Genomic DNA, 70,330 nt, shown 5'->3' with positions numbered 1-70,330 from the left:
TCTACCTCTGAACTTGGTAACTGACACAAACTCAGCTCTGGAAACAGCACCTGTGGCTGAGCCCAACGTTCTGAAACATGAATAAATTAACAAATGGATGCAAGGCCCCAGGTCCCTTCCTCCTCCTCAGCATCCTCTCCAGCTTACCACCCAGTCATGCCCCCATGTCTTAACATCTCTTAGTTCTTTTGTAAAAGTTTATTTGTATTCTTTTTAATTCTGTGAAGGTGTGTGTGCTTGTCTGTGGATATGTGCCTGTGAGTGCAGAATCCAGAGGTGTCCGATCCCTGGAGCTGGAGTTATGGACAGCTGTGAGCACCTGACATGGTGCTAGCAACTGAACTCTGGTCCTCTGGGAGAGCAGCAAACCACTGACTCATCTCTCCGGCTCCAACACCTCTCCATTCCGCATCCGACTTCCCATCTGCTACATTGCCGCTTTCCTAAAGCCCTGGTGAACAGTTTCTTCCATGCTGAGGCTCAAGCCCAGAGCTCTGTGCATCAGATACCACTGGCGATGTCTCAGCCCTCACTCTGATCTGAATGTCCAGCTTGTTAACAGCCTCCTGGGTTTTTCATAACACCTTCCACCACCCATCTCCTCCAGCCAGCCCATTCCAGCCAGAAAGCACTCTGAAAGGCAGAGTGAACGCTATCAACGTGCCTGGGTAGCAGTAGCATAGACTAATCCCAGTACTCGGGAGGGAGGCAGAGACTGGTGGATCTCAGTAAGTTCTGGGTCATCCTGGTCTGCATAGTGAGTTCTAAGCCAAAGCTACATAATATAAACCTGTCTAAAAAAATTAAAAAGTGATCGATATGATTTTGGCATTGGCTCAGGATCCAGTCTGGTGTGTGACTGGCCCGGATTCTGCTGTGTGACTTTGAGCGGGTTCCCTCACTCTCTGTGCTACATTGCCACCTCTGTAAATGGGGCTGAGTGCAGCACAAGGGTTTAGGTGGTTGAGAGGCTTGACTAAGACAGTGGGTGTTGAGCACAAAAGTTTCCCATGGTCCCTGGCAATTTTCAGTTTCTTCCCTGAGCCCAGGGCCTCTCCCAGGCTGCTTTCCTTCTCCCTGGGCTGCAGGCACACTGACTGCACTCATTACTAGTGACCCGTCACTGTCTCCATTCTAAAATGACTTGTACTTACTTTTTCACTCAACAAAAAAAATCCCACAGCGATTTGCACATTCATTCACAGGAACTGTTCGTGTTCCCTTTTGACAGCTGCGTAGTATTCCTGCACAAGGACATGTCATAGTTGCTGCCAGTCCCCTTCGGTAGAATATGAAGGGTCTTTCCAGTCCCTTCCTGTCACTGGAATTACCAGGCATTTATGTTGTGCTCATGCAGGTCTCTGTGGGACAACCCCCTGGCACAGAAGTCACAAGAAAGATGTGACAAGCTGCTTTTCACTGTCCTATCAACTCAGCCCACCCCAGCAGAGCCACAATCTGGACCCCAAGTCAAAGGGCTCAGAATTCATGTTCTCATTTTGGCTCTATGCCACCTTCAGAAGAGAGACCCAAGCCGTGGAGCACCTGGGCCAGCTCCGCTTTCTGCCTCTGTCAAGGTCCACCTCTCTGAAGGTGTGTTTGAGGTCAGCAGCTCAGCTGGAACGGTTCAAATTTAGCTGAGGAAAGGCGAATGGATCCCAGGCCAAACACTGGCAGACTGCTCAAGTTCAGGAGAAGGTTCTCTTCCCCTGGCTCTCTTCTCTCCTGGCTGCAGCCTCTGAGGGAGTCAGACGCTGCAAGATGGGTCGAATTCTCCAGATGCCAGAAGAAACAGGCCATAGGACAGCCAGACCTCAACAAGAGATGCTCAGGTGCTGACAGAGGGCAGCTCAGGAGAGGCAGCTCAGGCTTGGGCTCACAGGGAACCCCCCCCACACACACACACACAGGCAAGAGCTGAGTCAGCTACCATCTGCTGTAGGGTGGGGGCTGTAGGAGTTCCTGGATGCCTCAGAGACCCGTGCCAGTTTTTCTACAAGAAGAGACCCTGCACAGATGTATAGGTATTTGGGAGGCTCCCTCTCAGCCCTTCTGCTGGCTTCAGGAAAGTTCCTGATGTTTGACTGAGCCCTTGGGTCCCCTCAGAAGCTCTCACTGTTTTCTACCTTCCTGCCTCACCCACCTGTGCAGACAGACACACAGAGCAAAGGTCCTTCAGTCTACTTCCTTCTACTTCCTACAATCAGCTAACAGAATAAAGGATCGCTTAGGGGCCTAGCAAACACAGAAGTGGATGCCCACAGTCAGCTAATGGATGGATCACAGGGTTCCCAATGGAGGAGCTAGCGAAAGTACCCAAGGAGCTAAAGGGATCTGCAACCCTATAGGTGGATCAACATTATGAACTAACCAGTACCCCGGAGCTCTTGACTCTAGCTGCATATGTATCAAAAGATGGCCTAGTCGGCCATCACTGGAAAGAGAGGCCCATTGGACACACTAACTTTATATGCCCCAGAACAGGGGAACGCCAGGGCCAAAAAGGGGGAGTGGGCGGGTAGGGGAGTGGGGGTGGGTGGGTATGGGGGACTTTTGGTATAGCATTGGAAATGTAAATGAGCTAAATACCTAATAAAAAATGGAAAGGAAAAAAAAAAAAAGGATCGCTTAGAGTAGCTTGGTAGCACCTGTGTACCAGGATAATACCTCTCCTTTATAAATGGGTCCCCCTGTAAATCCAGTTTGCCTGTCAGAGCTCTGAACCCCCAACCCTAACTAGAGAGCTTGTCTTAAAGGCACAGAGCTCAGAGCTCATGGGTGCATCCTAAGGAGGGCAATCCTTCCAGCCATGAAGGGCTGGAGCAACATGGAGGTTTATGCTTAAGACCATTGAGTTGTGAGGGCTGAGGGGGTTTTGGCCATGATCAGCACTTGGCAGTGTCAAAACCCCATCTCCTTGGTGTTTAACACCAAGGCAGGCCCCTAAAGGACCCAGAAACTGTCCCTGAAGCCCAACTGGAGCACACGATGGGGAAGTGAGCCGTCCTGAGGCCGGGGCTGGGAGGCACTTTAACGACAGCATCTGGAATTTCCCTACCACATTTCTGCATGGTGGCACTCTGGAATCTGCCTGGGGACAGATCAGCTCTGAGTCAAAGAGAAAGACAGCAGTGGGCCCAGAGTAAGTGTGGACTTGAGAGACGCTGGGCCTCCTCTCAGTACCTGAAGTCACTCCTGAGTGACCTGGGTGAGGGGCAGGGGCAGATTAAGAGAGACTTTCTCCAGCATGGTGGGTCCCTCTTCCAGAGCACAGAGTTCCCATTGGGAGATTTGTGCAAGCCAGACATACAATGTCAGATGCCTCCCACAGAGCCACAAGGTTCCTGATAAGCCTAGGGTTTCCAAGGCTTTAAAGTGGAAGCATCTTCAATACATGTGGATGTGGCCTCAAAGTCCACTGATTACAGTGTAAAGAAATGACCCTCTAGGCTCAGGCAAGGCCTGAGCATCCTGTATCCACCTTTAATACCTTATAGGCACTACCTTTGCCTTTACTGGTACCAAGAGCGTGTCGGTAGAACAGGATCTCTCTCTCTCTCTCTCTCTCTCACACACACACACACACACACACACACACACACACATCTATATAAGCATATGACTTATGATATGGTCAATGACTCACTGGGACACTGAGTCAAGGCAGATGTAGATCAAGAGCCACCGCCCTCACCTTAGTTCTACAAAGCATGAGTTCACTGAGTAAACCTTCCCTTTAACAGTCTGCTGCTCTGTGCTGGGAGTTAGGAAGGCAGGACAGATCATGGACACCATGGGCCAGCCAGGCTTGGCCCTGCTTCTCCCAGGCCTCCCACCTCCAGGTTAGCTCTCCCTTATCCTTGGGAATCAAGATGGGTTGGCTGAGAGTCAGCCCTACCACCATCTAAACCCCAGAACTCCGTGCCTCAAGGGGGACCAAAAAAAAAAAAAAAGGCAGAACAGAGGGAGACAGAAGAGAAACCAGCTTGTGCAGACCCTGGGGACCTCTGTCACTCAGGCCTCGCCCACACACCAAACAAGAGCCTGGGAAAGTCTTCAGAGCTTGGATCTCTCCCAAAGGGCGATATCAATCTCTAGTATACATGGGCATGTGCACACACATGTGCATTCAAACATGTATACACACATGCATCACATGTAAATAGTGAGTGAGGTTGGGTAGTGGTTGAAAGCCGCAAAGACAGTGGGATGTGAAATAGTATTACCCTTGGGAAGCAACTTAGCATCCCCCCCTGAAAGTCAAACAAGGTTACCATATGATTGTGCAATCCCACTCCAGTTAAATGCACAAAGAATTAAAAACATGACCTCACGCAGGCTTCACCCGGATCTTCGTGCATCCTGATCCTGATTCACCACAGCCCTCAGCTCAGGTGTGCAGTGGCCGATGTTTAGACAACACAAATAGGACAGAGTTGTGAATGTGTCATCAGCCCTGAACAATGAGGAATGTTGATTTGTCCCTCAGCACAAACAGCACTGAAAGCATTAAGCTAAGAGAAAGAAACCAGACACAAAGGTCTCCTGGCATGTGACCCAGACAAATTCACGGAGACAGGAAGTAGAGTAAGGGGAGGTGGGAAAAGAAAGTAACAGGGTTTCTTATAAGTGAGGGAGTGTTCTGGAATCGATTAGTGACGAGTATCACACAGTACTGGAAATACATGAGAACCACAGATTGCTCACTTGCCACTGGTGAGTTTTTTGGGTTTGGTTTTTTTTATGTGGATTTCCTCTCAATGAAGAACGTGTGAAGGCCAACAGTCTCGCCACGAGCAAGCCTTTCTATTTGTGTCTGTCTGTAAAGCTGCTGCACTGATTAGCCTTTGCCCCGAGAAGCCCCCATACCTCAGCGATGTCCTGAGAGAAGGTGGGGAAAGCCATCCCCAGGGGAGCACTCTCTGGGGGCCACTCAGGGGGGTGTTCCCTTTGTCCACAGCTTCAAGAAAATGTCACACAAGAAAAGAACGCCAAAACCAGCTCCAGCCCCGGCGCTGTCCGGGTCCTGCTGGGACTGCAGTTTCCTATCCTCCTAAGTACCTCCTAAGGTCTTTCTGAGGCAGGATGTGGCCTGACAGAGCCCCGGGATGAGTGTTCCCTCCCAACAGTGCCTTTTGGCATGCATTGCTGGCCATGTGTGGACTAGCAGTTGGGTCTGGTCTGACCACAGTATCCCACTGGAGAAAGCCGTGGGCAGAGGTTTCCACTAAGTCAGTTCTGATTCAGTCTTATTCAGCCTCAAGGCACCCACAGAGGGGCTCCTAGCTCACAGATGTTTATGTGGAGTAATGGGACAGGATGTGGGTGCCCTCTGCCCCTTAGAACAGCTGCTCTGTGAACCACCATCCCGCCGCCCACCCTCCTGTGCGTGTTAGGAAAGTGCTTCACCACTGAGCTACACCTCAGTTCTTCCTGGGATGGTTTTGATGGGAACCAGCAACGGAAAAAGCTGTCATCCCCACCCTGCCCCAAGAGACATCCCAGCTAAGCCTCAAGGCACCCACAGAGGGTGCCAAGGGGCCAGATCCAGATCCCACCCAGTCATCTCTGGTCCGGAAAAAGTTAGAATGGCTAAGCACTTCGCCTCTCTAAGTACCATGTGTCTTGGGGCAGATGATCCCAGCCCCTTCCTCTGATGACCAAGTCTTAAGTCCTAACTGACTGTGTCCAGGAATCCCTGACCCTGGAGTCGGTTCTGCCTCAGGCCCCATCTTGGTGATCTTGCCAGAGAGTGGCTCTCCTCCATCTCTGCTGTATACGCTGTGTTAACCATGTGTCTAAGCAACGAGAGATGCTCGGTGGCGAGCTATGCAGTGTATAAATAAGAGTGATGGAGTCAGTCTAAAACCCCAGGTACCTCTAGAGCCATGAAGCTCTGGTAAACAGCTTCCCCTTCCTGGGTCTGAGTTCCTTTAACTGAGTATGGAGACAGCTGCAGCCTGTAACCTCAGGGGCTGAGGCAATGTGACTGCGAACAAAGGCTCCAGGTCAGTCCTGTTTCAAAATTTAAAAAGGACAGGAAGAAGAGGAAGAGGACCTAAGGATGTAACCCAGTAGTGGGGCCTATAGCATGTGTGAAGCCATAGGTTCAGTCTTTAGGAACACACACACACACACACACACACACACACACGCACACACACACACACAGGAGTTGGGGTGGGGTCAGCACCAATCTCCAAGAGCTTATGAAAACTCTCTAAGATAAGTCATATTTCTCTTTTAAAATGATTGGTACATACATTAATCGACTGTGTATGCTGAAGGGGCGCTTGCCTCAGCATTGCCTGTGAATGTCAGAAAGAGAACATTTGGTAGCCAGTTCTTTCCTTTCACCACGAGGGTTCTGGAGGATCGAACTCAGGGCGTCAGGTTGGCAGCAAGCACCTTTACCCACGGAGTCCTTCTTGTTATCTTTCCAGACAGTCCTAGGCAGGGAGGTGTGTGCTACTTGGTATATGTTCACCTCTATTATATTTAATAGCAGTTAACCTGAATATTCTGAAGTCAGACTGGTTGACTGATTAGTGTCCCTCTTTGGTGGGAGATAGAGGTGACATGTTTCAGAATGTTCTCTGGCTTCTGCTGGGTCAGCCCAGCCCTGGGAATAGGCCTGGAGGATTTTTTTTTTTTTTTTTTTTTTTTTTTGGTTTTTCGAGACAGGGTTTCTCTATGTAGCCCTGGCTGTCCTGGCACTCACTTTATAGACCAGGCTGGCCTCGAACTCAGAAATCTGCCTGCCTCTGCCTCCCCCCAACCCTCTGAGTGCTGGGATTAAAGGCGTGTGCCACCACGCCCGGCTGGCCTGGAGGATTTTAATCCTGTCTGGCAGAGAGAAGTGGCCCTTGCCTGGTGCCAGGCTTGGCTCTAACTGACCCTACAGGCCTCTTCCAGCACAGCCCATAAAAATCAGGTGCTCTGAGCAGGCCATGATGGTGTTAAGGGGGACTGGGAGGAGACAGGCTCAGTGTGCCTCCTGAGCCCAGACACAAGGACAGACCATGTCCCTAGTGTCTCTAAGGACTTCCTGTTTGCCCTCCCACCCTTACCCCCTCCACCCACCCCCACCCCCACCTCTGCTTCCGTGAAATCTCTTCAGTCCTAGGACATCAAAAAGGTTGGGCATTCCAGGAAAGTACCAGCCCGCCCAGGAAACCTGAACACCTGGCGGGACCTCATCCGGCCCATTGTCCTGCAGGGACAGAAACAGAGCCCTAGTCATCAAGATTGTCCACCCCGGGGACATCTAGTCCCAAGCCTTCCATGGGTGGGACACATAGTCAGACTTCCTTCCTGCAGATTGTAGTCCAGTGTTCCCCTGGCCCCAGCCTCAGGTGGGCTACAGCACATCTAAGCAAACCCCCAGCAAAGGCTTACTTCTCTGCTTGCTTCCAAGAGACCCCTGACTCTCTTTGCTGGCAGGTTACCACAGCCTAGTGTTCCCCACTAAAGCCCTGGGTATTAATGGTGTTCTCAGCCTGTGTCTTCCAGTTCCCAGTAGAGAGCATACAAAGAGAGCTTCACACACACACATTCCCCAAGGACCCTGGAAAGGCGACAGACTGAAGTGAACATGTGCACAGATGTCTGTGTGTTTACTCAAGTGAGCAGCCCAGATGTTGGTGCCTGTGTGCTTGTGCGCAAGCGTGTGCTGCCCCTCTCCTCTCCCATGTGTGTTTCACGTGAGTGAAAACAAGAAAACAGGCTCAAGAGAAAACGGGGGTGAGGGTGGGGGGACACACAGAGAGAATGAGCCTGAGACAGTAGCAAACCGAGCCTCTGATCACAGGGGGCAGAGGTCCCATTGCATCTTCTTGCTTTGCCTGTGCTTAGGCCTGGGGTAGGGGTGTCTCCAGATGAGGTCAAGAGTCTACAGGTGGAGTTCAGGAAGGGCTGGCTTAGGCAACAGGCCCTACACCTCCTCATTCCCAGGCCCAATCTGAAAACTCTCCTAGGGCTACAGTTTGACCCAGCTGAGAAGTGACTCTGGGTTCCTGTGGTGGCCGGTGTGGATTGCCAACCTGACACCATCTAGAACCATCTGAGAGATGGGCCTCTAGGCATGCCTATGGAGAATGGAAATGAGATTAATTAATGAGGAAAGACTATGTTAATTAGAGGTGAGACCACGCCCTGGTCAGGGGAGCCTAGGTGATAAGTGGAGAGAGGACTCTGGGACAGTATCTGATCACCGCTCTTTGCCTCTTGAGTGTGTTACTCAATGCCACCAACTGATCCAGGCTCCCGCTACCCTTTGAATTCTTGGTCACAATGAACGTTAATCCTTAAACTTTGAGCCGGAGTAAACTTTATCTCCCTAAAATTGCTTTTGTCAGAATATTTCTTCACAGCAACAGAAAAAGAAATGAAGACTAGATAGAGCCCTAGTCATGCAGGATGCAGAGTGAGTCAGGGCTCCTGAGGCAGCTGGGAGACAGAGACACTCAGAGCCAGGGGCAAAGGTCCTAAAACTATCTGGCCTATCCCAAGAGGCCAATGTGCACAGTGAAAAGGTCTCACATCTGCTAAGAAGCAGAGGTGACATGGAGGTGAGAAAACCTCAAGGTTTTGAAATGTCCCACCCCACCCCCGACACCTTCACCTTGATGGGAACCCTCTAGATTCTGCCCACCCCTGCTTTCTTGGGGGAGGGGGCTGTGTGTAGGCGGGAACAGGCAGTCAGGAGCCCTGGCTTCTAGGCCTGGCTCTAAAGATCAGGTAATTCTGGGCATGAGACTGGTTCTCCAGGGCATCCTCTCCCTGTCTGTCTAATGGCGGACTGTAGAATCTACACCATGACTCTGCCTCCAAGGGCTACTGGGAAATGACACGGTAAGACGGGGCTTTGTTAATAGAATTCTGGCGCCGGCCATAGGAAGAACCATCCCAGGATCTCAGTGTCTTCCTCTTGGCGTCCCCTAAAGCTGTCCCGGGGAGAGGAAGGTGATTGTGGCTTCTGCCGGCCCACTTCCTGCAGCAGGGAGCATGGGGGAACTCACACTTCTGCTGTGTCACCTGCTCACTCATTTTTGCCACAGGAAAGCTCTCTCAAGAGTGAACCTCTAAGCCCTATAGGTCAAACTTGATGTGCTCCTTACAGTACCCAGCAACCATGACCAGAGCTGGAGGAGGGCTCCAGGCTGGGAATCAGGACATGGAGCCCTGGTCCCACATCTAAAACAAAGGACTTACCCTCACTGGGCCTATGAGAACAGGCCTCCCTTTTCCCTGCAGTGCCCAGAAGATGGAAAGTCCAAGAATTTCAAGGCAGGAAGACATAGGACTTCTTACCGAAAAGTGTGGAAGCCCTAAAATAGGGAGACACTCCTAAGTGCAGCATGAAATATGAATGGCTGGACAGAGATGCCGCTCTACCCAGAGGAGTCTGTATGTAGGATGGAGCCAACTGCCATCGCTGGTCTCATACCTCTCCTGAATCCTTCTTAATCATCCCCACGTAACCCCAGTGGCTCCTACTCTCTGCCACATGCTGCAGGCTCTCTCGCAAGCTCTCGGCTTTGCCCAAAGCTTCCATTGCCTGGAGACCTGCAGTTTGCCTAAGTCCCCACGAGAACCAAGTGGCTAGGTCACCATTATCTGGAAGCCCAGGAACCAGTGGGCTCAGTTTGTTTGGGTGGGCAGAACAGGAGGCAGACCTCAGCAGGCCGAAGAGAGGAGTGCTGACTCAGGGTCCCCAGGGCCAGGACACAGAGGAGCCGGCCAGTGGCTTGGGCAGATTGTGCAGACAGTCTGGATTGCGGAGGAGCTGGCGGGCGCGGGCCCGGCTTGGCGCGGGTGGCTGTGGGGGAGGCTGGAACTGCAGACTATTTTTAGGCTCCTGTTCGATTTGAGAGACAAGGATGCTCCAGGCTATAAGGCTTTGTTCACTGGGGAAAGACTAAGGTGGCCCATTCCCCTGTAAGTCACCATCACCCCACCAGGACCTCAAGGCCTTCAGAGTTTCCTCTTTTGCCCCTAGGGACCGGTGTTGGGGGACAGAAAGTGGACTGGACACATCTCCATCAACCCCCTATGCAAACATTGTGTGGAGAGGTGATTTCCATACCATTTGCAAGCTGCCCGGCTTCCTGAGCAGAAGGAATTGAAAGTCCCCTCTTAGAAAACTCTCAAGGGAGCAGGGCATTCACCCAGGCATCCAGGTCCCCCTTGAGCTGCCCTTCTGAGTGGCAGAAGAGCTACAAGCTAAAAAGCACCGATGGGGGCAGCAACCCAGTGGTGGAAGATCCACATGGGCTCCGAACAACAACTATGTTCCACTGGGTGAACTGGTCTCTCCCTGCAGAACATGGGCTCCCTCATTCCATCTGTGACCATCTTACTGAACACCTACTATATGTCCCACACTGTTCTAACTGCTGGAGATTCATTTGGGAACAAGACAAAATTCTCCACGCTCTGTGCTGGCCAGTAGAAATGTGATATTGAGCTACAGAGATAATTATAAATTTTCTAGTAAGCCACATTAGGAAAAAGGTTTTGTTTTGTCTTGTTTTGTTTTGTCTTGTTTTGTTTTGTTTTTTAAATGGGTGAAATTAGCTGGGTGCAGAGACATAGATTTGTAATCCCAGCAGCCTGCAGCAGCAACAGAAGGAGCCTCTGTGAGTTCAAGGTCTATGTGGGGTGTGTTTCAGACCTATCAAAGTTACACAGTGCAACTCTGTCTCAAAAATAAAATAAAACAAATAGATTGTGAGGGACGGGGGAGGCTGGAGAGGTGGCTCAGAATTTAAGAGCACTCACTGTTTTCTTATAGGACGTGGGTCCTCACCCGGTACCCATATCAGGCAGTTCACAACTACCCGTAACTCCAGCTCCTGGAGATCCAACACCCTCTGGCTTCCAGGGCACCGGAACACAAGGAGCACATGAAGTCACGAAGGTGTATACATGTATCCATAACAAAAAAAAAAATGGATTTTAAAAATAGCCGGGTGTAGTGGCACATGCCTTTAATCTTAGCACTTGGGAGGCAGAGGTAAGCAGTCTCTGTTTGAGGCCAGAGTGGTACATATGGTGAGTTCCAGGCCAGGGCTACACAGTCAGACACACCTCAAATAAAACAAAATAGTAACAACAACAACAAACCAAATCTGTCATTGCAATGTGTTGTCCACATAGCAATTTAAGATAAATGCCTGTCCCGTATTTAGATTTTTTTGAAGTCCAGTGTGTCTTTTACCATTCCTAGACATCTTAAATCAGGTAAGTCACATTTGGAGGGCACAGTGACCCCAGAAGGGTACAGTTGTAGAGGAAAACACTCATTTGAGTCAGGAGAAAGAAATACCACAGTTGATAAATGACATCTGTAGCTGCAGGAGCAATAGCTAGGTCAAGTAACAGGCCTGTGTCTGTCCAAGGTGATGCAGGCCCAACCTTAAAGATGGTCCCTTCTCTGTGCCTCTCTAAGACCATTTACTCTGCTTAACCTGGAGCAACTGCCTGTCTAAGTGCAGAACCCTTGTCAGGGTCAAGGCCAGCGGTTCTGGCACCAACTGCCTCCGGGATGTGGTCCTGTGTCATTCCCTTTGTGGGGCTGGCTCACTGCCACTGGTGACCCTGACAATATGTTTATTTTCTCCCCAAAGTTTCTTTCTCCCTAGCTAACCAATACCAACACGAAAGAACTTCCTGAGGCTGATTTAGCTGTTTCAGATTGCTTTCCACAAGCCCACACCCACAGACCTCCTGTCTGGCACCCTCACCGGGATCACCCACCCTAGCTGGGATGGCTCCATTTTCTTCTTCGGCTAGATAATGGCAGACTAAAATTAGGCTTCGGAAGGAGTTCTGAACACCAAAGGAGGAGTGTGGTGTTTTGGTTGAAGCAGGTAAGGATCAGGTATGAGAACTAACTAGACCTCAGGCTGCACCCATCTTATCATCCCCACTACCATTCCCCACCCCTGCCGTGTGTCCTGCCATGACTCCTTAGCACCTGCAGGTTAAAGATCTGGGGCCTTGGCACGTGATGATGAAGTTGTCGTCCAGTCTCACTTCCTGACATTCCTTCCTTTCATCAAAGTGTTCGGAGCACCTCCTGGGGACTGGGCACTGGCCCAGGTGTTGGGGATTTAGCTGTGAGCAGCGCTGGCGAGGTTTCCTGTCTTTGTGGAGTTTGCTGTACTTCAGCCAGGCCCACAGGCCCACATACCCTGCCCCTTCCTTGGCAAAATGTTTCCTTTCTCTCCCATTGCCATTCTCTTCTTGGGGCAGGGGAGCTTATATTCGCTCTAAAGCCTTTTCTGAGCATGCCAGGTAGGTTGGGCGACCTCCAGGCTCCCATCTCTGACCTGGGGTCATCTCATCAATGGTTGTTATTTGTCACCTAGCTTCTGTTCCCTACAGTGCCTTTTCTCCTGGGGCCTGCATCTACGCACATTTTTCCAAATGTTTCCTCTAGCCTCTGGAGCAAGCAAGCTGAGGAGAGATGAGCCCAGAGATCCTCACTCTGGGTCATCAGGAAATCCCCCATCTGGAAGCATCCTCCTTCTTGTATCCCAGGGAGACAATTCACAGGAATCAAGGCGTGGGAGTTCCAGGAACCGTAGATGGGAGACTGAAAGGTGGGATCATAAGGCATGAGGGTAGATCAGGGCTCATGGGCTAGCAGATAGAGGGAGTGGCTAAAGGGATTTTTAGAGACAAACAGGCCTCTATTGCCAGCCAGGGGCCCAGGAATGGCAGGGGTCAGGGGAAGCAGGGATTTCCAGTTGAGCTCCCCAGGGGCTAGCCTTTGGTCCTGCTCCCCCAGTTAAGTTCCCCAGGGGCTAGCCTTTGGTCCTTCACAGACTTTGCCCTTCCTTTGCTTCCAAGAGAGAATGCATAAGACAGAAGTAGAGGGATGAGGCTCACTCCCATCCCCAGTCATCCTTGGCGTCATGGATATCCAATGGCTATCCTAGCAGCAGACCTGCTTGCCACTGAGCCTAGTTTAACAGTCCTATCTACCCACTGCCGGACTGAGGCCCCTGGTGCTGATCACCCATCAGATCAAACAGACAAAAGCCTTGTTCCCGAGCTGCCCGTGTCTGATGGCTCATTTACATGGGATCTACATGGGTTCATGTCATGCCTGGATACACAAGGCTTCTGCCTGGCTGGGCCTTTGTAGAGACAAAGGAGTGTGCTTAGTCACTCAAGTCCCTTATACAGACTCATCAGGATACCCTGAGCATTCCCAAAGGGCAGAGGAAGGCTGTTGAAGTGCAGAGGGCAGTGATCATCCTAGAGATCACGCAGTGACCCAGGAAGAGTCAGGGTTAGACTCACATTCCTCACTAGTTGCTCTGCTCACGTGGGGACTGAAGCCCATTTCTTCCCTTCATCTGAGGTCTCGCTGAGGAGGCTGTGAAGTCACGTGCTGCTGCCGCTGCCTTAACTATAAGATGGAGAACAGATAGACTGGAACTAGACCCTGTGAAGCTCTGGAGGGAAGGAGTCTGCCCCAGACCACAATAGGCACCAGTAGCTGAGGACTCTGCTCCAGCCACAGATCTGGGTTCCTCAAGGCCCACAGTCCCTACCACTTTCACTATTTTTGCCACCCTGGGAAGATTAAGGGGAAAAAGTGTCCTAATAATAAGCCCTGGGCTGGTCCCAATGAACAGGAAATGCTGCCGGTGAGGGCTATCCCAGTCTTAGGGGCTATGAGAAACTGACCCCAATTGGCCGTGCACCCCTCTCTAAGGCATGGCTGCTCTTCAAGGACCCAGGTTCAAGTCCCAGCACCCACATGTTGACTCATTACCGTCTGTAACTTCACTTCCAGAGGATCTAACACCCTCTTCTGGTTTCTGCATGCACTAAGCATGCACACTGTGCACAGACATCCATGCAGACAAAACACCCGTACACATAAAAGAATATAAATTTATACATATAAATTATATATTTATAAAATATTTTATATATCTTTAAATAATATAAAAATTATAAAATGTGTAATTTAATTTAAATAAAAGCAATATGTAAATATATATAAATAACACATTGTTAATGGGGCTGAGGAAACTGGAAGGAAGGTCACTGGGGGTGCATCTATTTCTGAGCTGTCAGGTATTACCCCACTTTTATCCCATGGTCACTGTCCTTAGTCTTGACCTCCACCCACTGAGCAGCTTTTATTCCCTGCCATTTCTCACCTGTCCCTGCTCCAGCCCTTTCTCCAACAGGGGATGCTCAAGGTGGAGACAGAAAGGCATGCAGCCTGCTCTGTCCCAATCCCTTCTCCTTTCCTTCCTAGCAGCCTGGCCAAGAGCAAGCAACCATTCCTTGGTCATATCCTGGCACCACCAGCCTCCTGCACACACCCTTCTATCACCACATCCTAGTGTTCCTCGTTGGTCAGTTTCACCCCTTCACCTTGAAGGTAGGAAGGCCTGGTAACTGCCCATAGAGTGATCCTAGCCAGGTCTCCCAAGGGAAGGGAAGGGGTTGGAGCTACAGGAGGGGAGGGGCTACAGGCTCACATTCCCCATCCCTGCCCCCCCCCCCACCTCTAGCCGAGGTCCTCTGAGCCCTCCTGCTAGCAGGATCACCAGGGGAAGCTGAGGTGGTGATGTTCACACTGGCAGGAGGTACTGAGTGACAAGCTGGAGTCCTACTCGGCACCACAGGCGTGGAAGACAGGGCACAGACACAGGTAAATAAATAGCTTGTTTATTAGTAATATGTTACATTATTAAAGTGCATTGAGAAGAGATAAGGGACGGAAGCTGGAAGGCCCCCGGCCCCAGGCCCTGCCCCAGACACAGCTGGAGAAGGGTCAGCTCTCTGCTGAAATCTATGGACTGTGGGCTGGGAGGCCCACTTGGGAAGCTCGGCCTGGGCCATCTCCACGGGAATTTTCACAGTTTAGCCTAAGTTAGGACATGTCCTGAGCTGAAGGTGGGAGGTTAGGAGCATGGAAGCACAGCCCCTGGGGAAGGGGGCTGAGGGGAAGGGAGGAGACTCCCCCTGCCCCCCAACCCACAATGCCAAGGGCAGAGTCCTGGAACCTCCCCCTGTGGACCCGGCTCCTCCTTCAAAATGACCACGGCAAATCAACCTAGGGCTCAGTTTTCTTCTTCGCTCTCCCCTGTCTCCCTCACCCACCCCTCCCGTAACCACCCCCCACACTGGAGGCTCATGCCCTCAGACTGGGCTCCCAGGGCAGAGCCAGCTCATGCCACTCTCGTCAAACCCATGCCTGTCCCTGGACTCTGATCCTATCCCAGGGAGCCCCAGCCTGGGATCAGCCCCCCCCTTCCCAGACCCTCCCTCTACCCGCCCCCCCAACCCCAGCATGTAGTTTTGGTATTTTCATACAGATGCAGTCAGAAGTAGCTATACATGAAATAAGCCTAACATAAAAATAGAGCTTTTCCCGCCCTTCCGTCCGGAAAGCAAACATCCTTCAATAAACATGCAAGGCGCTGTCCGGTGGGACCCAGGCTGTGAGGGAGGTACAGAGGAGCAGCCCGGGTCTGCAGGGACACTGGCCACCCAGCAGTGGAACAGGGAAGGACGCAAAGGACTCAGCCCCAAGGTCCAGAGATGGGGGGTCCCAGCTCCCCTTCCCAAAGCCCACTGCCAGGCTGATGGGCTCTCAGGCCAGGTGCATCACTGCATGAAGTCAAGTGTGAGATTTCGAAAAAATATTCTCGAGAAGATAAAGTCTTGAGTTGCTGATGGCCCAGCTTCACAGTCGGCGCCTTCCTTCTATAGTCCCTCACTGTCCCTACCCCACCTGGGCCCCAGCAGCCGCCTGCGGCTAGACGTCTCCAGGCCCTTTGTCCCCCACTGGATTATTCAGTACCCCTGGAAGAATCAGTGGACAGGGAGCTTCCGGGCCGGCCGGCTGAGTGTGACATTATTCTAGTACTCCTGGGCTACAGAAGCCTGGGGCGCCCCCAGCTCCTAGAAGCCCTAGTGAACCAGCAGACCAAGTATGAGTGTGGGCAGGACCCCCAGCCAGAAGGAGGCGGCCAGGGCCCGGGCATGGCCCATTAGTTGTTCGGCCAGTGCTCTGTCCTCTGGCAGCAGCTCCCAGTGTTGAGCCTCACGGAGGTAGGAGCCCTCTTGGGCCTCGCAGCGGTAGTGGCCATACTGACGGGCCGTGAGGTTCTCAATGAACAGGATGCAGCTAGGGCTTTGGTGGCCTGGCTCACAGCTCTGTTCCACATTCTCCTCATGGCGCCATAAGTAAGTGGCGTGGCGGGACTCCATGGGGCAGGTCAGGTAGTATCGAGAGTTCCGAGCCAGGGAAACCTTCTGCAATGGAGCCTCGTCTGAGAAAATAGGAGGGAACAGGCAATGAGGAGGGGTCAGGGACACCTGGGAGCCTCTGAGTTCTGCAGATGCAGCTTCTAGAGCAAGGTTAAAAGGAACACGGTGGAGATGGGGTGCGGATCCTGGCTTTTGGGGTTTTTCTTGTATTTTTCCCACATCCCCAGCCCTCTCATGAGCACCCGACGTCATGGGAGTTCCCTCAGCGGGATATGGTCCAGGGGCCTCAGGTCAAGCTCATGCCTTCTGCAGATCAAGGTGACTAAGGCATAGCTGTGCCTCCTTCAATAGCCTGGGGCCAAGGTTAGGGCTAGGTGAGATACCTGGTTTAGGGTTGGGACACTCTCTGTGTGGCTCCGCTGGATTAATGGACTGCAGCACTGATCTAGAATTAGGAGGAGCAAACGTCAGCGGCTGAGAGGCTGTAACGGAGCGCCCCACCTCTCCTCATATGACCCCAGAATGATCCTCCTGTAACCCTTCAATGCATCCCATTCTGAGGTCTGCTTTCCCTTGGGGCCAATGTACCGTTGGGAGCTGTAGATAGACACGCAGCGGTCCTGGTCCCAGCCACAGTAGGGGTCTCGGGACATGAGGCAGCCATGGCAGCCCCCGCTGTAGACCTCACACATGTCCAGGGGTACCTGGCTCACTTCCCACTGGGAGGTCACATAGAGCTTCCGCTGGAAAGAGAGCAAGACTGGGTCAGGCCTGAGCCCTCCACTGAGTCCTCAAGCTTTGAAGAAGGAACTCTGCCACCCTAGAGGTCCTTGAAAGGACATGCAAACTGCAAACAGAGTTGCCCTCTCCTCTGCCAGCTGTCTGGGTCGTCCCAAGGGTACAGAGTAGGATGGCTCACCCGGTCAGCATCCAATGATATAGCCTGGATGGCCGCTGCACGGTGAAAGGGCTGGATCTCCATGATATTGAAGACAAAGCTATGGTCCTGGTCCCCTGATTCCACCACCTTGTGAATGGTGCCCCTGTCTGTGGGTAGTGAGCAGAGGAGAGAGTCAATAGACAGGACCTACCTCAGTCAACAGATTTCTTCAAGGCTGGGCTGCCAGAAGAAAGACTCTGGGCAGGGAGGGTTTGAGAGTTATGGCTCATTCGAGTGTCACAGGACTGGGGTAGGGTGGGGTGAGGACAGCTGACCATGAAGGAACAGAGAGCACAAGGGCAGCCTGGAAGTTTCCAAGGCTGATCCCCAAAAGCCATTCCCTCAGTGAGTGCCCTCAATATGCCAAAGGCTTACTGGAGGCTGCAAAATTTAAAAGCAAGCCAGGATCGACGCCTTGCATGACCTTGGTCACCCCTTCCCTCCTCTGCCCTTTGAGGTAGGTGTTATCTCCCTTACTCTGCAGATAAGGGGGGTGTAGCAAAGCTATGCAATTTGCTCAAGGTCACACAGGTCGTGAGCAGCAGGGAACAAATTGGAACCCAGACGGGTCAGAACCCCACATCTGGCCTTTCTTTACAAGCTGCTTGCATCCTAGGTGCCTAGGGGATATATTGTCTTTAACTGTTTATTTTAGGTTTTTCAGAAAAGTCGTGCAGAGCCCCGGTCTAGCCTTCTCCCAGTCTCCCCAGCTGAAAGCCTTACATAACCGGAGTAAATCGTCACAGCTAAGCAGTTGACGCCAGTGTGCCCCTATTCACTCAGCTACAGACTTCATTTGGGTTTCTTGGGTTTTTCCACCGAGTCCTGCTTTTGTTCCCGGAGTCAATCCAGGATTCCGAGTTGCACTCGGTCTTAAGGGATATTTTAATTTCTGTAAAATCTTAGATCTGAAAAGAACCTTAGATCCCATATGAGTACTCCCAAGGTCACATAAGCAGACTGCCTGCTACAGCAGCTTTCTCTCCACTGGCACCTGTTGGGGACTAATGGGTATCCTGACCCTGGTCCTCCTAATCCCACCTCAACTGCTGTCCCAGTTTCTAGAATAGCCTTTTCCTTCTCTCCTTCCACCCCCCCATTTCCCAGGGCATCATCTGCCCCAAAAAAGCAGTCAGGTGATGCCTACCTGAGATGGTTCCTCCAGGCTAGTATTTCAACCTGCGGGCTTTGAGATGTGGCCAAAGACTACCTAAACCTGACAAACACCCAACACGGCCCCGGCCTTATCCATGACAGACGCAGACATAGATACAAACAGGCAAACAGACCCCAGTTCCCACTGTAAGAGCTTCCATTCTCTGGTGAGAACCCAGAGAATTCTTTATTTTTATCTGGCCCCATTATTTCTAAATGCTGCAGGCTCTAAACTGGTGTTTCTCCCATGGGCCACAGAGAAGATAAGAGACTCCCTCCATAATCCCTGAGTGTATGTATAGCCCACACATGTAGGAAGGGAGTAACAGGGCTCTTAGCCAGTCTTCCCTGTCCTGTCCTGTGTGACCTCCCTTCCCTCATCCCCAATGTACTGTGGGAAAATCCTCTCTTTGAGATTTCCAGGATCCAAACAATGACCCCAAGGTCTCTAGCTTCAAACCGGGCCAACATGGCCAAGGAAGCCCCAAAGTGGAGCAGCAACAGGAAGCTGCTGGAGGGAGTTTGAACAATGGAGGGATGGAGCCTGGGCCCTGATGAATGGTCCCAGTGGTATAGGGTCCTTTCTAGTTTCCAGGAAGGCCTCTCTCTGGCCAGGCCCACAATGGCCTCCCAAGCAATTTGCAGGATACCACCCCAATGCGAACTGGAGATGAGGTGGTAGACACAAACTCAGCTCAGGGTATATCAAGGCTTTCTAGAGCATCTCTCAGGCATTCTCTCAGCCTCCTCCAGGGAAGCCCCCCCCCCCCCCCAGGAAAGAGAGGGGAGAGGATGTCTCAGGCCTCTGTCAGGCTTTGCCGCCTTAAACTCCGTTACAAGGCATCAAATTTTTTGCGTCCTACCAACTTTTCAAATCCTTCCTCTCACCTGCATAACCCCAAAGACTAATAGAAGCCCCATGGTTCTTATTCCTAATGGCAGAGGCTCCCAGGAGGCCCAGTGCTCAAGCCCACCCCACCCCCAACTTCCACTTTCCACGTCTTTTCCTATGGCTTCTCCATAGGGTGAGACAGCTGGACCAAAGCGGCGCCTGGCTCTGCTCATCCACTGCGTCTCTGCCTCAAGTTCTAGTGCAAGATCTTCTGTCAACTCAGCATGATTTCTCTTTTCTCTCCTCTGCCTCATGTTCTCTAGGAGGCCCTCCCTCTCTGCCTGGGCTTTCTCAGCCTGCATACACTAACCCCTGACAGCTCTGCACACTCAATTCTCCATCTACACCTAAAGGCCCAAGCAAGCGTGACCTACATGGTTCTTTGTACCTTTTATGTCTTCTGCTTTGCTTTTTCTCACCATGTACCACTGGTTGGCCTAGAACTCACCCTGTAGACCAAGCTGACCTTGAACTCATAGAGATCTACCTGCCTCTGCCTCTTGAGTAATGAGACATTAAAGGCATGTGCCACCATGTAAAATCTTATTTTACAAAGTAAAAAAAAAAAAAAAAAAAGGCGGGGGGGGGAGTTCTGGGATAGCCAATCACCTGTGGTTAGATAAAGCACATGGAAGGTCTCTCCATTGCTGGCTTGCATGCGGTGAACGACCACTTTCTGGTAATGGTACTTAGAATGGAACAATGGTGTCTTCAGTGGCCCCATAGGTTCCACCCTCTGAGCCACCTCTGGGTGACTATCAGCTACCTGGAAGGTTTCTGTGGGTATGGGCTGCTTTTTTGGGAGGCACTGGGGAAGAGAATAGAATAGGTCAGTGATGACTGGGAGGTGAGGCCAGGAAGGGCTGGGGTCTGGGCCATGCTTGGTCAATGGCTCACCATGCCAGGTCGAGGGTTGGGAAGGCCCATGTGGTAGCCTTTGAGCGATGAGGTACGGAAGACTCTGTCAATGTCACCAAGCGAATACACGCAGACAGCTGAGTAGTTCCTGCAGGGATATACAAACCACATCTGTAAGGTGTTCAGGATGTATCCACCTCCACTTATCCTGGCCAGCCCTATGCTAGACAGGGCACACCATAGCCCTCTGCCTGCAAGCTCTTCGAACCAGGACTATCACTGGAGCAGAGGCCAGTGCCTAGCATATCAAACAAGGTTTTCGCAGGGGAGGGACAGAAGAAGGGAGGGGAGGAAGGAGGGAAGCTCAACTACAAAGTTGTCCCCACTGCAACCTAAAACCACAACCTTGGGTTCTGTTACAGCATCACTGAGTTTCACAGGCCACCTGTTCTGCCTTACGGAAAGAAAAGGGAACCACATCACAGCCTGAGTCATTCTCTGTCCCCCTGCTACCCCCACCCCCACCCCGACAGTCACAGGCTGAAGCCTCAGGAGCTCAGACCTTCAGGTCCTGCCCTATCTGTGGCTCCGTGCACATAAGAGCCAGCACAGGGTCTTTCTCCACCCCCAACATTTGTCTGTTTTATTTTCAATCAATGAAAATGATTACAAGGTGTGAATTATCAGGCAGTGTTTGAGCAGCTGCGATCACACCCAGCACCCCAGCCTTTCCCAGGCCTAGTATCAGTTTTGGGCACACATATGGCAGAACACATAGGCAGGAATGTGCACGTGACCCATGGCCACACACCATGTATACAGAAGCGAAAACACAACAGTATACACATCACACTGCCAGACACCTCTACTGCACACCCAGTAAGAACTCAAGCCTAGCACCTGGTTGCTAGTGTCGTGAACTACTCCTTACCAGGGGTTGGAGAAAACGCCATAGACCCTGGTATCTCTCCACTGGCCACTGGGGTCAGGGAGCAGGAAGACATCTTGCAGCCGATTGAAGTTCCTGTTGGTGGCTGCATCGCTGCAGACCAACATGGCTTTCAGGAAGGTGTTCCACTTGGAGACAGACAACGAACTCTCACCACCCTGGTCCCCCTGGAAGGACAAGAAGGCAGAAGAATGCCCTCAGCACCTGCTTGACACACCAGAGGTACCCAGAGTACCCAGAGCAGGGCAGGTTTCAAGGGGCTGAAATCTGTGGAGACCTAGGCGAGCTTTCAGCTGAGCTCCAGCTTGGTATGCCCGGGACCCACACTGGGGCCCTGCAGATGAACATTCTGGGTCCTCCATAGCAGACAGGATCAGACACACATCTGCTACCTTCACTTATGCACACTTGTACACAAACACACAATACAGCAAATTCGCACAAACACAGCACAGGTAAACACACGTGTACTACATACTCACATGTTTGTTCATCCAATATGCATACAAAGCTAAACCACATTTACTCACAGGCACATGATAGCCTGTGCACACACATTACCACAGTTTCATGCACGTGTGCACTCACACACACACACTCACTCCTATTGTATATATACAGACACACTATCATTCACCCAGCCACCCCTCACAGAGCTGCCTCACCCTGCACAACTGGGCTACTCGGGACACATTGAGAGGAGCCTCGGGGTTCTTGTCAGGGTTGTCTTCTCGGAAGAAGTAGTAGATCTTATCATCATAGGCTTGGTCTTGGTGCACAATGGTGGCCTTGATGAACTGTGGGTCTGCCAGGAACATGGGTGATAGGGTATGAGGTTAGAAACCTGTGTGGCAGCCATTCAACCTTGCACTCAGAACAGCACTTAAGGCCTCATGGGGCCCTCAGCTCTAAAGCAATACCCCACACCTGTTATGTCCTCCTCTACAAAGATGTCATGGGCCCAGGAGCAATGACTTCATGCTTAGGGACTGAAGGAAAGTCCCTGGGGTGCCTGGGTCACTTCTGCCTAATCAACAGAGCCTTAATGAGGAAGATGGGGCCATTGCCCCACATGGGTTCATGAGAAAGCTGAACTTTTGGCTCTCTGGGCCTCATGCTAGGTCTTAGCTTCTTCTGTGTTTGCTCCCAGAGTTATTCAGACCCATCTGGCCTCCACACCTCGATTCCTCCTCTCTCACAACTCAGACTCCTCAGAGCTGACTGTTCAGATTTGTGCTTCTTAGGAAGTCCTCCTGGCACACATCAAGGAGACTATCTGCCACCCTGGGCACTCACACCCCTGGGTCCGCCCTCAGCGCAATCAGGATCTGACTCACTCTGCATGACTGTATCACTTGTGTACAGTTCACTCTCGCCCCGAATGCGTCGAAACCGAGGGATCTTCCCGTTGTATTCCTGCTTCCGGATGGTAGAGTACACTTCATCTCCTGGGGTGGCAGGAGGACATGTGGGTTAGAGCAGCATCTTCTCTAAGTCCTTCCCCCAGGCTCGGGCCCCTGAACAAGGAGCTGACCCTCCTACCCCGAGCCTGGTGCTGCAGCACCCTCCCGGGGCCCCTGCCCAATGCTGTTCTACCTTCAAACAGAACCAGGGAGTTCTCATCCGGGCTGAAGGGGGCATAGCCTTTCATCTCACCAAGTGACATCACCACACTGTCATTCACCTGGAGGAGATCAGAGGTGCAGATGGCCACATGACCACCGGCTACTGCACCCTGTGAGGGTCAGTTGCCCAGCCAGGAGCCTATTCTCCCAGAGACTCTGCTTAGGGTAAAGCCGGCTTCAGAATCTCTCACCTCTGTCTGGCCATGAGGGGCTGACACCCACCCAGGAAATGGGGACTACTCAGGCACATGGGAAGGGTTCTTACCAAGTTCCAGCAGCTGGGCTTCCGGGCATTGGTGCCACAGACCAGCAGCCCATTACCCCGCCTTTCTAGAAGAGTGATGTAATTCCCACAGTCCTGTGTGGGGAAGGAGAGAATTAGGTGGGTGGGAGTCCCTGGCAGGCCTAGAAGACACTAAGATCCAACATCTTGGGAAAGAATACATCCAAAAGGGCTGAGCATAGATAGATAGCAGGCACCCAGGGCTGCTGACTCTATCCCCCAATGAACAAGGCCTACGTCAGGAGCCTATCTCTCCCCCTCTGTCTAGGGGCCCAAAGACTAGCCACAAGTCTAGCAAACTCATGTTCCCTCCCTTCCTTGACGCTCAGGATTTTCTCCTTTTTCCCCAAGGGGCCCACTCTTCCCTATGGTCCCTCCCCTGACTCACCTGTTTGTCCTGACAGGACCCCTTTGTGGAGCCGATGTTCACCTGGAAGAGGGGAGAATCATTAATCCCCCTTCCAGGGGTGAGATGCCCCTGAAATGCTGCCCACACAGCCTCGGGGCAAGCTCCGGATGAGACTATTATCTTTTCCATCTTCCACAGATGTAATTGAGACTTGGAGAGTGTAAGTACATTTCCCAAGGTCACAGAAGCTCTTTGTCTGATACCAGGAGCAGAGCTGAGCAACCGCAAAAGGCAGGTTATGGGTTCTGGAATCCAGCTTCCTAACCTGGCATCCCCCATCAGCACTGACCGGCCATGCGTGTTAGCTCCCAGTTTCTCTCCTCATAGCCTGACTCTCTACTCCAAAGTAGACTACCTGTAGAAGCCGCCCCAGGACCCATGTGTGAGGTTATGGAGGTAGAAGGCCACATACAGAAAGATGTGCCAGCTCCTTCCTTCTCCGTAAGGGCCGTCAGTAGGACCAGAGGTCAAGGAAGAGGAAGGAAGAGGGGACGGCAGGGGCCCAAGCTCACCGTGCGCACAGAGGCATTCTTGCCCTCGGGGAAGTTGAAGTGGTAGACCTTGCCACGTCCACCCACCCAGACAGAGAAGCTGCCCGGCTCATGGAAAAGCACGGTGTGTGGCTCAGGCTGGCTAAAGTCCACATGGTCCTGCCCTGTGCAGCATGAAAGAGAAAAACACCCTGAGCAAGAGGACCCTGGAGTTCCCACAGGCATGCTAAGCCCTGCTGGCTAATTAATGCTCCAAGCTCAGGGCACTGGAGGTTCAGAGACAAGGCCTGGTGTAGGTGGACCTGAGAAGTAAGGAATGCCCTGGTGGACTCCAGCGATCACCCACCCTCACCCAAAGCCACTGTTCCTTCCCCAGAATGTGTGCTGTCTCAGAGTGAGGGGCACTTTAGGGATCTTAGGGAAAGCAGTCCCCATTCCCAAACACACACACACTCCTGAGGGGCTGTGCAGGTATGGGAAGGCCATCAACTCTGTCCTGGGAGGGAATCTCCATTTCCCTCCATCTCAGTCTCTCCAGAAGCAAACAGCAAGGCTTTGAAGCTCCCCGGTTAGGGTTCGGATCCCTGGGCTGCCATTTTATTCACAGCTGAGAAGTTGTCTCCAACCCCTCCTGGCTTACCCAGGGCTCTTAATGGGCACCATTTCAGAACTGAGAGAAATCTCAACATCTACTCCTTCCCATTATACAGTTGGGAAGACAGGTCAAGGGAGAAACAGCCCCAAAACGCAGGAAAGCAGGTGGGGAGTGGGCCCTAAATCAGTCCCTCTGCTTCTGTCTTCAAAACTAATCTCTAACCTGATTTCACCTGCCCAGATGCCAGCTCCTTGTGGGACTCAGCTCTCTGTCCCAGCAACTCTGGGACAGGGGACCTTCAAAAAGTACAGCCTACGCCTTTCAGCAGAAGGGCTGACCAGGGCAGTTTTACCCAAAAAAAGAAACTGTCTGCAGCCATCGCCTCCAGGGAGAAGCTGTCTCATCTCTAGTGACATTGTTGAGGTTGTCCTGGTTGCAGGACTAAATTACAGGGATGAGATGGCTTATGGCCATGCCCTCAGCAATCAACCATAGCCACTGTCCCCTCACCTCTGATTAGCCTGGGCCTCACCCCGGAACCCGGTCTAGCCACTGTTTTTTTTGTTTTGTTTTGTTTTGGTTTTTTTTTTTTTTTTTAGCTGCAGCAAACTTTGGGACAGCCAGTTTGGCAGTGACACCCAAGCAGGACACGACTCAGTTCAGGCAAAAAAACAAAAAACAAAAAAAAAAACCTGCCAGTTCCTCAAGGGCTGCCCTAAATCCTTCTTGCTGCTACTTAAGCCATTCCTAATGGTCTTGCATCCATCAGAGGCAAAGAACGGCCGGAACACACACTTCTCCACAGCCAAGTGATCCCAGACACAGTGAGAATAATTCAGATTCTGCATCTCTGCTGTGGCCTGGCTCGCTGTGAAGAGAAGGAAACCAAGGCCCTCTGGGGGACAAGCCTGGCCCAAGGTCGCATCAGCAAGCAGGGCAGAATGTTTCATCCGGACAGTATCAGTTCTCAAGAACATTCCTGGAGATGTGAGCCTAGCTGGGTACAGACTAAAGTGCTGAGTCTGCTGCCTTCTGACTGACCTGGCTCTCCTGGGGCACACCACCAACAGCCTGATCCAGCAATGAGGGTGGGAACGGAGGGGCAGGAACCCTACCTCTCATACCCAAACCCCCAAAGCTGCCTCTCGTTAGATTAGCCCCAGATGTGCAGGGCAGGGGCTGAGAGCCCAGCTCTGTGCTGCTTTCTGGACAGAAGTGCTCAGTGGTGGCAGAGCATGGGCACTGTCCTCCGGCTCTTTTCGGGCTGGGATAAAACTGTAAAGCTGGGCTCAGCAGGCAGCAGACACTTGGTCTTCCTGACTCATGGCTGCCCAGGTCCCAGGCAGCTCAACTTCCCTCACACTTCTGTAACATCCAGACTGGGAGGCAGGAGGAAAGGTTCGTATCTGTGCCTGGGGATGCTGGGCTACTGAGACCTACAGCCACAAAGCTAAGAAAAAGAAGCACTCCCAGGCCGGGCTGGCCACTTCCACCAGTCTCCTTAGCTCCCAAGCACCTACATCAAGTTCAACACCCTGGACCCCAAAGAAGTCTTACCCACCCCTTCCCCATTCCCGTTCCCCATTCCCATTGGTTTTTGAAGGATGCATTCAAGGCTCTGCCTATTCGGAGACTGGGCAAACTGGAGTTTATCTTTAAGTGTTCACTAAGCGTTCACTTCCCGAACCACTTTCTCTTTGCTGTCTTGTTGATTCAGAGCAGATAAAAGCTAGATCAGCCAGGAATGGGAAAAAGATGTGCAAGAAGGGACAGGAAGGGACAGGCAAGGCTAATGTACAAGTTAACTCAAGGGGAAAATGGCACCAGAGGGGACCATGGAGGGAGCCTTTGTCTGGAGGTAGCAGGGCTGTCAAAGAGCAGTCCTGGAAGTGAAGCCGAGTGTGGAGGAGACAAGCACTAAGCCTGAGGAGGATACTTGGCTCTCCTCAGAAGTGTAGATAAGAGGCACCCACACCACAGGAAGGTCACTAAACAGATTGTCCTAGGAGGGAGCCTGGGCTGCTCCCAGAAGACCCTTAGAAGCTTTGAAGGGCAGGGGAGGGTGTCGGCAGTGGGTAATAGATACAGCCAGGGCAGCACTCTGCTGATTTGCAAGCCTCTGTTTCCCCTCAAGCCTAGGCAAGGTCCGAGCGAGGGAAGACATGAACTGCTGGCCCCATTTTGCAGAACAAACAGAAGCTTAGGACCAACCCTCCGATGACCCCTCAGGTTTCTGCCCCTCCCAGATCTGGGCCTGGTGATGTGTCATGAACTAGGGGGAGGAAGGAGATGGCACCAGCTCAGCCCCAGGACAAGACCTTGGCCCATTCTCCACCCCGGCCCCAGCCCAGGCTCCCGGCACTGCCCGAGGCCCTCAAAGGGCCTGATTGTGCCCAGGAAGTGTCAGAGCAGCCGTTCCATGAATACATGAAAGAAAGCTTTGTTCAGGTCAGCAGGATGGGGGGAGAGGACGGCGCTGGGGGCGCAGGGCAGGAGGGCTGCCTGGAAGTGAAGGCAGCAGCAAGCCCTTTTGGCCAGGATCACCTCAGAGAAAGTTGGGCCAGAGGAAGGGATGTATGCACGGCCCTGCCTAGACAGGGGCTGAGCAAACTGGAGTCTATGTCTAAAAGGTCTAGCCTAAGTGTTTACTCCCCTAAGCACATTCTCTTTGCTGTCTTGTGAAGCCAAAGAGATGAGAAGGCAGATAAAAGCTAGACTGGCCAGAAATGGGGAAGGGGTGTGCAAGCAGAGGCAACTGCATGAACGGAGCGGAGTGTATGGTAGTAGAGGACTGCTACCTGACAGAGAATTAATGAAAGAAGAATCCAGAAGGCTAGGTCTTAGTGGTGGGGCAAAGAAAGCACAGATAGCCCAAGGACATATTGACCATCAGTCTCTTCCTACTGCCTGCTACCAAGGAGCAAGGCCAGGAGTGGGAATATCTCCCTTCCTCCGGCAGTCCCTCACCTCCCGGCTCCCGGCTCCCCCTGCTTCCTTTCTATCCTGTGTGTCTAAAAGGAGCACCGTCTGGCACGGTGTCTCCCCCCCTCCCCACTCCCCGGCCTGACGCATTAGTGGCTGACTAAGTGGTAGCTAAAAGCTCCCAGAATAACCAGGGGTTCAGGCAGGGGAGGGGGCTAGGGGCACACAAAGAGGACATGGCCTCAAGGCAGGCTAGGCACAAGAACGGCCATCCCCAACCCATGTGATTCAGAGCCAATCATGGCTCTCCTGAGCAGAGTCCCCAGGTAGTCCCATAGCTAGCTGGTCCATGGTCCCTGAGCCTCCTCACAGTATAGGGTTCATAAGGGTTAGACGAGTTCTAGTCAGATGTAAGTGTTGGGAAGACTACAGGAAGTGGCCCTATGCAGACACAGCACTCCGGACAGGGTGTCCATAGGGCCTTGATTCTATTGCAAAAGAGAAAAACAAGCAGGCTTGATTCCATTTGGGAGCCATCCTCCCATGACCATCCCAACACTAGGCTGACTGTAGGAAGTAGGGAGGTTTTCTTTGGGTTTTCTCAAAGCAGGCTTGCCTAATGAAGGATCCATCCTCCTCTCGTTCACTCTGGATGCTGTACCATCTGCTCCCGTCATTCCCCATAGCCCGGATGCTTGTGAAAGAGGAGGGCAGGCTGGAAAGGGTAGAGTGAGGGTTACTGCCTACAAAGGGAACAACAAGGGCTGGTCCTTGACCCACTGAACCCGTCAGCTTTGAATGCTAACCTCCAAGAGCCCTTGGAAAGTGGGCAGAGAATGGCAAGAATGTGGGCATCCCAGGAGGAAATGCCTGAATTAAGTCACCAAGGAGCAGGAGCCTGGCCAACCACAGACTGGGGACACAGCCATATCTGGCAGGGACCTCCTCCCACACTTGTGCCCACTCACACCCTCACCCTCGGAGAAAAGAATGAAGAGCCGCGTGGCACTTGGGAGCTAACCTGCAGTCCCTCCACCCTTTGGCGTCTCACATAATACACATCAAGGCAGGAATCCAGACAGCCACCAAGCTGGGAGACGTGGTGGTCATCGAGGCTATGGCATTGACCTAAAGGCAAACACACACCCAAGGGAGGTTCACAGACTTGGGGACCCACTTTGCCACTGCATCTCTCTAAAGCCACCCTCACTTGGGTCTCCTTTGAGAAACTGTTGTGAGAAAGCTGCTGAAACCTGCCCTTCTCCACCTTACTCTCTCCTTACTCTCTCCACCCTTACTCACCAAGCACAGAATCGCTAACTTGCTAACGGAAGGGAATCACCCATCCACTGGCAAGGTAGGGCCCTGATCTCCCAAGGGCCTTTAGTAACCCAAAGGCATGACGGATGCAAAGCAGGATGGGAGGAGAATTCCTCCCAGTGGTGGCAGACATGCAGGGACAGATGTTTCCTTGGTTCTGCCTCTGATATGGCCATTTCCAGATGGCACTGACCTGGTGTTATGAGCAGATTACGGCTACTGTCAGGGTACTGGTGACACCTGTGCAGGGCTGGGTTCTGACAGCTGCCAGGTAAGTGCCGTGCCAGCACCGGTAGCAAGGGCCTAATGTGGCAGTGTCCCTCATGGAGTAATGAGACATTTACCCTCATTATCAGCAAGCCTACACTGCCAAGGTCATGGGTGGGAGGAGAAGATATCTCAGGTGTTCGTTTGAGCCCTGGCTCCAAGAAACCACCCACTCTCTTTGGCATCCAGGCATCTGGTTGTTGTTTGTGAGCTGGGAAAGGGCCTCCCTGAGTTCAGTTCCCCCTTCTGTGGCTGGTGGAGATGGGGGTTGCTGGTTTGTCATGGCCTGGGTTTTATGACCCATCATGATTCCAGGAACGAACACAAAGCAGTCAAGGTTTAAGTTCATGGGTCATTAGGGGAAGACTTGAGTGTACATGCTAAAGATGTTAGCACAGCTTTCTGGAAGCAAAGCGACTGTGAAAGCGACATCCTCGTCTGCCTCCTCTGGCCAGCCCAACAAATCCCCACCACCCTGCAAAGAAGGCAAGACAAACATCTGCATCCCCATTTTAGAGAGAGGAAAACTAAAGCCTTTCCAAACCACCCAAGGGCTGGGACCACTTGCATCACCGTGACCAGAGGATTCGGGCTGCTAGACAAAGAAGCTGGGACAAAGTTTGATGAGAAGTACTTTTGGAAGAGCTGAAGTGAGCAAGGCTCAAAGGGTTCAAGTGGAGATGGAAGGTGGTCACGGAGCCCTTGGAGTCGGGAGGAGGTTCTGAGCTCAATCCCAGGAAAGGCAGGGAGCCCAGAGCCAATGCCACACCCTATCTAGCTCCAAGCTGTTCTTTGGCCAAGCAGGTTCCCAAAGCCCTAAAGGTCAGCTAATGGCTACTTCAAAGCAGTAATCGGGCAAACAGTACAGAGTCTGCTCTTGGGCTCAGAGCCAGGGCAGGGGTGACAAGAAGGTAGAGGATGCCTACCTCAGCCCAGTAGGGAGGGAGACAGGTGGATGACTGTGGTGAGACAGAAGGTTCCCAGCCTCAGCTTTGGCCTGGACCAGCAGGGGACACAGTGTGAGGGCAGGCAGCCAGCATAGCGTTAAAGCAGGGTCTGGGGTGCCAGAACTGCAGAACTGCATTCCATGAGAAACTAGAGATGCCGCAGGAGGAGGGAGGGGGAGGAGGGAGGAGAGAAGGGGAGGGGAGAGGGGGAGGAAAGCAGAAAGAGGGACAAGGATGGCAGTGGTGAGGCTAGCCCTCAGCAGGATTTGCCAGGTGCTATCCCAAGTGGTTTTTAGAGCTATTAACTCAGCAAATCACTAAGCTCATATGATGTCTGGTCTCTTAGCTCTGCTTCACAGATAAGGTGTGCGAGGCACAGAGAAGCTAAGCAACTTATCCAGAATCACATAGCTCCATATAAGCAGAGCCTGACACAGACTGACTAACCCTGGGACCTGAACATATCCTACTGTACTCCAGGGATGGACTCTCAGCGACTTCCAGGGCAGCCCCTTCTATAGCGCTGAGGAGAATGAAGACGAGGGAGGCTAGAGTCCAGACAAAGGCTACTGGCCAACAAATGCCTGACCTCTACTTGTGACACCTTGACAAGTGTATCTGAGTGAGCATGAGTATGCCTGTAGATGGGACAGGAATCAGGGGTGCAGTATATCACCCTCGCCCTAAATGCTAGCCAGTATGACAAACTGGGAAGATAAATCCAGGATCGCTGTCCTTACTAGGAAGCTGTTGGGCTGAGTATGCACACCAGCCTTTGTCTACTGTACACCCAGGCTCCCAGCCAGTCAGCACTTACGGTAGCATGCATCTCCACCCTGGCTCTAAGCTCAGGATCCCACCACAGCTCCCAGGCTGGGACCATCCCAGCAAGGACCAGTCCCCAAAGCAGGGCAGTCAGGGCTCACCTGTCTCTGAGCATCCCCATGATGCCTATTCCCCATGTGCTCACAGCCCCGTCCTTTCTCTGCTGCATGTGGATCTCACTTGTCCTTGAACATCTAGCCCAAATCCCCTGGCTCCAGAAGTGTTCCAGACTGCCCTAGCCCTCATTACTCTGCCCTGCACTCTCTGACTGTGTTCCGTCCACTATCTGACATGTTCTCTTCTCTCAGATCACACCGGCTCTGGTGGGAGTTCACTAGATATGTGAGGTGCTGTGAAGGAGGGCCCACTGTCCATTGCCAGGGCTGGGCAAGATAGGAAGGTCCAGCGGTTAGGAGGGGTTAGCCTCCTACCACGTTTCAGAAGAGGAGATATTTTAGAAGAGGTTCCTGAGCCACCTATGGGGTACAGTGCTTGTCATGATGACCTTACTTGGGATGCTGAGGCACAGCAGCAGCTATACCGTGTCCCCTATATCCTTTGCTCTTTCCTTCTCCTCCCCCTGACTGTATCACCCACACCAACCTTCTGTCATAGTCTTGGCTATGCACTCCTGACTTCCCAGGGGCCCCTTTTCCATCACTAACAGCTGGCTCCCTTGGGGCAAGCACAGGGCTTCTCCTGCTTTCTCTCTCCCAGGAGCTGAATGGAGGTGCAGGCAGGGATCAAGGGCTCGCTGCCTCCACACTGATGGTTCCCAGGATGCTGGCCCAAAGCCTGGGGTCTTGATTAGAAGCAGGGGTACAGGAGGCCCCAAAGGATCAGCCTAATCCCCAGGCTGCTGTTGTGGTTAAACCCAGATTAGCCTGAGCCATGACACAGAGCAGCCTGCCCCCTGAGACCCAAGCTCTGCTCAGTAAAGGCCAGACACGAGGTATACAGAGCGGGTCCAAATCTGAGGGTCTTGGTGGGTGGCTAGAAAGTCTCTGGGCTCAGTTAAACAGATCAAGGAAGTAACAGGCTTTAGAAGCCCTAGACCCAGAAAATCATGACAGTAGACAGGGCATTGGGAGGGGGCAGAGACTTGGGCTACCGGAAAGCTCAGGGCAGAAAAACACAGCCCTGACACTAGTTCTGCCATTTTGCCAGTGACCTTGAGTCTGTTCTACCGTCTCTGAGCCTTAGTTTCTCCATCTGGGGCCTGTGTGATTGGCCCAGCTTCTCTCTGACATTTCTTTTCTCACACCCTGAGCTCAGTTCCGTCAGGCTGGGTAAGCTGAGTTCATCTCCGAAGGTTCCTCGATGGAACTGAGAACGAATCGGCAGGCAGGAGGAGGGGATTGAGGAGGCGATTGAGGAGGAGGGTAAGTAGGGTGCAGGGAGGATGCCCTGGGGAGCACTGGGTGCTGGGAGGGATGGGGAGAAGAGTCAGAGGGTAACCATCAGGCTCTGGGGAAGCAGTGCTCCGCGTGGCTGTGTGTTCTGGGCAGAACACGCAGTAGAGTGTCCCAGAGGAATGGAGAGGTCAGAGTACAATCTACATAAGGGGCAGTGGTGCCAGGATGAAGGCCTGAAGGAGGATAAGGCTTGGAGAACCTTCTCCTGTGGTAGGACAGTAACGTAGGACCTGGGCTGACTACGGAAGGTAGAAGCCTCTAGACTCTAGGGATTCAGGACTGTGGTCCTTTACTCTCTCCTTCTTCTCTGGTCAGCCTGGCTCACCGACAGCCAGATGCTCATACATCTGGCAGCTGGTCCTTCTTGCACAGCCAGGGCAGATCAAGAGCCTGTCTCTCCTATCCCTGAAGAGGAGCAAGGTTTCTGGGGTGGCCAAAAAAAGGAACCTAAGAAGCAGAAGCCTTTTGGTTCAGAGCTGCTAGTAAAAGGCAGGGAAATACGGTGAGTCTAAGATACAGCCACCCAGAACTGAGGTCCAATGAAGGATCTGGAAGACTGGAAGACGGTGGAGGCCACGCTGTCAGCTGCAACTCGAGCAGGGAACTCTAGGGTCATTGTTCTCATGACTGCCCCCTGCAGGCTGAGCCTCACAGACCACCTGGCCTAGCACTCCTCAAAGACAAGTGAACAGTTTACTTCTCCCAAGTGCAGAAAACATCATATTCAACCTAGAAAATTATGTACTCTCAAAAGGGACCAAGGTTCCCGGAAGGGGAAGTTGGTCAGATGAATTGTGCCTGTACTGTCTGCAATACAGGGTTTGGATACAAGGGGGTTTCTTCTGCCTTACATGCAGAGAATGGGCATGGCAGGCTTCCTATGTGAAGAATCCTCCCCTGGTCAGGAGCTGATGGGGAGGTCCTAGTGGCCCTGGACCCCACCACTACTTCCCTCAGGGACCTAGGACAGCCTTGCCTGCCACTGTCTTTCTCTAGAAGGCTGCCCATGCAGTGACAAGAGGCTGGCTTGCATATCATCTCCAAGAAACTTGCTGAAGTCAGGTATGGTGATGCACAGGCCTTTAGTCCCAGCACTAGGGAGGCAGAGACAGGTAGATTTATGTGAGTCCAAGGCCACACTAGACTACATAGCAAGTTCTAGGCCAGTTGGGACTACATAGTGGGGGTGGAGGTGGAGGTGGGGGATACCTTGCTGGATCCCTGGCCAAAGTTGACTCAACCCTGTCAGACAGGTGCTTCCTTTGTCCCTTCCTCACGCAACCCATTCCTGCCTGTGTCATCTCATGTTTGCTACCTCATCCACTGGCCAGGCAGACTTCCTCAGACCCATGACTGCTCTCTGTTGCAGGTCCTGTCAGTGTACGCGCAGGTTTATCTGCCCAGGCTTCCTGTCTGCAAGGGCACTAACACATTTAGTTTCTCTGCTGGACCCTTGAGTTCAGTCTGGAACCAGCACGAAGTAGAACCCAGGCAGCGCCTGTTAAATGTGTGTCCGCCCTTGAGGTCAGACGCCAACAGGCCATTCCCTGCAACCGATCCTTGACTTTCAGCCTGTGACAGTGAAGAGAAGAAGGAAACAAGACTCAAGGATTTCCCCTGACTACCCAGGTTTCAGTCACTTAATACCAAGATCTAAACTGGCCACTGTGGCCTCTGCTTTGCTCTCTGCATCCTAAGGAAAAAAGGATTCTAGAGAAATTGTGGCCCAGCAGTGAATGAGAGTCAGTCTCTCTCTGTCTCTCCCTGTCTCTCTCTCTCTCTCTGTCTCTCTCTCTGTCTCTGTCTCTCTCTGTCTCTCTGTCTCTCTGTCTCTCTGTCTCTCTCTCTCTCTCTCTCACCCACTTGCTCTTCTCACCTATTTCTACCTGAGGTGCCAGAGTAACTTGGATCTGTGTCCATTCAACTCAGATCTGCAGCTCCATCCCATTATCTACTCTCTGAAGCTTCAATGTTCAGCACAGGGCCAACACAGAACTTGGCAGGGAGCGTCTGGGGAAGTCACCAAGCATCTCTTGCAGCTTAGGAAACCCCCTTTCCTCTTGGGGATCGCCCCCCCTCAGTCCTGCAGGGGGTTCACCTTGAAGGTGATGAATTCATCTAAGTCCCCCAAGGGGGCAGGGATTTCCACTGGAAATGCTGATGCTTTGAGAGCCCCAGCTGTGACCTCATCCCCTGGAGGAGGTGACAACAACCCCCTACCCTGGGGAGTGGCACCTTAATGGCTACCCAGCAGCTCCTAAGTCAACAATAACATCCTGTTGTTTAATTGGGCCAGAGGGGGAAGAACCAGCAGGGCAGGGAGAGACTGTGGTCAGGCTGGATAACTCTGACTTGGGGGTCAGGACCGACCTCCATGGGCTTCTCCTTCTCCAGCTCTTGGGGAGCAGTACATAGCATAACAAGTGTACCAACTTCTTGCCACACTACGCCCTCTCCTGCCATCCGATGTCTCCCGCCCTTGCTTGAAGGGTCAGAGTCATACGTTTACACTGATGACTGACTCACACGTTAGAGATGCCCTGTAGGGACTACCTCCAGAGCTTTCCTGCTCTGGCAACCTTTGGGAGTCAAAGACAGGTGCACAGCTCAGGATAGCCAGCAGTCTGTGATGGAACACCTTCTCCCTGGTCCAAGCTGTTCTGCACCAGGCTCTCATCTGATTGCAAACAACTGAAGTCTGGGACCTTCTCAGAGACCCTCCTTTAATCTTTTCCTAAGGCTTGAAGTGAGGGTGGGAACCAAGCAAAGAAAATAAAGACATTTCTATACCTGTCCCAGTCCCTATTCTGTCTCAACTCAAAACTAAACTTCAAATCTATGTCTTGTACAGAAATGTATGTGGGGTTACCACTATCCACACATAGTCTAGTCAACCCTGAAGGTTGCTATATCCCATCCACTGGTAGACAGGGCCCTAGGCTTACTGCAACGCTTGGAAGGCTCTCTCTCTCTCTCTCTCTCTCTCTCTCTCTCTCTCTCTCTCTCTCTCTGTGTGTGTGCCTGGGTTGGCCCTATCCAAGCTCCCTACTATCCGATTGCCATGTGTTACCCCATAGGAGACAGGAGGCAGCTGTCAGCCGGGCACACCATCACCAGCTGGTGGCCCTAGGGGCTTGGGGACAGGTGAATGGCAGGGCCTGTCTGGCCAGTGGGGCACCTGGCACTTGTGAAGGAGACTGCAGACTGTCCTTGGACAAGATTGGTGAGTGTCTGGTGGATCCCAGCCAGAGGGGGTCAATAGTGCATTACCAGTGTGGTCACTCAGTGAAGTGCAAGCTAGGGAAGCAGCACATAGAGATGGGCTGGGAGCCTGAAAGTGGGTAAGAGGGCTGAGAGCAGCTTTAAATAGTCTGAGGGTAAGGGAAGACTAAGTGCCAGGGATGGAGAGACATGCATTAAGTGCTAACAAGTGGGTGTGCATTAAGTATGTGGCGGGAGGTCAAGGAAGGATTGGGGGGACAAGCACAATCAAATGAAAGGGGTTTGATACAGAGGGAGATTCCAGAACACTCAGACATAACCGTTTGTCTCCTCTGGCATACTCATATGCATGTGTCTAAGACACAAGGGGACGGAGGAAGTTAACATGCTGGCAGGGACAGAGAAAGAGGCTGAAGTGGTGCGACTGTGGAGGGTGCAAGTATCCACCATGAACTGGATGTTCAGAGGTCCAGATAAACTGCTCCTCTTCCACCAGTTACACCTCTGGCTGGATGGCGGAGTTGGAGACGAGAGTACCACGTTTATGGTTTGGAGAACCATCTAAATCCTTCTCCTCTCCCTAACCTGGCCCAGGACAGATCCAGAGTCAGATCAGAGACCCCTCCGGCACAGTGAGTGCCCACACTGCCCAGTGACCTTGGGCAAGTCACATTCTCTCAGCTGCTGCGGCAGTTCGGGCCACTCATTTTATGTGGGTTTCCCCCCCTCTGCTAAGAATACCTGCCCCAGATAATGCTCAGACTTCCGCAATCCCTGCAAACTGCCAAGGCATCAAAGGGACAGTAGGGACAGACAGGACAAGTACCCCCAGCCCCCGGTGTGAGTCCCCCATCACCACTAGGGGAGGGGCTGCAGAGATGCCAAATTTGGGTACAGAGCTGAGTTTGTCTGGGGGCGGGGAGGCATTTGTGTGCAATGCAGGGAGGGAGCTCAGTCCCTAGTGGCAGAAAGCCTCCAACCCCAACCTAGCCAGCTTTCTGTCCCACCGTCCGTGGTTCTGAACTGCGATGCCCGAAGGAAAGACTCCAGTCCCTCAGGTTCTCATATTCACTACAGTCCTAAGGATGCACACTCCTCCCCAGATACGCCGCTTGGGGGTCCCAATGGCCTCGCCCCACCCAATGGGCACTGTCCCCCCTCCCCGTGCTAGTGCCGATTTCTGGTGACAACTGCCACGTGCGGGCAAGGGGGGAGCGGCTGGTCCTAGCATTACGGAGACAGCGCCCAGGTGCTCGGAGCCCCTGCACCGCACCTTGTCCCGGTTCGCCGCAGGGTGCCCACCCCCTTGCCTGGCCCGCGCTCCGGGCCGGGGCGGGGGCGGGGGCAGGCGGCGGGGTCTTTGTTCCCGCAGCCCGAGCGCAGCGGCGGCGGCAATGGGTCCGCGCCCCCTTCACCAGCCGAGCCCGAGCCCCGCGTGCCAGCAGAGCTCGCAGCTTGCAAGGAGGAGGTCGGGGTGATGAAGCTGGCCAGGGGAAAGAAGGGTTCTGTATAGTAGACCCCGTGGCGGAAAGCCAAAGAGCCTCGGTGAGACAGGGGCCCGCAGCCTCCCCCCGCGCTCGGGCGCTGCGGCTCCGGCTCAGAGCTGCCGTTGGACTTGGAGCGCCACTTAGCTGGGCCCGGGCCCCAGCCACTCGCTCGCACGCTGCAGCGCTCCAGCCCGCTCCGGCGTGACAGTACGCACACTCACAAACACTCACCCGGACCCACACGCTCCCTTCGGGGCCAGCCTGAGACCCGCAGAGCTGCGCACACGCACTCTCTCCGGGTGCCGCACACTCTGCACCCGCCCCGCAAGGCGTCCGATCCCGCGCCCCGCCGGCCGCGCGGCGCCGCCTACCTTTCCAGACGGCGGAGATGCGGGGTCCGCTCCTCGAGTGGCCTTGGGCGGAGGCGGCGGCCACCCAGAACACCAGCAGAAGCCGCAGCCGCAGCGGGAGCCCGAACCGAGCCGGCAGGCTGAGGACGCGGGCGCGCGGTGCGCTGGGGGCGGCACGTCCGGGAGGAGGAGGCGTCATCCCGCAGCCCCGGAGCGACAGCGGCAAGCAGCCGAGACTGAGACAGCGCCCGGCCGCAGGCAGAACCTAGCGCCAGGAGGCGGAGTCAAGCGCCTGACCCCACCCCGCCCCTCCCCCCCGCCCCTCGCAGCCTTTTCTAGCTTTGCCGGTGGCCCCTTGCTTGTGCGGTGACCGCTGCCAGGAAAACCTTCGCTACCCGCACGCGGGCAACTCCACCGGGAGAACCCAGCTGCAAAGAAGACAGACTTGTGATCTGTCATGAGGGGCAGATCCCATCCCTCCTCTGGGCTTCAGTTCCACTTCCCTCGCCCCAGTGGAAAGAAAGGCCTAGGAAATCCGTAAGGATCTCTCAGCGCATGGATGAGTCTAACACCGGACAACCCCCCTTGCTGTCAGCTAAGTGGTTTGTAGTCAGAGAACCATTCTCATAGAATGGGCTTGCGGGAGTGGGACGCAGCTCTCTGCTGATCCTATCAGCCGGAGCAGGATGCTTTCCTCTGTGGAGGAGAGAGGGGAGGTCTAAGATGTGTGGGGTGCCCACAACGCCCCACGATTGCTCTGCCTGAGAGAACACTGGGAATTTTTCATCTTGGCCTGGCTCCCTCCTCTCCCTCTCCTTTCTCCTCCCTTCCCCAGCCAGCAGCCTTCTGGGCTGCCTCCCCCCAGCCAGCTGGTGTATGCTCAGAAAATCCAAACTCATTTCCATGTGCACTGAGGGGGATATAATTAGGAAGGCCCCTTCCCCAAGAAAAAAGTGAGGGGCACAAGACTCATAATCAGAGAGGGAAGGTCAGACCAATCGAAGGGAATCTTTCTCTGCCTAAGGCTCAGCTACATACCAAGGGCAACCTGGTGACGCGGTGGTAGTTCCATCAGAGGGTCCAGGCCCCTCTGCAGTCACCTGAACAACCCAGGAAACTCTGTCATTGGCTTATGTTTTCAGAGCCACTTTGTCTGCTCTTCGTAAAAGGGTCTCCCATGTTCCTTGGGCCAGAGATGGACAGATTCCCTACCTCTGCTTGTACCCAAAGAAGCTATGACTGGGAAATCCATCCAGGTCAGCTTGTCCCAATCTATTGCTTACTGTATATGTAGTCTAAGATGTACTGCACCAAGAAGAGACAGGGCAAGGAAGAGGGAACAGAAGTAAACAAAGACTTGACCTTCAAAACCCACAGACCCAGACATACTGAGCATGCTGTAGACACAGGCAGACCCTGGGCAGGATGCCCTGACCTCAGAGCCAGCCTCTTCACTGCTCCACGGGCAGGGAGGTTTTGATACAGCGAATCTTAGCTCTGCCAATTGTACAGTCTGCTTCTAGTTGTTTTCTCCATTCCTAAAAGCCCCAAAGTACCCTAGCCACTAAGGTGAATTCCTCCAGATCTCTCTGTGGGGAGGGGTCTAGAGACACTACAGGGCTGTGCACGGAGTCACTAGCTTCATGATGCCTAAGATCACAACCCCAGAAAGAAAAGCCTATTGACAGCCCAAGAACTCCTTCCCAGGCCTGCACTGAATCCTGTGGCCCTAAAGTTGGCAAACTGACCAGGCCAAAGTAGCTTCTAAGAATGATACTTGCTTTCTAGCCCAGTGACTCATATTCTGGGCAGTTATGCCCTCCAGTATCTTCATTTCTATAAATGATTGGGGCAAGTTAAGAAACCACCCATCCCTGCCTTTAAGAACCAAGCATTCAAGTGCATCTGAAATGAAAACATTACCCATGTGCACAGTAACTCATAAAATGCAACCCACTTCCGCCTACATCATTCCTCTCAGACCTACATTTTTTTCCTCTGATAAGGAAACATAGCTCCAACTTAGGGACAACTCTGAGGCATCCAGGACAACAGGGGTCCGTCTGAGATCAATTGGAAATGAATGAATGGAGACAGAAAGCCAACTTTTCTGACTTTAATAACAATTGCCAATAGTGTGGTTACTATTACATGCTATAAACATTCCACTGCCTCATTTTTAATGCCGACTTCATGATCCTAGGAGTTAGGTGCTATAGTTCCTCTCTCTATAAGCAGGGGAATTAAGGCATAGAAAGGTGATACAATCTACCTAAACTCACTCGGGTGGACAGAGACAGTGGCAGAGCTGGGACTTTAACTTAGGTGGTCTCTCTAGGGCCAACACCTTTGCTTCCATCAGTGTAATGTGCCTTTGCGTGCTGCCGCTGGTACTTGACTGCAGTCTGGGTCCAAACAATCCTCAGAAGGACCCAGACAGGGCTAGGTTACCACGTGCTGAGCAGAAGGGCAGGCCAGGGGCCAGACTCAGCCTCCTAAGCAATAGGGAACAGATGGAAACTAGGGGTAGAAGCCAAGGCGTTTGTTTTTTTTTTTTTTTTTTCCCAAGGCTGCATGCTAGAGTGAGAAGTGCTGAAGGCCGTCTTTTCTCCAAGACAGACCCTGGGACAACGGGCCAGGCCAGATGGCAGCCTGCTCCTTGATTCTATAGAAGGAAAAGCCACAGAAGGGAACAGGTACCAGCAATAGTTTGGGGGTTCCTGACTCAGGTAACACAGGGAAATCGAAACAGTATAGGTAGTGACAGGCCTGCCTGCCTGCCTTGTTAGAATCCAAAGCTGGCCCTTGAGCCTGAACCAAGGCATACCCTGCCACTCATGACCAGTGATGGGAAATGGCCTCACCAGAAGCAGCATCAGATGCAAGTGATGACAAGTCTGCAGGGGAGACACAGCTCTGCTTCTCCTCACATGGCCCCAGAATTGGAGGAGTGGGAGACAAGACTACTAGAAAGGATGCAGACCTGCACCCTGTGGGGCAGAGAAGGTGCAGCCAAATCCAACGGGTACCCTTGAGAAATCAAAGGATCTGGACACATACAGATTGGAGCTTCGTGACCCAGAACCAGCGGAGGTCCTAAGGTCCATCACAATATTCCAACAGAGCCTCTTACCCTCTGGGACCAAACTCAGTCCGTTTCTCCTTTCCCAAGCTTTCCTCAGTCTTGATTCCACAGCCTGACCTTGCAGGCATGACCTACCCCAACAAGAGGCCCAAGGTGAGGAGATACAACATACACACAGGTTGACCATCATACTAATTTTCATAGATATAATAATCTAAGAATCTAACTTCTCAGGGTTATTAATAGCTCTAGTCGTTTGTGTCGCCTCCTCATGTAGGATTCCATCCCTGCCATTAAGTCTCCACCCAGGCCTGCCTCTAACAACAGGAACGATTTACTCATCTTCATGTCCCCTAATTGTCAGAGGCACACAGACCAAGCAGGTCATGGGTGGAATGCTGTTTACAGGACAGCTGCTACTCAGCTCAGGACCATGGAGGCCACAGAAAAGGCAGCAGATAGACCGTCTGGCTTTTCAAGTGAAGTTGAAAGTTAAGTCTTTGCTCAAACTCTCCGGTTTAAAGAGATCATCATCAAATAAAAGCATCACCAAATGATCCAAAAAAGTTAACACGGATGCATGATGCCAGGTGTTAGGAGCTAGAGAGATAGCTTAATGGTTAAGAGCACTGGTTGCTCTTCCAGAGGACCCACATTCTATTCCCAGTACTCACATGCTAGCATTCAACTGGCTATAACTCCAGTTCCAGGGGCTGATGGCAGTGTATACATATGGTGCAGAGACATGTGAACAGGTAAAACACCCATATACACAGAATAATAAATAAATACATACATAAATAAATACATAAATAAATAAATAAATAAAGTTTTAAGAAACAAAACAGTTTTTAGGCCACATCTGGACCACTCTGCACACCATGCCTGTCCGTCTCACAAGCATGGCACAGTAGCTTTAGTTACCATTGTTGCTGGCCACATGCCTAGGTGTGCCTGGGTAGGAGTGAGTGCAGAGCTCTTTAGGCTCTACAGATCCCAGTACCACATCTCACCACACCACACATCTCCAAACCCTCACCAGCTTGTTCTCAAGCTCCTGCTTTCTCTCCCTAAGCCGGATCAGAGTCTACCAGCTACCAACTCTGATTGAAAGACTTGAAAAACACACATTACTTAGCCCCTCTGGTCTGCACTGCCCAGTGCCAGCCTATACCTGTATCTGTCGCAAACATACATTTTCATTTGATCTCTACCCTAAATTGTTAAAAACTCAATGAGATCAAAATGTGAAAATCCAGAGAGGAATATTTAGTGAGGACAGGCAGAGAAGAGCTAGACTTTTTCACCTTCCGTTAAGGCGGTCAGCTCAAGTATGACTGGGTGAGACAGTTTAGCACTCTTAGATGGCACTGGGCTTGTGGTAGGAGCGCCACCTGGTGTCTGCAAGTCTTAGGGACAGGACAGAAACTCCCAAACCTTTGCAGAGAAATCTCCTCCCTCCAGCCCATTCCCAGGCCACAGACCCATCTCTGAGCTTCCATTCTTGCTCTCCAGGGCCTGGATCAGATACAATCACATGAAATCACATGTGACCCATCAGTTGTAACAAAATCTCCTGACTAGATGGATCTGGAAAGTTCCTATCTCAGCTTGGCAGCTAAGTTATTTGGCAGTGCCCTGTCCCAGGCCAACTCTGATTCTTTTTTTCTTTCCTTTCCTTCTTCCTTCCTTTCTTTCCTCCTCCTCCTCCCTCCTTCTCCCTTCTGCTCCTCTTCCTCTCCCTCCTCCTTTTCCTTATCCTTCTTCTCCTTCTTCCTTCTTTTCCTTATCCTTCTCTTCCTCTTCCACTTCCTCCTTCTCCTCCCCTTCCTCCTCTTCTTTTTCTTCTTGACAGGGTCTTACTCTCTTGTAGTCCAGGTTGGTCTCAAACTTACACCAATCCTCCTGCTTCAGCCTCTTGAGTATTGAGATCATAGGTGTAAGCCACCATGGTTTCTTTGTTCACAAGTGAGAAAGAAGAGCTGACGCAGTTGTTTACCTAACCAGCTCCTTTCTGGCCTGGAGTAAAGCATGGTACCTTCGGCATTTTTTTTTTTTTGCTTGGACCCTGGACGACATGCACTCTTACTATGCTTTACATAGGGTAGGCCCGGACCCTCCCAGCTGATATGATCCTTGGGCTTGCTAGGACCCTAGCAATGAGAAGACCACATATAGGCCAGTGCTCCAAAAAATCACTCACCTTTTCTCATGGATGTAAGAACTCACAAATTGCACTTCTTGGGACCAAAAGCATTATTCAAAAGGCATGCATACAGTCCAACTTAGGAGCCTCTTAACACAGCCCTCGTGGCCTCAGACAGCCTCTAAGTACATGCCTCTGATGACAATGTACTCCATCATGGAGGACCTCTGCCCATCTTCTTAGCTCTGCACAAAGGTTTCTTCCTCTGGAAGACTGCCAAATAGTGGTCTAAAGCTACACAATTCTGTCTATTCACTTTATAGAATACAGCCCCTTCATAAATTTAGGTCAAATTCTTTGAAATCTTGTGTGTGTGTGTGTGTGTGTGTGTGTGTGTGTGTGTGTGTGTGTGTGTGTGTCTGTGTGTGTCTGTGTGTGTGTGTGTGTGTCTGTGTGTACACAGATGCCTTCAGAGGCCAGAGGTGTCAGATTCCCTGGAGCTGCTGTTACAGGTAGTTGTGAATTGAATACTTAATAAGTAACCACTGAACAACCTCTTCAACTCCAAATTTGAGGGGATTTGTTTTAGATGGCCTCTTTTTTGAAGCCAGAATACATTTGTTTATTTATTCATTCATTCATTCATTCATTCATTCATTCATTCATTTAACGTGTGTGAGTACACTGTATTTATCTTCAGACACATCAGAGGAGGACACCGGATCCTATTACAGATGGTTGTGAGCCACCATGTGGTTGCTGGGAATTGAACTCAGGACCTCTGAAGAGCAGTCAGTGCTCTGAACCACTGAGCCATCTCTCCAGCCCCTTAGCAATTGGATTTTTGGTTTCTCAATGAAAGGCTTATTCTAGTCCTCCACCTTGGATTCCCCTTGTGCTACCTTATGTGGTAGGATTCCAACTCCTTGAATCGTCCCCAACCCAGCTCTGGAGTGCCATGTGTCTCCAATACACACACTGTCAGTATCTATAGACTTAGAATAAAATGTCAAACAGGATACAACTGAGGCTCCCAGAATACAAGCCATGTGTGGAAGTGATCTAACCTTCGGTTGGTCTGACATAGAAGCTTGTTCCCCTCCCATGCCTAAACTGCCACTCTCAGGGTGAGGGTTTAATACACTCTTCAGCCCAGGTAGCTTCCAGACTGTGGGCTGGGGACAGAGCCTAGGTGACAGTAAGGATGGCTATTGGATACACTGTCTCACCCAAGCCCTGGAAAGGCTGGTTTCCCAACATAGTTACATCTCCTAATGGGCAGCACTTGTGGGCACAGGATAATAAAAACCTGCTTTTCAAGGTTGTTCTGAGAATGCACTGAGATGGCACCATGGGTCTCAACTCAATCCCAGCATGGAATGCCCGATAAATGAGCATTACTGCACAGCACTGCTGGGACCTAGCCTTGCTGAGGCAGAAGCCTGGGTCGTTGTGAAAAGGCATTTCTGGCCTGGGGAAGGATGAATTCTGTTACCAGCAACTGCAGAATAAATGTATGGGACCAAGACATGGCCAAGCCCACAGGAACAGTGTAACCAAGCTGACATGATTATGGCCCAGAGCCAGAGAAGGCCGAACCGTGGGTGTCAGGGGAGGCAAACAGAGGCATGTCAATAAATTCCCCCAACATTCTCACCAAACCATCACTGCCAAGGCCTGTGGCAGAGGAAATGAGAAGCCACCTCAGGGTAGGGCTCTGAGAGCTTGGTCTGGGGCCCAGGCCAGATGGGGCTGAGGCGAGGAGCAGAACCCAGGCCCATGTGCCCAGCAAGCTGTGCCAGCCCAGTCCGTGTCAGCCCAGCCAAATTTGAGTTATATCAGGAGAAAGATCTGTTCAGAAAGCTCACCCATCTCTGCATATTTGCATATTCTATTTTAGGGTCTCTCTTCCTTTTTTTCCCCTTAGCTTCCTAGAAAAGTTCTTGTCATCAATTCCAACTTCACCTCTGTTGAACTGCAAATGCTCGCTGGGCCCCACCTCTGCTCCCTCACTAGGATCCCTGGCCTCCTGACCTCCACTGCCCATGGCTTATTCAGGGCCAGTTCTTGCAACCCAGCTCAAGCTCCAGTGTACCCAGGCCTACATCCCTAAGTGCAAGGTGGCATTCTGTGACCAGGCTTGCCTGGCGGCTGATGCCACTGACCATGCATGCCCTGTCCACCTCCTTCACCCCACTTTGGTGACCCCCTTCTCCTTCCCAGAAGTAGATCTCCTTCTCACATCTCCCAGTCACCATTTCCCATAAAGCCTAACTCCTTTGTGGATATCTATTTTCTTCCACGTTCTCCTGGAGAGATGATTTCCACATAAGATGCCAACATAGCCTTGAACTTGAAATTTCCTGATGACTATCTCAGCCCAAGGACCACTGCCTGGCTGTCTTGGAGTACCTCAAGCTCACTATGTCCAAACTGGTCTTGCATTATTCCAAATGTACCCCTTACTCTTGGCAGCATCAACATCTACCTACTCACATCCTGCCTCCCCTTTTCCCCACCCCCAGATCTGGTCTGCCCTTCACACCTCACATCCCTCCCCTCCTGCTGCAGAAGGTTGCAGGTCCTAGTGTCCCATCTGGAGATAACGAACCTTCTCACTGGTTACCCATCCTCAGTCTCACTTCCCACAAATCCAGCCTCCACACAGCTGTCAGATTATCTCACATACAAATCTGGTACCCCACCCCCACCCCGCCCCACTGTCCTGCATAGACACTCCACAAGGCAGGGCTCCAGGCAGATTACTGAGGCACAAAAGGCTTGGCACCCAGAAGCCTAGAGAGTTCTGAGTCTTCATTGCTACGGCAAATACTCTTCAACATCAACTCAAGACTGGAAATGTGGAAACCTAAACATTTTTGCAGAGTAGGTAAAGAATAGGCTGCTGGGGCATCTCTGGAATAGTGTGTTCTTCTGAGAACCCCTCAGGAGAAAACCCGAGCTCTTTAGCCTGCTGACGGCCCCCATCACCTACTCCTCCCATCTCAAAGGCCACAGCTGCAGAAAAAAACTACACCAGAGTCAGTTTCTAGCTGCCCACTTCCTAACCATGAAATTGTTGACAGGATTTCCCCCTCTGAACCTTGTTGTCTCCATCTGTTTAATGGCAATGCTAGGAGTACCCTCTCCCTAAAGACTGGAGTCTGTTTTAACTATAGCAACTATCCCCCAAGCTCCCCTTTACTGCCAGGCCAGACCTCTGTCAACCAAAGTGGCCCACTGCCTCAACCTTTCCACTCTTCTCCATTGTCTATTGCCAATCTATTCACCAACCAGAAGCTAGAATGACCTATATAAGATGGAAAGCTGCTTCCCCAGTTAAAATTCTGACTTCCTGTGGTGCCCAACTTACTTTCCACACCAGCAGGTCCACACAGACATCCCCTCTCCACAGCTAGGCACACAGCACATACACTTGCTTCCTTAACCTTCCATTCTAGCTCCAACACCTCTTCCCCCAGGCAGCTTCTCTTAAGGGACATACTACTAATCTAAGTGATTCCTTCCCCCTGAGTCACCCACTCAGCCTTGGCCTTGTCTGGCCCAGCTTTCATCAGGGTTTAGTGGGCAAGGTCTGCCTGCCTTACCAATAGCACAGTTCTTCTGGAGCAAGTAGGCCACCATGTTTACATGACACAGAGAGGCTGTTTGTTGAAAGAGTGAAAAGCACAATGGCAAGGAAGGAGCCCTCAGCCCACGGAAAGCCCCGGGCTCGGTGGGGGCACTTATCAGGCTCAACATGGACTGTTTAAAATATGACCACAGGAAGCAAAGCCAATGTGCCAAGCCCATGGAGGAAAGACCTGACAAACAAGGGAAACTGTTCACTCAATTCTGGGAAGCTGTGTAACGGGTACCAAGAGTTGTTCCAGAAAGGGCAAAGACAAAGGTTCTGCAGCAGAAAGGGATGCATGAGCTCGGGAGCCTTGAGCAGAGTAAGAGAACCAAGAGAGGAGGCAAGCTCTAGGGAGTGCAGCATCAGCACCATCGGACTACCACTGGCCCTTGGCCTTTGCTTCTATCACAATACTTCTCAACATCAACTCAGGATCATGAAGGAAATGCAGAAACTTCAAAAATTACAATGGACTGAGGGCATATCTGGAATAATGTCTTCTTCTGAGTACCTCTCCTTAAGATTATTACTAACATAAAGGTCATACAGACCAAGACGTGCTGGGGACCAAGATCAGGAGGGTAGTTCAAAGGGCCACATAGAATCACCAAGTAACTAAACTACAGGAGGAGAAATAGCACAGACCAGTTCCATGTGGCTCCTTGAGGTGAAAAGGATTATAGATACTTTCACAGGAAACCTTCTGTCCCAAGAGGAGACAAGCAGGGGCAACAAGGCCATGACTAGAGATGGTGTGAATGGAATGTCTACCAAAGCCAAAGTTGGGACAAACTTCTGGGCTTCTGCCTTCCACATCAGCTCCAAATGAGTCCAAGAACTATTATAGGGATAGCCATTTTCCCCCCTAACAGATTTGAAGCACATGAAACCCACTTTGTCAACTTGGCCACCTGTGTGATGCTGCAGGTAGCACCTCAGACCCAGAGCAGACAGATAGCAGCAGCTGGGTTCTCCTTGGTATTAGAGTTCAGCTGTGTTTGTACTGCTGGTGCAAGTAGTATTTTTAACTGCTCTTGTCTTTATACCTTTAGGACACAGGAAAGGGACACATTTCCTGGCACAGTTTGAGTCCTGAATTACAGAACACACATCAAAGGATGTTTGGTGAGACACAGCCAGTGTAGGGACATGGAATCAGCTGATATATTCTCATGCCACATCCAGAATTCACCTGGTCACTCCCCAGACTTTCATCAGAGGTCATAGTCTCTTCTGGCCGTCTCTGTAACTCAGCAACTACCCTGAAGACTGGGTTGTAGCTCACTTCAGCCTCAGGCTCTAAAGCACCAAAATAGATGGGGGCTATTGCTAGGGACTTGTCTAAGATGAATATGGGTATTACACAGCATCCCCCATGACATTGGCCCAGGATCTAAACCACGTAAGGATCAACCTGAACCCTGAACCACAGCACCACAACCATGCATCTTGCTTGCCAAGCTGCTCCCACCAGTTGAGGTCAATAAGAAGGCCAAGCACTGGACACGGCAGGCAAGGGGAGCATATGATATATTGGGGTGGGGTTGGGTGGGGAATCTAGAAGCAACTTCACAAGTGCTTCTTGCCAGGAACAGCCTCTGCAATTTGCTAGGTGTTCAGGTACAAGAAGTTCATGGGGCTCCTCCAGCAAAGATGAGTTCCAGGGCTGCTTGGATATCACCTCCAGTGGCCTGTAGGGCCCGGAGGCTTAGTTCGTCATCCTGGATGCCCATGTCACGCAACTGCTGCAGCTGAGGCTGCCACTGGATCTGTGGAAAGACAGGTCAGGCAGAAGGATTAGCAAGGCTCCTGATGAACAGTCATAGACTTAAAAGGTTGTATTTTCAGGATAGAAAGGAAAAAGAGAAGACACACAGCAAAGCTACTGATGTTTGGGACCATAGCATAGGGACATCATAAAGACTGAAGATACACTTGAATGTGAAGAAAACAAATGAGTTTGTTGTTGCTTTTTTTATGTATATGAGTACACTGTCGCTGTCTTCAGACACACCAGAAGAGGGCCTCGGATCCTATTACAGATGGTTGTGAGCCACCATGTGGTTGCTGGGAATTGAACTCAGGACCTCGGGAAGAGAAGCTGGTACTCTTAACCATCTCTCTAGCCAATGAAGTTTTTTTTGTTGTTGTTTTGGTTTTGTTTTTTCAAGACAGGGTTTCTCTGTGTAGTCCTGGCTGTCCTGGAACTCACTTTGTGGACCAGGCTGGACTCAGAACTCAGAAATCCACCTGCCTCTGCCTTCCAAGTGCTGGGATTAAAGGCGTGCACCACCACTGCCCAGCATGAAGTTTTATAGTAAAGAGAAAGTGTAAATTATTCAATGCCTAAATTCCAAAAACTTGTTCACACACACACACACACACACACACACACAGAATGCACACATTTTGAGGTTAGCTTTGAGACAGGTGTGCTGGTTCTTCACACACACACACACACACACACACACACACACACACACGCAATGCACACATTTTGAGGTTAGCTTTGAGACAGGTGTGCTGGTTCTTCCCTTAGGAGGTCAGTACAGGGCACTTCTAATTCAAGCCCAGTGAGTCTTTTTAAAAAGAGAGAGAGAGTAACTGCAGATGTCAGGAAACCACCAAGAGGCCACTGGGAGGAAGCTGCCTTAAGAGAGGAATGAAGAAGAATGTCGGCTCTATGAAAGCAGAGATGCAGGGCACTGGAATGGAAAGGTTTAAGCAAGGAAGAGGTAGGTGTTGTGATAGAAGAAACAAGGAGGGTAGCTACCCTAACACACCCAAAACAAAGGTGGTGTGAAAAGTCACAAAGAAACCTGTTAAGTAAACCTTTCATGGTTTGGAGAAGCTGTTCCTAGAAGCTATAGATTATACAAAACAGCAGTGCCAAGGGTGGGATACTTACTAAGGAGTTACTGGTTAAGGAGGTTCCAGAGCTCCACAAAACAATACAGGTTCTTTCCATTCCTCTTGGTTGCCCACCAGAACTAGACAATAAAACCTTATCGCTGAAGACAACACTTTGGTAGCACGAAACAGAGAAATAACACTGGAACTGAGCTGGAAGATTCCCCTGCTGGAAGCTTTTTAATAATCCCACAAGTTTCTATGCAGGCTACTGTAAGAGAAGGGTCTTACCCACCTGTGAACCCTCCACATGAAACCAGATAAGAAGCTCCACTTGCACATGGTGGCACTGCTATTACAGCTGTAAATAACTGTTCTATGATTGCCTTTGAGGCCTGCTCTACACAAGGGACTCTATATCTAAATATGACAAATCTGACCAAAAGCCCTAAGGGGAAGGGGACTGAATGATGTTGTCTAGAAAAATTGGCACTGTACTAAACTGCCTTCTAAATATTTGTTTATACACAGATACTATGTTCCTTTCCTCTCAGCTTCAATCAGAGAAGCTTGTCTTTCCAGTGAATGGTGATGAATGAAGATTCATGACTGTACATGGTGCTTTAGTGCGCATCCCTAAAACAAGACACTTACTCTATCCCTTCTAAACTTCAGAGAACATTTCGGAAGAAGTGAAAGTGAAAGCTCTGGACGAAGAGTTACAAAATGCTACTCTCTGAGCAAGACACAACCATTGCAATAATGAATTCACAGCAGCTGTGGATGCCTACACTGACTGAGTCTTCCCAAAACGGCCCATGGGGACTGGGAAGATGGTTCAGTGGGTAAAAGTGCTTGCCTTGGGAACCAGATGACTGAGTCTGGAATCCATATAATGGTACATGATACACATACATACACATAATAATAAGTTAAATAATGTAAAAACAAAAGCAAAACAATGGGCCTGCTGATAGTCAGGATGGGTGGAGGAGGGGCTGGAGGCATCCTTCCTACTGAACTATTTACTACTGTTAGAGTCAAGGAGAGGGAGAGTCACTGCCTTCAGTCTTGTGCCCACTGGTGACCTCGCCAGGCTCCAGTGGATAGCTCTGATCCAGTGCTTATACAGAAGGCCTGGGCAAACTAATGGACACAAAACAAACCCAAAAGTCATCAGTTTGGGAAAGAGACCAGCGGTGTTGGGAAGGATTTGATAGGGATGAGGGGGATATTAAGAGGGTCAGAGGATGGTAATCAAAATCAATTATATTCAAAACATGTATGAAACTGTCAAAGGGTAAAACCAGCAAAAATAAGCTAAAGTTGTATTTTAGTTTTGTTTTTGTTTATTTTTTATTGTATTTTCATTTTGGTTTTACTTTTTGTTTTGCTTTTGAATGTTTGATAGAGGATCTCATGCAGCCTAAGCTAGCCTCAAACTTACTATTATATAGTCGGGGATAGCCTTGAACTCCCAATTCCACCTTCTGAGTGCCAAGATTATAGATACATGTCATCACACCTAGCTTAAGTTGTGTTTACCATGAGGTGTAGTGGAAAGTGATCTTTCTATGTTAGTACACTGTGTTAAGTCAGGGTTTCTGCCACTGTGATAAAATACCATGATCACAAGTAACTTGGGAAGAAAAAGGTTTATTTTACCTTATAGCTTTTAAGTACTGGCGGGTGCCATGCAAGAAGAGCTACAGTGGGCAAGTGAGCTCCCTAGAGCGACGACAATGTGCGCTCTGGAAAGGCGTGACCCAGAGACTTCTCCCAGGATTCCTTGCTACTGACGTGCTTGCTTTCTCATGTTTGCCATTGCCATGCTCCTCACTCATCTGGCTTGGTGTGAGTGGACACCGAGAGACCCTCATTGCCTACAGCCTGGTGTAATTACTTCCTGGGTGATAGCCCACTCTGTTGAGCAAGTCTCCTGCAGATCAACATGAAGATGAAAGAAGTTCTTGAGATAATGCTGTTTAGATGAATTAATGATTTTATGGAATTCCTGATTTAAGTAGTTTTGGAGAGTTAGCTTGATTTAAGTAGTTTTGGGATGTTAGCATAGTTGATAGAAAGTTTGAAGTTAGAGTTAAGAATAGAATGCCCCTCCCTCACAGACTGGCAAGAGCGGCAGGAATGAGAGACAGGAGCACAGGGAGCGCTCATGCATTATAGAAGCAAGAAAAACAGGCTTGGGACAAGTTAATGATAAAAGAAAGCATTCACTCCAGGCTGGGCCTGCGTTCCTTGGTCTTGTGATCTAGGGATGTGGTAACAGGTTTCGGTGTGTACCATGAAATAGAAAGATTATGAGTAAAGAATAAGCAATTCTAAGTATAAGTACAGAGAACAGATGATTAGCCAGTCTAGCTGATCAAGACTTCAAAAATAAGACGTAAGATAGATGTCCTGTTCCTTCGTAAGTACAGATTGCTGTCAATCAAGCACAGGGAGAAACCTGCTACTACAGACTTGGCCTGCTTAAATTCTGTTAATCTAGGACAAAAGAATTAGTGCTTTGGAGTTACAATAAACTTGTAGAAAGAAAAATAGATGAGGGGGTTGGAGAGATGGCTTAACAGTTAAGAGCACTGATTGCTCTTCCAGAGGTCCTGAGTTCAATTCCCAGCAACTACATTCCCAGCAACTCACAACCATCTGTAATGGGATCCGATGACCTCTTCCGGTGTGTCTGAAGACAGCTACAGTATACTATATTCATAAAGTAAATAAATCTTAAAAAAAAAAAGACAAGAATTATTTCATTAAAGTTTCAAAAAAGGAATACATAACCAATAATCCTGTTGCAATTTCCTTTTGTGTCATGATTTTATTCTGTTTTTGAAGAATATGTTTTTGTGGTGATTATTTTTAGATAATGTGTAACTTGTGGCTATGAGGTAATTTTCTTACATAGAAAAACTTTGTCTTAAGAGGTATAAAATGGCTAAGAGAAAAAAAATGCTGAAGTCTGCCTTTGCTTCAATCTCTCTCTCTCTCTCTCTCTCTCTCTCTCTCTCTCTCTCGTGTGTGTGTGTGTGTGTGTGTGTGTGTGTGTGTGTGTGTGTGTGTGTGTATGACTTTCCCCTTTCCTTTTTTCTCTTATCGCTGGCTGTCATAGGTAGCAGCCCCTGTCAGCTGCTATCAGGACTTATCCCCGTCCATCACCCCCTCTTAGTGCTGACCTCCATCAGCTGCTTTCATCACTGACCCCAATCGCCACCACCGCACCTCACTGCCTGACTCAGTTTACCAAGTAGTGTTCAAAGATGGCCTCTGACAAAGTTCATCACTGAGGAGACACAGGGCAGGAACTCAAGCAACGTAGGAAGCTGGAGCCAGGAGCCGATGCAGCCCATGGAGATATGCTACTCACTGCTTTGTTCCTCATGACCTGCTCAGCCTGCTTTCTTATAGAACCCAGGATCACCAGCCCAGGGGCAGAACAGCCCACATGGGCTAGGTTTTCTTACTTCAATCACTAAGAAAATGCCATACAGACTGCCCACGGACCCATTTTACAGAAGGAATTTCTCAATTGAGACTCCCTCCTTGCATATGACTCTACCTTGTGTCAAATTGAGTTTTGCTATATAGCACATGTTATCCACCAACTCATGACATTCCTATGTCAACCTGGTAAGTGCTGAGATCACAGAGTACCACGATGCCCTACTACAAAAACTTTTTAGCAAGCATATAATACAAATTCTAGCCCTTGGTTGACTGTTTACAATCTTCTGCCATTACAAATAATGCTGCCGTGACTCTGAGTGCCGTGAAGCTTCCATTGTCTATATACACAAACACTTCTGGGACAATTTCCGAGAAATGGGTCTCCTAGGAGTCCTGTGCGTGTAAGAGCCTGTTCTCAGAACAGTCTATTCACACTTTCCTGCTTTCCTAGGAAATGCTGGGGCTTATACTTCTCTTTCAGGAAGATGTACCACTTGTCTGATACGTTTACAACTGTCTGATAGGGTTACAGAGTCCTAAGACTTTGCTTAGGTTTTGCTACTGATTTTTTTTTTAAGCTGTGGTTTTCCAGGAATAAATTTCCACTTTGTCAAACTCAAAATTTAGAACGACTGTATATAATGGCTCCTAGACTCTAGATTTCAGCCATGAGAAGCATTCCCTGATGTAAAGATTCAAATAAATTTACCCACATTTTCTTCTAGTACCTCATAATTTCATTACTGTCTGCCTCATCACAGAAAGGAAATATACAACTTACGGAAAACTTTATATATGAAGAGAAGGTGGTAGGAAGACAAACAGACATAGGCAGGAGTGAGGCTGTAGAAGGCTGAGACATGCACACATCATCTCAACTTTGGTTCATACCAGGCAGAGGCAGTGAAAGCCTGGAGCCTTGGAGCCTAGTGAACAGGCATCGCGCTGGAGATAAACAGGTGTCCATCTCAGCAATGCGCACCACACACAATAGTGAAAACCAAAAAGGTCTGTTCCCCCCTCCTTTTTTATGAAAGTTTTTACCATCTCATAGCTGTGGGACACAAACAAACTCAGACTGATGTGTCCTTTGCAGATTCACTGTAAGTAAGAACATCAGGCATAAAGCGAACAGCTCACTTGACAGTGTGAGATACAATGCTGAGACGCTGACTCTCCATGTAGCTGACCCTTTTCTCCTTAAAGCTTCTCAAGAACTACCAAGAACTACCAGATAAATCTAACCTCCTTGGACCACATTCAAGGCCCCTTCTACCTAGGCTTTTACCCTCTTTCTCTGATCCCATCTCAGGGTGCTCTACGCCATGACACTGCATGCTAGCCATATAGTTTTGAGTATACCACATATACCTATCTATATACACCTGTTCCATCAGGCAGTTGTCTCTTCCCCATTACAAAACCCTTCTACTACCTGGCTTACCAAACCTCTGACCTCTACCAATCAGCTTAAACTTCTCTCAGTTCAGATTGGCTTAGGCTCTTACCCTAAGCAGCTAAGCTTATAACCAAGATGCTCCCCAAATCGTGTGCTAGCATGGCAGGGGCAAAGGACCTGCTCTTCTTGAAGTCTATCAGTTCAACCCGGCCCTATATATGTGCTTACTGCTCAGTCAATGCTCACTGAATGAATGAATGAATAAATGATTAACTAAAACTTCCTTATGACCACAGGAGTCAGGCTACAGTTGCTCAGGCAAGAATGGGAAGCCACAAGAACAATATGCCCTTTCTGGGAAGGCTCACCTGTCAAACTACCATACATTTGCCCTTGGTGTTCCTAGAGGGAAGGCTTCCAGCCTCCAGTGTGCAGAAAAAGGCTAAGCATGCCAAACTCAGCATGAAAACCTGGAGGTGGGGAGACTCACCTGAAGGCTGGGCTGCCCAGAGGCCTGCAGGGCATGCTGGAGAGCTTGGCTAAAAAGATCGTTGGTGATGGGTGTCCCTGACTGGACACCAGAGGACATTGGCGAGGTGCCTGAAGAATGGCCCTAGATTCAAAGAAATAGTCAGCGTTGCCCAGAGCTGCCTCAGTTTCACAGCAGATAGTCACAGGACCCCACACTACTCCTGGGGTACCTGACTCCTGCTTTCCAACAGAGGCCTGTTAGGTAACTACACTGTATTATGGAGAACCTAAATGTAATTTATGTGGGCAGAAAAGGTCCCCATTCTCTTTTACTCCAGAGAAAAGGACTCTGAGGCCTCAGGCCCAACCTAGAACCCCAGTACTGAGAGAGGTAGCTTTGGAGATGGAGCAAATCATCACTAAGAACCTTACTCTCTATATCTAGTCCCTATGGAGGTAAGAGGGACCACTCAGGCCTGTGCTAAAAGTGGACTTCTGAGCCCTAAAGGCAAGTAAGTCAAAAGGGGAGTTACCTGAACCTCAGGTGAGAAATTCCTACCAGGGCCCCATGGTTTAGTGCAAAGAGATCTACCACCAGGGTGCTAGGCAATCATATCTACTACAGGGGAGTTCCACTCTTGGCAGCCTGGCCTACTGTTGCCAACCCTCTCTCCATACCTGGGTGCCAGGAGTTGGTGTATGAGAACTGCTCTCTGGAGTACTGGCCAGGGCCAGGGCAGTGGCCAGCTCACTCTGGGTGATGGGGCGGGGCCCTGCAGCTCCACTGTATCCCAGGGAGGCGGGGCGGGAGCTAGGTGTACTGCTAGAGGGCGTAGACCGAGTGCTCTGGAAAAAGAGAGGCATCCACAATTAGGACAAAAGAACCACACCCCACACCCCAGTTCCCAGGAAGACTTCCTAAGGTTCCACCTTTCTTTTTATTTTTTTTAATATTTATTTATTTGTTTTATGTGTACAACTGTACTATAGCTGTCTTCAGACACACACCAGAAGAGGGTATCAGATCCCATTTCAGATGGTTGTGAGCCACCATGTGGGTGTTGGGAATTGAACTCAGGACCTCTGGGAGAGCAGTCAGTGCTCTTAACCACTGAGCCATCTCTCCAGCCCCAGGCCCCACCTTTCTAAAGGAATACTATGACATGGCCTTGGACCCCAAAGGTCCCTGTGACCAATTCCCAGGCAGGTACTAAGGAGAAGCTAGTTCCTAGGACCATCTCCCTCAAGGGGCAGGCTGCCATGGCACTCACTGGGTGAAAGTCGTCCTCGTCATCTGAGAGCCCGTCAAACAGGAAGCCACCTGGAGGAGAGTGAACAGATTCCAGGAGGAAGAACAGAAAAGCACCGGCGCAGCTCCAGATCTCAGCTCAAGTTATGCTCCAAATTCCCATCTCTTCTCTCCCCTCGGAAAATTACAGGACAGATGCTCTTCCTGACTCATGCCCTATGCCAACACTATACATAGCTGTGAGTAAAGCCAATCCCTGAGCTACGACCAGCTCCTGAGGGCCTCACCTGGCATATCTCGGTAAGAGCTGGAGGGCATGCTTCGGGAAGAGGAGTCAGCTCCTGGCATTGGGGTGCTGCCTGCTACAGAGTGCAGAACCAGGATGATGGCATTGACTAGGGCTGGGTGGGCAGGCACCAATCTAGAAGAAGGGTAGAAAAGACAGACTAAGGAAAAGACACCCTTGTCCATGACAGTGTGAGTAGCCAGTAGAGCAGAGCACCCCAGGCTGCCCTTATGCCCTTAGTTTTCAGCCCAAGGTCATTTTGCTTTAGTTTGGGTTTTGGCTTTGAGATAGGGCCTCACAGGTTATCTCTGGCTGGCTGTTACCCTAGAGGACTTGCTCTCTAGGCCAAGCTAGTCTCAGATTTACTGTGATTGCCTCTGCCACCGGAGTTCTGGGATTACAGGGGTGTGGCCCCACATTTAGCCCACTCTTCAGCGTCTTTTGCCAGGAAGTTCTGTCATCTTGATGATCTGACCTTAGAAGGGTCAGAAAGGCTCAGTTTTTAAGATCCACTGAAAACCTATCACACAGATAAAAAAGCAAAACTATAGGCAAGGCATAATAGAATATAGGAACATACAGCCTGGTAGGCTCAAGGTTCAGAACTGGGTCCAGACACTACCTCTTATACAATGGGCAGCCTCTGAGGACTCCTTTCTCTTCCTAAAGCAGTTAACGTCTTCATTTGCAAAACAAGGGGACAGAGTCACTACTGTCATTACAGCTCTAACATTTTATGCCCTATATACCTATGTCTACTTCACCGAGCTTAAAATTCCTGACATTTACTAAGTGAAATCAACCTAGCACACAAAGCGCTCTCTCTCTCTCTCTCTCTGTCTCTCTCTCTCTCTCTCTCCCCACACTGCTTCATTGTGCCACACTTCACATGCGCGCTCTCTCTCTCTCTCTCTGTCTCTCTGTCTCTGTCTCTGTCTCTGTCTCTGTCTCTGTCTCTCTCTCTCTCTCTCTCTCTCTCTCTCTCCACACTGCTTCATTGAGCCACACTTCACATGCTCCCATCCCTGGGCTTTTCTATTCCTTAAGCAGCCCTTGCCGCTTCTTACATCTTGACACATTTAGAAAGCAGACCTGGCGAGAGACTGAACTGGCCTCCAAAAAAAGATCCCAGGGCAACAACCAGGTTTCTAGCCTGACCGTGTGAGGAATGGCACACTATAAAATGATGGCTACACTTACGTATCTAGCATGTTGGGATCAGCAAAGACAGAGAAGAGGTCCTTATCCTGGAGAACCCCTGGAAGAGACCAAGATTTCTCTTAACACAGTGGAACACTGGCAAGATCCAGGAAGCAGCAGCAGCAGCTGCATTAAATCTCAAAGCAAGCAACTCAACTGGATCCCAAACCAGCCCTCCTGAAAAGAGGAGAAACAAAGTCATGGGTATCTTGTTCCAGTGGGAATGCTCCCTCCTCCCCCACAGTTTCCTGCATTTAGGCCACACAGAATTGCCACAAAGGACGATGGAGAGCCATTAGGTGTGTGGAATGTACCTTGACTACTCTCCCTCATCCCTCAATAGCAGTGCCTCTTCAAAGCATGGTCATGGCCCTTTTTTGCTCCTGGTTTCTCCTTTTCCAAAACCTCATATTTCTTCAAATCTTTTCTTGTACTTACCTAGAGCAATGGGGTCACTGCTGAGGCCTGGGGTGGCCACAATGATCTGATCCAGAGATTCTTTATTGCTGAGCATCTTAAAGACCTGCAGGAGAAACAAGGATGGCTTAGCACACCAGCTAACACTATACATTCATCACACACCCACACTTTCTTGACTTCCTCCATTTGAGTGCTTATATAGGAGGGTTGTATACAGACCACCACAATAGAACAGTCTCTGTGGTTCACTCTCACCATCCCTATTTGTAATATTTCTAAAACAAAATGCTCTCTTCACAGCCCAATAACAATTCCTCCAGCTCCCCGAAGGCCCTTCCAATCTCCATACAATGACTGCTTCACATTTGTATACATTAGGAAGGAAGTTCACAGCTGTATTAATTCTCCATTTTTCCATTGGGGAAATCCATGCTTAAGAGGTGATAGGCAGTTCACCAAAAGTCAAGGATCTAGTCCCATTAGAAAAGGTGTGTAGACTCTGTAGCTGTAACCACAGTCGGCCCGTAAGGCCAGTCTGAGGAGAAGGTGTATAATTATCATCATAGGGAATCTACAACCAATGCATGACTGAGACAGGCTCTTTGGGGAAAGATAGGAGTCTATTGAGGCCCACAGACATGGCAAAAACTCCCAGAGGTACTGTTGGTTGCTGTGGCAATGTACTGTCAGTCCCTATGCTAAACAACAACCAGTGTTCTCATTACTCCTACAGTCTTAGCTCAAACTCACCGCCTCTCTGTAGGAAGAGCTGCTGTGCAGGGCAGTGTGCAGGACCCGGAACTCTCTCAGGGCAGCTACTTTGTCCACAGGTTCTGGAGAACACGACACTTAGTTATCTTACAACCCAGGCTCTATCTATCATTACCATAACTGTAGGCAAATCACTTCAGCATTTGTCCAGGTACAACTTGGTCTACAGAGTCCCTTCCCTCATCACCCTCTAAGAATGTAAGCACCACCTCAAACAAACAAACAAAAAATACCCCAACATTTGTGTCACAAACTTGGAATTTACACTCTCAATGAATTCTCTTCAGTACATAAAACAAAGTTCCAACAGAGGGGGATCTTGTCACATGAAAGAGGTTCTTCTGATCAACAGCCCACTGGAGAAATTCTAGACTTCTTACATTTGAAAAGAAAGAATGTATAATCAAGTCAGTGGCCTCTTATGTAGAAACTTAAAATAAGTGTACGCCAAGGCATCTTAACGATATAACACTATGCTGACACAATATGGTAAGAGAAAGAAATAGAACACAAAGTTGGATGTGCATTCTCTGGTAAAACTATGCAAAATATGTCAGTCTGCATATGGTCCAAGGCTGGAAGGAGCAAGATAAAAGAATAACATGCTCTTAGAGGGACAGGCCCATGGGTAATTCTTTCTTTGTTATTTTCTTTTGAATTTTTATAATACTTTTTAGACTCCTTTACTTTTCTATCTTTTAATTATTATTTTATATAATAATTATTTTACATAATTTCTCTGCATGCCTGTGTGCCACATGAGCTCCTGACCACCAGATGTCCTAGAACTGGAGGTACAGTTTGTTGTGAGCTACATGTGGGTGCTGGGAACTGAACCACAGTACTCTGGAAGAGCAGAAAGTGATATTAACCTCTGAGTCGCCTCTGCAGCTCCAGTAATATTTTTTGATTCATAAAAAGATACACAAACTGGGCTAGGGGAAGCCTGTGTCCAACAACCCGTTAAGCCCTGCATCTGATCCTAAGCACCACTAATAGACAAATAAGTAAATAGCAAACCACAATAAAAAAAGGAATCCCAGTACAGACTAAGCAAGTGCAAGGCACGTGAAAGCTCTGAATAAACTTTCACCATATGACAAATAGCAACTTCTCTTAGGATTTTTGGACACTGTATTCTACATGCAGGGGTCTAAACTGCATTTGCTTACCTGACTATCAGCACCTATTTTATAGGGGAGGAAATCTGGGAAGGGGATAGGAACAAGCAGGAAGTTCATCCTGGTCCACACTTCAGCACTATCCTCAGGGTAATCTAGGTCATAGCATCCAACTCTATACACTGCTCTCAAAGCAACGTGAGCTCTATGCCCGGAGGTCAGCGCAGCAACCATGTCATCATGACCATGAGGGCTGGCTCCTTTGAAAATAGATACCACAAGTAAATTACCTAACCAAGCATTTATTTTGAATCTTGCTATGAGCAAGTCACAAGAAAGGCAAATCACACATACACACACACACACACACACACACACACACAAATAAGAGTCCTTCCCATTAAAAACTCTTGGGGCAATAGGAGAAATGAAACTAAAACAAGCACACAATTATAAAATACCATATTGAGGCCCTGGGCAGAGATACTGATGCCTGTAAGAACATCCCAGGAAAGAATTGCAGTAATGACTAGGGAAGTAAGGTCAAGGAATTTGAAACCTCTGAACTGGGGCTGGAGAGATGGCTCAGTGATTAAGAGCACTGACCTCTTCCAGAGGTCTTGAGTTCAACTCCCAGCAACCACATGATGGCTCACATGGGATTCAATGCCTCTTCTGGTGTGTCTGAATATCTGAAGAGAGTAACAGTATGCTCACATAAAATAAATAAATCTTAAAAAAAAAAAAGAAAAAAACTCTGAACAAAATTTTATCATGTGACAAATAGCAACTTCACTTTTGATTTCTGGACACTGTATTCAACATACAGGAAGTCTAACAGTGTTCTAAACTGAATTTGGTTAAGTGACTAGGCATCAATATGAGTTAAGGACCCAAGTTAGGACTCCTAGGAGACCATCCTAGAGGGGAAATTAAGGCAAAGTAAATGTTATTGGAAGAAGGTCTTCAAAGCCTATGTAAAAATACATAGGAAGGCTTGATAGAATTGAGGAGGCAGTGCTTTGAAGGAACATCAAATTGCTTTCTGTGGCTGGAGACCAGGGTACTATCTCTGCTCAAATTGAAAGCTTAAGTAAGATCCTTGGCCCAGAGTATGGCTCAGTAGTAAAATGTTTGATCTTAGCACTGCTAATAAATAAATAAACATATACATACATAAAAAAGTTAAGCTGAGTATGGTAGCATATACTTCTAATCCTAGTTTCTAGAAGGAAAGGAAAGAGTACAAGTTCTAGGCTATAAAAGTGAGGCCCTGGCATGCATACATACATATATACATATACATACATACATACATATATATATATACACACATACATACATACATATATATATATATACACACACACATACATACACATATATATACAAATATATATGTGTATGTATGTATATATGTATGTGTGTGCATATATATATATATACACACATACATGTGCGCACAAACACACACAACCTGCAGTGGAGACCGCCACAGTAAGCCAGGCAGAAGAAGAGAGGCTAGCAGATTCTCCTCCTACAGAAATGCACCAACTCTAGGGTGGGGGGCGACTGTTTGCTTCATCCCTGTTGTTTGGGACCGAATCTTACTATTTAAACCAGGCTGGCTTTCAGTGAGTAACCTCCTTCCTTGGCCTGTTATTGTAGGACTACGAAAGTGTATCATCAAATCCACCTACTTTTAGAAGAATACTACAGGAGAAAATATCTAAAGTACTATTATTTTAAAACTTTCTTTTCAGAACTAAATTTACATTCACCTCCCAATAAAAATTCCATTTGTTTCAAAAATAAACCTGCAGATGACACAAGGAGAAAAAGGCTCTAAATGTCCTAAGGCACAAGCTGCTAAGAGTATTGGGTGTCGCTGTAACACCCTTTGGGAAAGAAAGGCAGTCAGGCCAAAAGAAAACACAAGCCCAGAATAGTTTGGGTTCATATCCTAGTCCTAACATTCATTTTAATTAGGTGACCTGGAACAAATATTCTTCTGATCTTATTTTTATCTATAAAGTGCTAGAGTGTTATTTAGCTACCATGTCCTGATTATGTAACATACTGATGGCGGGAAAAACAAACGAAACTAGCTTACAGAAACCACAATCATTCATTTTCTTCAGTCAATGTCCTCTAGTGGAAGAGCAGAGAGACAGACCTGACCTGAACAAGCTAGGTTCAAGGCTCAGGACGCGGAGGAGAATACACACCACGAGAACTCTGGGGCAGCTCCATCAGAGGATATTAGAAAAGCAGAGGATCTGGGCTTGCATGGATGATTCTATGGAAACAGTTTTTGCTCTGGGGTCAGTTTTATTCTTAGGCTTTTAATAGCCCTACTCAAGAGAAAAGGCAAACCTGAGAGAGGTAAAAGCTCGACGTAGAAGAGGTACAGTCCCGCTCATCAGCCAGGAGAGGGGTGTGTGATCTCTTGTGTGTCTGGACAATGAATGGGCTTTGTCTCTGTTCAGAAATGGCAAGGATATTATTTTCCACTTGATCCATGATGTCTCAGGATGTCCTTGACTCATCATGGTGAACCCTATAAACAGTGGGACTCCAAAGTCTGGCTGTGAGCATCACCTAATCCTAGGATGCCAGGCTGCTCTCCTCTCTCACTTCCCATATGGATACAAAAGATGTTTTTGTTCTGTTTAGAATTGAAAAAATAACTTTCAAATTGATAACCACAAGCAGGGCGTGGTGACACATGCCTTTAATCCCAGCACTCGGGAGGCAGAGGCAGGTGGATTTGAGTTCGAGGCCAGCCTGGTCTACAAAGTGAGTTCCAGGACAGCCAGGGCTATATAGAGAAACCCTGTCTCGAAAAACCAAAAAAAAAAAAAAAAAAATTGATAACCACTCATAACAGACACAGACAAATAAAAATGTCAAACTGCTATTTAACAATGCTGACCTCTTTTACATAGCTTAGCTTTATACATGGAGACATGTTTAAAACACAAACACAAAATCTAAATTGTAAATTCCAAGAGCAACTTCCATTAATAAACTAAAAGGGCTTTAGGTTTTGTAGAGTTTCTCCGAGAGCTACTTGAATGCTAGTGGAATATTTCTGGAGGTAAGTTATGAGCTCAGCAGGCGGTGTTAGCTTACTGAACAAATCATCACCTGAGGGAATTTGTGGGAAGAGTTGCTTAACCAAGAACGAACTATAGCACTACAAAAACAAATTAAGTTCCTGGCTTTTGTCTAATGAACAGAGCAACGATAATAAAAGAATGTAAAGTTTACTGAAAAATCAACTGTTGATCTAAAGAGTTTAAATAGATCCATACACACTACATGGTTAGAAAACAATGGTTAATGAACTTATTAAGTAAAAAAAAAAATATATATATATCTATTATTAGTGGTGTTAACAATAACAACGTCACATCTTAATTTACCAATGGGGATCTAAACCAATAAGGATAGAGATAGCACCTATCACCACTTTGGTAATCACCCAGGACTGTATCCCAGGAACACACAAGCTCTTCCCTTGGAGATACTAGAAAGTTCTGCCCATCTAACTGAGGACAAACTCTCCCTTACCAGGTTTCTGATCAGGCTCAGGCCAAGATTTTCGGAGAACATGGACTGTGGATCCAGGCTGAATACCATAGAAGTCAAGGGTCTGGTCATCTTTTAGCTTCCGGCCACAGTAGATCAAATCTACAAAGAAATCATACAAACAAACAAAAAACCTGCCTATTCATATTTTGTTTCTCAAAGCAATTTGGTTTCTATCCCCTGAGAATCTTATTTTAATTAGACAGCACTCAGGAGATAGGAAGCAACTCACCAGGTAAAGAACACTCACTCTGCAAGCATTACGACCTAAGTTCAAGTCCCCAGCTCCCACATAAAAAGCCAGGCATGGCTGCACACGCCTGTAATACCAGTGGCTGAAGGCAGAGAGCAAGCTGACACCAAGCCCATGCTGTCTAACCCAAACTGGAAGAAGATTCAGATTCAGTGCCAAGGAAATAAGGTGGATGAGATGGGGAAACACCCGACATCCTGCTCTGGTCTCTTCATATGCATGCACGAGTGCATACTTCTGTACACTCACATACATGCGTCACATACATACAAAAAAAGACTTTCTCCCAGGTGTAGTGGCACATATCTATAATCCCAGATATTTGAGGCTAGCCTGAGCAATTTATTAAGATCTTGCTTTAAAATAAAAAAAGTCATATAAATAGGCTTTGGATACAGCTCAGTAGCAGACTAGTTCCCTACCATATACAAGACCCAGGATTTAATCGTCAGCACAATGTGTGTTGGGGACATTAAGAAATACATTTTGCCGGGCGTAGTGGTGCACGCCTTTGATCCCAGCACTTGGGAGGCAGAGGCAGGCGGATTTCTGAGTTTAAGGCCAGCCTGGTCTACAAAGTGAGTTCCAGGACAGCCAGGGCTATACAGAGAAACCCTGTCTCGAAAAAAACAATAAATAAATAAATAAACCAAATAAATAAATAAATAAATAAATAAAAGACATTTTGACTAGGTGTGCTGGCACACACTTTTTATCCCAGCACTCAATAAGCAGAGATAAGTGGTGAGTTTGGGCCAGCCAGGGCTACAAAGTGAGACCCTGTCTTGAAACAAACAAAACCCCAACATTTTAAACAACTTTATCAAGTACAAATGCTTATTTAAGAAGTATATGCACAGTACACCTCTAAAGCTCAACCCTGTAGAGAGTAGTGATTCCACATAAATGTGAAAAATATAACATCAAAAAGGATGGAGCTGCCGGGCAGTGGTGGCACTTGGGATGTAGAGGCAGGCGGATTTCTGAGTTCGAGGCCAGCCTGGACAGAGTGAGTTCCAGGACAGCCAGGACTGCACAGAGAAACCCTGTCTCGAAAAACCGAAAAAAGAGGATGGAGCTGATCACCTGTGATAGGAATGTCTTCACCAGGGAGAACCCTTGGCTAGCGTACATTTCGCTCCTAATCTAATCTGACTGTTCTCTACGAAAGCTCTTCCTTCCTCCACTAGGAGTACATTGCCAACCTCATTTCCTATTTTGCGGCCTTCCCTTTATTCAGCCATCAAGACAAACAAAAACATCCTTCTAATTATCCCTTAAGTCTTAGGTGACAGATTGAGGAGTCTTGTCTCATCTGCAAGTCTTTGCTAATTTTGTTCGATCAGACAAAAGACTTCAACAACATCATAATGAAGAGTCTTAAATAATAACGTAGTTCAGTGTAACATGAGACTAAAGTGACAAACAACAGTTTTGTCATGTTTTATGTTTTCACTCATGTAAAACTTACTCTGGAAGGAGGCAACAAGCCCTTTTACCTCCTGTCCCAGGGGCAAGAGCAGCAACCCAGCTCCTGCCAATGAAGACTCACCGATCAGCTCCGGGTCTGGAACAGATTCCTGGAGCTTGCCAGCAATAAGCTGCTTCAGAAATGAAATGCTATAGCCCCCTAGGGAATATTCTCCCAGTTCTGTCTCTGGCAACTGAAGAATAGATTTTGGAGCAAGTGGCTGGTCAGCCAGCTTCACTGCCAGATGCCAGTCTGAGAGAGACATCCTCTCTCTTTCGCGCTCTCTCTTTCTCCCTGTAAAACAATAAGGCATTAACGGTTAAAAGTCAACCCACCTCCCTACTCATCTCTCCCTGCAACAAGAATAAAGGAAAGATCATTTCAGTGTACTACTGCTAGAGAAACATAGGTGTAGCACTAAGAGGCTAGAACTAGAACCTAGTGTCCCTCCCTTAATTCTTTCTCTGGTGGACTACAAGGGATTTCTCTTATGCCTCAGTTTCTTCACCTTTAAAGTAAACACAAAAGCCGGGCATTGGTGGCACACGCCTTTAATCCCAGCACTTGGGAGGCAGAGGCAGGAGGATTTCTGAGTTCAAGGCCAGCCTGATCTACAAAGTGAGTTCCAGGACAGCCAGGGCTACACAGAGAAACCCTGTCTCAAAAAAACAAAAGAAAAAAAAAAAAAAAGTAAACACAAAAGGCCAATCAGTTGGATAGGAATGTTGTGAGGTTCAAGCAAGATCACCCAACCCTCTCCCTTCTACACACTCATTTCTGGTTTTCTTCTCCAGCTTTTGATTTAGCTATAACAACACTTTAAGGAGGGCCCTTGTCTCTCTTGCCTGCCCTTATCAGAGATCTATAGCACCACCCAATGTCTTATTGTTAAAACACAGATCTAACAAACTTAACTGCTTAGAAGGCCCCCATTAATCCCAAAGCACTTCTATGAACAGGTGGGTGTTAACTCCACAGCCAGATTACAAACCCATTTATTCTGACGCCTACCAGCTTTCTTCAATAGACCCAGCCCTGCCCCTTTATAACAACACACGTAAGTATACTTCATAACAAAGTTGTCCCCTATATGTAACTCTGCTCACCTCCTGTCTTTGCATATAAGTTCTCTTCCCTTTTTGGCCTCTTAGCAAACTCCTACCAAGACCCACACAAACACATCGGTTCCATGCTCTCTTCTTGGTCACACATTCCCTGTTCCCTCAAGGCAAAAGAGCAACACAAATCAATAGATTTGAGGACAAGTCAGCCAGCTTCATTACCAGATGCCAGACTTAGAAAGCTACCTTCTCTTTGCTGCTTTTTCCCTTGTACAACTTATTTACTTCTCAACTTCTCATTGCGTCCCTCATATTTGTGAAACCCCCCCCATTCTTGAAAGCCAAGACTAGAGCTTTTCTAACACAGTCCCCAGCCTGACATATATGAATGCCCACAAAATAAATCTAAAAATTCAAAGGGTGCAAGAGCCTTGTACCGCAAGACCAGTCCTTGTTACAGACACTATTTCTGCCAAAGAGGTCTCTTGCAGTAAAGACAAGGCTAAGAAAAAACTGTGGTGCGACCCAGCGGACTTCAAGGTACTATCCACCTTTAGGTTTAAAGCGAGAAAGGAGGTTTTTGTATACCGATTTCAATCCTCACAACTGTCTCCTGAAACTGGCATCATTGTCCTTATTTTACAGATCAGGAATAAAGACTCAGAAAGCTGAAGTCTCTTGGCCCAAGGTCACAGATACCTAGTCGTGAGTAGGGACAATGTTGACAACCCCACCTCTCTCGTGGGACCAGTTAGCTACTCCGGACCCACGAGAGCCCCGCGCGCCCAGGGAGGGGGCCCAGCGCCCTCACCCGTCCCGCGGAAGGAACCCGGCCGCAGCGAGCCGCCGGTGTAAACACTCACTCTGGTCCTCTTGCCGGAAACCGGAAGCTCCGCGCTGCATTCTGGGGACTATAGTTTTCACTGAGACCCAGCCCCTTATAAATGGCCGTCCAGCAGCTAGTGGCAATGCTTCCGGGTCCTAGGAGGCGTGAGTGCGAGCACGAGCAGTTTGAGGTCCTAGAAGCCAGTAGGTTGTAGCTTTCTGTCAGACACAATTGTACCACCACCTGAGGTAGGGAGACTCAGTGTGGAATTTTCGAAAGCAGCCAATAGCCCGATGATTCCCGCGCTCTCCAGGGATATATGTGAAGCCTGTTGGTTGTCCCGGGTTTGGAGGAGTCCTAGGCCGGAGGGCGAGCCTTCTCCGAGGGGGACGGGTTCCTAAGTGGACAGGCGCCCCGCGGCCCTTCCGATGAAGACGCAGTTCTCCCACGTAGCCAGCCTCTTGTGCTTCTTGCTCCTTTCTCCCAGGAAACCTGCCTTGTGGCAGCGCACCAGGGCGCTAAAAGTTGAGTCCGTAAGGGGAGTGATTAAGTCGGGTTTCTGGCCCACCGCGAACATGCAACAATGGGGTTTATAACACAGTCATTCGTAGAATCAGTTTGGGGAGGGGAATTTCCACTGAACTTTCGTGGAGACACTGCCTGTTTTAGATGGCTGAGAAACTAATGCACAATCAAATTGGATTGAGTTTACACAAAAGTTAGAGTTAGCTAAACTCAAGAGAGAAGTGATTTTTCTCAGAAAGTTCCACAATTAAGGAAAACAATAACCAAAAACAACCAACTTTAAAACTGTGAAGCTGAGGGACGGGTGAGATGGCTCAGCAGGTAAAAGCACTTGCATTCAAACCTGAGGACCTCCCCGGGAACAAATGGTGAAAGGATTGAACTGACTCCCCAAAACTGACCACACACACACACTAATAAAAAAATGTAATTTTAAAAGATAAAGTTCAGGCTGGAGAGAAGGCTCAGCAGTTAAGAGCACTGAGTGCTCTTCCAGAGGTCCTGAGTTCAATTTCCAGCAACCAAGTGGTGACTCACAGCCATCTATAATGGGATCCGGTGCCCTCTTCTGGTGTGTCTGAAGACAGTGACAGTGTATAAAATACATAAATAAATCTTTTTTTTAAAAAAAGTTCATAATAGCTACTGTGTACACAAGTGTAAAAGTTGTATTCTTGCCGGGCGTGGTGGCGCACGCCTTTAAGCCCAGCACTCAGGAGGCAGAGTCAGGCAGATTTCTGAGTTTGAGGCCAGCCTGGTCTACATAGTGAGTTCCAGGACAGCCAGGGCTACACAGAGAAACCCTGTCTCGAAAAACAAAACAAAACAAAAGTTGTATTCTTGTACAGTCCACTCTAGGACAGAACTCGGGTAGTAACTGAGTACAATAGCTTAACAGAGAAAAAGCAAACTACACATACATAATTAACCCTCCTGGTCTTATAAAATATGCATGCTGCTAGAGAGTTTCACGGTGCCCAAAGTCCTTCTTCCCTATCCTGTCCATTTTTAAATACAGCCCCTCTTTCAGGAATTAAGTGGCCATCCTCTTAACCAATTTTCTATCTACTAAAGTACTGACACTTAAACACACTTTATTTCATTAAATTTTGTTTAGTACTGTGTCTTAACTGTTTGCCGGAGATGTCAGAAATTCTGTCTCTTTTTGTGTTCTCAAAATGGAGCTGAATGCTCAGGAGATTCTTTTGTTTGTTGTCATCATAATTTTCATGAAAAAATGGCCCTTAACTGCCTTGCTTACCTTCCACTGTTGATCTTTACCTGAAACATAGCAGGTTAGCAATAAGAATGTCTTGAATGGGGGCTGGAGAGAGCTCAGCGGCTAAGAGCAGTGACTGTTCTTCTGGAGGTCCTGAGTTCAAATTCCAGCAACCACATGGTGGCTCATAACCATCCGTAACAAGACCGGATTCCCTCTTCTGGTGTCTGAAGACAGCTACAGTGTATTTACATACAATAAATAAAATAAATCTTTAAAAAAAAAGGAATGTCTTGAATGAATGATCCAGGCCAAAGCTATTTATCAAATATGACTGTCTTATTGTATGCCTTTTGTTCTCCAGAGAGGAGAGAGGAGATTTCAATTGATGATGTTGCAAATGGGCAAATTAATGAAGGAATCAACCAAACAGGTTCTGTGTAAACCCAGTTAGCGAGTAAGTACCGTGCTCCCAAGCAAAGGTCAGGGCCTAGAAAAAGAAGCCTGGACACAAGACAAAGTTAGACGTCTGGCAAGAAGGAAAGAGGCCAAAACCAGGTCCTTCAGCCAGTTCTTATTTGGAAACACTGATATCCTTGTCAGCTCTAAGAACGTGCTGATGAGCATTCACTAAATGTTCAAGAGATCATTTGGTCTAATCAAGAATTCTATTGAGAAACAAATTGTAAGAATGGACATTTAAATTTTTATTAGTAGTATTCTGGGGGAGTGCATGAATGCCACGGCAATGGGTGTAGGTGGGTGTGTGCCATGATAAAAGTGTAGAGTCAGGTGACTGCCTCCTGGGATTGACCCTCGAGTTTCCATCTTGTTTGAATCGGTTCTCTTCAATGCCATGTAAAGCAGGCTAGATGGCCCCAGAGCTTCTGTACAGTCTCCTGTTTGAGCTTCCCATCCCCTGGCAGGGGTGTGCTGGGATCACACTACTGCCTCTCTGCCTTTCCTGTGGGTTCTGGAAATCTAAAATTCAGGTAGTCAAGCTTTTGTAGAAAGCAAGTGCCTTTACCCAGCTCAACACTTTTAAAATGGTGTTTAACAAACCTTATACAAATATGAGGATTTCTGAGTCTCACAAGAAAGTAAATGAAACTCATCTGTAACAGCTCCTACTGCAGACACAAATGGTGGAGCTGGAGAAACGAGGCAGTGGTTAAGAGCACTTTTTTGAGTGTTCTTTCTTTTTTGAGAAGATGGATTTTTCTGCTCTTTACAAAAAATTATTTATGTATATGAGTACACTGTCACTCTCTTCAGACACACCAGAAGAGAACATCAGATCTCATTACAGATAGTTGTGAGCTACCATGTGGTTGCTGGGAATTGAACTCAGGACCTTTAGAAGTACAGTCAGTGGCTCTTAACCGCTGAGCCATCTCTCCAGCCCCGCTCTCTCTTTTTTTAAACAGTCCATTATTTCTATGAATATTTTTGTTTGTGGCACTTCTTTCAATGATATGGGTGTTGCTAGTGCTGTCCCAGTGGACTGGATTTGTCAAGATCAATGGGACAAACTGTGCCTATCCCTGGAAGGTATTAGGAAGGTTTGACCTCAAACTTATGCAAAATGCAGGCTTGAGGTTTCACATTTTAAGGGAAGAGCCTTGTCACACAGGGGCTCTTTCCAGATCCCTCTCCTCAAAGCCAAGCAGAGAGAGCTTTCCTTCTTTTCTTGTATACATAGTTATTGTTTTAATAATCTAGCCTTCCAGATTACTAAATACTAGCAAATACTTTAAGGGTTTCCACTTCGTGCTGAGATGATCAGTTTCAACCTCTATGAGGCCCCAGGACCCCAAACCAAAAACTCCCGAGCAAGATGTCCAGAAGCACAGGTCTTCACGGGAGGTTCTCATCAGTTCAACCTCGATGAGCCTTTCAGTTCCTCTTTTCTCATTGGCATCTGAGGATTTCCTTGTTTTCCTATAAGTACAGCTGTGTGACTTTTTATGTATGTGAGTACACTGTCACTCTCTTCAGACAGTGAATGTATTTATGTAACATTGTGGGTTTTTCCATTTCTTTGTTATGTGTATCCGTGTTCTGTCCTCATGCATGTC

General features: G+C 49.3%; 2 protein-coding genes across 14 annotated transcripts; both read right to left on the bottom strand.

The window, feature by feature from the left end:
- Positions 1–14,687: 14,687 nt before the first annotated feature.
- Sema7a (sema domain, immunoglobulin domain (Ig), and GPI membrane anchor, (semaphorin) 7A) lies at positions 14,688–37,957 on the bottom strand. 4 transcript variants are annotated; one of them, NM_011352.3, is made up of 14 exons: positions 37,225–37,441; positions 23,875–24,017; positions 23,342–23,383; positions 22,936–23,028; positions 22,642–22,729; positions 22,383–22,493; positions 21,711–21,850; positions 21,028–21,212; positions 20,136–20,244; positions 19,848–20,046; positions 17,171–17,298; positions 16,840–16,994; positions 16,635–16,696; positions 14,688–16,313 (listed from the first exon to the last, which is right to left on the bottom strand). In NM_011352.3, the coding sequence occupies exons 1-14, from the start codon at positions 37,400–37,402 to the stop codon at positions 15,952–15,954; spliced, it is 1,995 nt and encodes a 664-aa protein (NP_035482.1). In that variant the 5' UTR covers positions 37,403–37,441; the 3' UTR covers positions 14,688–15,951. The 4 variants fall into 4 exon arrangements, with proteins under 4 accessions (NP_035482.1, XP_030100009.1, XP_006510952.1 ...); XM_006510888.3 differs by lacking the exon at positions 37,225–37,441 and adding an exon at positions 37,085–37,171 and having other exon boundaries at positions 15,668–16,313; XM_030244149.1 differs by lacking the exon at positions 22,642–22,729 and having other exon boundaries at positions 37,225–37,957.
- A 9,625-nt stretch (positions 37,958–47,582) lies between these two features.
- Positions 47,583–66,575, bottom strand: Ubl7 (ubiquitin-like 7 (bone marrow stromal cell-derived)). 10 transcript variants are annotated; one of them, XM_006511406.4, is made up of 12 exons: positions 66,494–66,575; positions 65,728–65,836; positions 64,703–64,915; positions 62,880–62,999; positions 58,162–58,244; positions 57,430–57,514; positions 56,992–57,049; positions 55,793–55,926; positions 55,528–55,577; positions 54,935–55,102; positions 54,276–54,398; positions 47,583–47,840 (listed from the first exon to the last, which is right to left on the bottom strand). In XM_006511406.4, exons 3-12 carry the CDS (start codon positions 64,884–64,886, stop codon positions 47,703–47,705), a joined length of 1,143 nt encoding a protein of 380 aa, XP_006511469.1. In that variant the 5' UTR covers positions 64,887–64,915; positions 65,728–65,836; positions 66,494–66,575; the 3' UTR covers positions 47,583–47,702. The 10 variants fall into 10 exon arrangements, with proteins under 10 accessions (XP_006511469.1, XP_030100426.1, XP_030100423.1 ...); XM_030244566.1 differs by having other exon boundaries at positions 66,546–66,562; XM_030244563.1 differs by having other exon boundaries at positions 66,271–66,535.
- Positions 66,576–70,330: the final 3,755 nt, after the last annotated feature.

Source organism: Mus musculus, chromosome 9, assembly GCF_000001635.26.
Source record: "Mus musculus strain C57BL/6J chromosome 9, GRCm38.p6 C57BL/6J".
NCBI classification, from domain to species: domain Eukaryota; kingdom Metazoa; phylum Chordata; class Mammalia; order Rodentia; family Muridae; genus Mus; species Mus musculus.
The sequence above is the reverse complement of the archived record's forward strand: the minus strand, read 5'-3'. Positions and strand labels throughout refer to the sequence as shown.

Coding starts and splice junctions, on each gene's coding strand:
- Sema7a (NM_011352.3), bottom strand. CDS start 37,402: ATGACGCCTCCTCCTCCCGGACGTGCCGCCCCCAGCGCACCGCGCGCC. Junction 23,384..23,874: donor AGAATGCCTCTGTGCGCACG/GTGAGCTTGGGC, acceptor CCCCTCTTCCAG/GTGAACATCGGCTCCACAAA. Junction 22,494..22,641: donor CTCCCTGGTTCTGTTTGAAG/GTAGAACAGCAT, acceptor CTGCCACCCCAG/GAGATGAAGTGTACTCTACC.
- Ubl7 (XM_006511406.4), bottom strand. CDS start 64,886: ATGTCTCTCTCAGACTGGCATCTGGCAGTGAAGCTGGCTGACCAGCCA. Junction 63,000..64,702: donor TCCAGACCCGGAGCTGATCG/GTGAGTCTTCAT, acceptor ATTTCTTTGTAG/ATTTGATCTACTGTGGCCGG. Junction 54,399..54,934: donor CACCAACTCCTGGCACCCAG/GTATGGAGAGAG, acceptor CTTTGAATCTAG/GGCCATTCTTCAGGCACCTC.